The sequence below is a fragment of the Primulina eburnea genome, chromosome 18 (assembly GCF_022965805.1).
Source record: "Primulina eburnea isolate SZY01 chromosome 18, ASM2296580v1, whole genome shotgun sequence".
Taxonomy (NCBI): Eukaryota; Viridiplantae; Streptophyta; class Magnoliopsida; order Lamiales; family Gesneriaceae; genus Primulina; species Primulina eburnea.
In genome coordinates this window covers 23,498,126-23,570,214 of record NC_133118.1, presented here as the reverse complement: position 1 = coordinate 23,570,214, position 72,089 = coordinate 23,498,126, and the positions used below count along the sequence as shown (strand labels likewise).

Below are 72,089 nucleotides of genomic sequence, written 5' to 3'. Positions count from 1 at the left end.
ATCCTTAGGATGACGTCGAAATCTACCGGAGTGAGTCGAATCAAGTCGGCACTAAACATATGCGAATTGATACTAATTTTTTTTAATATTTAAATCATCCCAATTACTATCTCAAAAACTTAAAACCCATATAGAATATTGAAACTTAATTCAATATCGATCTATAGTTTATTGACTAAAATCCCGAAAATTATAACCTAGTCGTTATCTGAAATAATTATTCTTTTACTAAATCTTACTTTCAACAAGATCACGAGCCTATCACGCTCTAAAACAAAGCAGTTCATTGAATGTCATTCTCTTTGAATCATTCTTAGTACTATAAAAGTCAAAACTTATTGTACTATACTTTCCTTGATACCCATCAATATCTCACAACTTACTTTTTTTTTTACGCAAGGTCGTAGCCTACTTGTTATCCCAAAATAATATAAATTTCTTAACCTGATGATATTTTCTCACAAGATATTCCAATGTCCTACATATTTAAAGTTAGCGCTTAATATTCTTAATAACCCAACCATATTGCTTACACAATTAACTATCGACACAAAATCAACTTTTATAGTACAGTACCCAAAACTTATGATATAATCCTAATATCAACTATTCTCATATTAGTTTTCATAAATAACTTATCATCCTCGAGTCAATTTTTTTTTTCCTTAAATGAGAAGCTTAAGTCAACTTATCTCTGATAGATATTCCCAAAATAAATACAAATACTAATTGTCTTCATAATAAAATTTCAAAAAAAAATCGACAAGTAGTTCAAGAAACATGTTAAACGATATTTTCGAGAAAGTTCCCAAAAGTAGAAAGTTTGGACAATGACCCATGAATAGAAAGAATACGTCGAGAGGATTCTAGAATAGTCGACGGAATTAAATTCTGAGTTTCCTACGAAAAGTTATGAGTTCTATGAAACTTTTCTAAAATAGCAAAAACGTGAGTTCAGAGGTCTAAACGAAGGATTTTCACGTTTTCGAACTACGCCTCACAACGAAGTTGTGAATAATACTTGTTGGAAGTTCCGAACGAGACTGCATCAACCTTTTTTGCCATAATCTGACAAATTTTTCTTCCCAACTGGATTATGAACCTGGCGGCTCTGATACCACTTAAATGTCACGCCCTGAGACCGGGGTTAGTCGACACCGGCGTTCTTCAATAATCACATAATTGCTAAACAACAAGCCTCGTAGTACAGTGTAAACCAAAACCAGTTTATATAATAAATACCATAAAAATGGAATCGTCTTTACAATAGTACATCTGAAACGATAAAAATCTGCGGAAGCGTCACAAGAACCTATTCTTAATAAAAATTCTTCATGCGTCCACTATCAGTCCAAAAACTGGTGTCCGATTCTTCTTTCTCTATTTCTTCTTCGGACTTATCTGGGACGGGTTGTAAGGGGGTGAGTATTTTGGGAAATACTCCGCAAGTGGGGAAATATCGAGCACATTAAATCAACATGCATAAATTTTGAGATTTTCATGACTTTCATATATAATTCGTAACACATGCATAACCTTTACCAAGCACTGCGACTTATCTACTTTCTATGGTTTACTGATATCAGCCCCTAATTTTTACTCCTTTAAGGGGGCGAGGCCGTATAGCGGTTATATCCCCCACCGCGTAAGGTACGTCATGGTTGGGATTCCCACCCATATCCAGTCGACTCCTCACAGTGCTCAAAATCGTATGACAATCAACACAAGAAATGAGTGGAGAAGAATGTACTCGATCGTATTTTCAGAAACGAATAAGATAATATACGTCACGAGATTTAATCTTTAAAACAAGTCCACTTACCTTAAACTGGAAGAAAACGTGAAGAACTCGAAAAACATAGAAGAATCATACTTCGAAAACGTAACAGTACATCTACCGAAAAATCAGTCATATTGTAAAATACCTTGCACCTTATTGAACCGTTGGATCGGGTTCAAACTTGGACAGTACGTTCACAAATACGTCAAACAAATTATGAACGGTGGCGATCGAGTTTCGAAGTCGTTTAGGTCTGTTCCTACAGAAAAACCGTAGGTATGCTGAATTCCCGCCTAAAATCTGCGCAGTTTTTTTGAAAAGGTTATAAATGAAAACCTAACCGTTGGATTTTGCTGAAATTTGGATATGTTATGTGAAACATACCGAAGCATATTCTGAACTGTGGAGATCGGATTCCGAGCACCCGGGAGAGAGAAACAAATTTCTGAACTTTGACAGAATTTTGATGACCGCAGCAGAATTTTGGAGAACAGAAATTTCGAAAATTTTTGGGAGCACTTGTGAGAGAAAATTTCGAAAATTGCTTGCTAGAATGAGGGGTGAACTTTTTTGAAGGCTTAGGGGGTATTTATAGGTGCTGGGTGAGAATCCTGCCATATACCGATTGATTTTCCTTCCAAAATTGCAAGATAATTATTCCTTAATTATCGAGATATGTATTCCATATTTATTGATATGCTTCCTTGTTGAGAAAAGCTGCCTTGTATGTAACATTTACTTCCAATTTGATTGATATCCAACCTTATTTCAAAATTAATACATGATTTGTACTGAAATTGAATTTCATGTATTTATTGACTTGAAATTTTCAATACCATATATTATTTAATGATAAAGATAAAAAATTGTATATTAATTAAATGTTTTATAATATAAATATATAGTTTTTGTTTTATTAAATGTTTAAATATTATATGTTTTATAATAAATTGTATAAAATAGAAGTTGTTGTGTAATTATAAGTTTTTACTATTTTTACAGGTTCGATAAAACAAGAATAACCTTGGCGTTGCAAATGGGATTAAGATGATTCTTGGACCTGTAGAAAGTTGATGTTAATATCTACAATATTGGTGGCAAGCATGAGATAAAAATCCTCTCACAATTGGGATCAAATTAAGCAACAATTAAAGTTACCGAAGGAGTGGCAGTTTTACCATGCTCTAGTATTTTGACCATATCTCTCAAACTACTTGGTCAAATATTCTGAAAAAAATACCACAACTAGACAACTCAATTATACACATGTTTCATTTTATGTGAAGAAGAAAATTCGGAGAAGATGCTTGTCAAAAGTGATGTGCAATATAATATTAATTTCTTGGAACACCAATGAAGACTTATGTGTAAAAAATAATATTTTATTTGTGGTTGTCTCCCCAAATTTGGCTATAAATAGGAGTGCATTGTAATGTATTGAGATATCCCTCATTCTATGAACAAATCTTTGAGTTCATAATATTTCTCTCTATATTTTTCTTTTATTTCTTCATTTAAATATAATTAGCATGTTAATTTCATATTCAAAGTTTTACACTTTGAATAATGAATAGCTAACTTCCTAAAGTTGAGATGATAAGGTGAAGCTCTTGGCATGATAATAAGGTTATTATAAGGTAAGAATCTATGTTTTATATTATTTAATCATTATTTATTGTTTATGTTATATTTATTTCTTTAAGCATTTTTATACCCTACTTATAAGTGGGAGTTTTGATTTATTGTTGCTATATGTTACACTAAATTCTTGGAACCATTTAAATGTTAGTTTGGTATTACCAACCATTTAAAGTGGATGCCTTGAGTTATTATATATAAATATATTATAATATTAAATTCTTGGAACCATTTAAATGTTAGTTTGGTTTTACCAACCATTTAACTTGGATTCCTTGATTTATTATTTATGAATATATTATAGTATTAATTTATTGGTACCATTTAAATGTTTGTTTGGTTTTACCAACCATTTAAAGTGGGAACCTTGATTTAGTGTTTACAAAAATATATAGCACAATAAATACTTGACCACATTTATAAGTTTTGGTATATATTATATACTTATAAGATAATAATTTATAACATAATATAAATATGATTATTTAATATATTGGAACCACTTTATTAAGTGGATTTCAATATTGTTCGTTAATGTTAACTTTATTAAAATACCAAGAGTGGATTCTTTAATCTCAACTACTTAAATTTAAATTTGAACAATTAAAAATATTACCAATTAAAGATTCAAACAACTAAAAGAAAAAAATAAATAAAAAGACATTGTAGTGGACTTGTAATTACCTTAGCTTCCTCGTGGATACGATATTCGGACTCATCGAATTATACTACTTGTGGACAACCTGCTCTTGGGAGTGCAACAATCAAAGTCGCAACAAGTTTTTGGCGCCGTTGCCGGGGAAGTATAATTTAATTTCAAGTCTATTTAATATTGTTTAAAGTTTATTTTTCTTTTTATTGCTTTTGTGTGTTTTTTTTTTTTTTCTTTTTGTTTTGCATTTGCATGAGCATTTGGTCACGTACACTTAGTGGTCGACTCATTCGAAATAACCCTTTATTTTTTCAAAACATGATGGAAGAACCCATTCAAGAAAATGAAGATGAAATTCAATCTCAACATGATCATGATAGACGAAGAACACTTAGAGATCACATGAATCCTACACGTACTAGTGCACCTTCATGTCTAGTTTTTCCCCCTGATGCATCTCATTTCAATTTTAAGCCTGCTATTATCCAACTTTTACCCAACTTTCATGGCTTAGATTCTGAAAATCCATACATGCATTTACGAGAATTTGAAGAAGTGTGCAACACATATAATGATCTAAATTGTAGCATGAACACCATTCGACTTAAGCTTTTTCCTTTTTCTTTAAAAGATAAAGCTAAAACTTGGCTACAAAATCTTAGATCGGGATCCATTCGAACTTGGGATGAATTGCAACAACAATTTTTGAAAAAGTTTTTTCCATCTCATAGAACAAATTCTTTCAAAAGGCAAATCATCACTTTCACTCAAAAACAAGGAGAAACTTTTTATCAGTGTTGGGATAGATACAAAGAATTGCTTAATCTTTGTCCACATCATGGTTTTGAAATTTGGAGAGTTGTTTCTCAATTTTATGAAGGCTTAACACCTAAAGATAGGCAAATGGTTGAATTTATGTGTAATGGAACATTTGAAGATAAAGATCCGAACGAGGCAATTGAGTATCTCGATTCATTAGCTGAAAATGCTCAAAATTGGGACACTATAGGTACAATCGAACCATCAAACAAGATTCAATCTCCTACATCTGGTGGAGGTATGTACACTCTCAAAGATGAACATGATCTTCAAGCTAGATTTACCTCTTTGGCAAGAAAAGTTGAGGCACTTGAATTGAAAAAGAATGGTCAATTAAAATCTGTTCAAGAAATTGTGTGTCACATCTGTGATACAAGTGATCATTTTACAAAAGATTGTCCCACTTTGCCCTCTTTTAAAGAATGTCTCCATGAGCAAGCCAATGTTTTGAACAATTTCAAAAGGCCAAATTTTGAACCATTTTCTCAAAATTACAATCCAGGTTGGCGAAATCATCCAAATTTTAGTTGGAGGAATGATAATGCTGCACAATTTCCGCAACCACATTTTCAAAATCAACAAAATTTTCAAAATTATGCACCTTATGTTCCTCCGCCGAAAAGAAATTTGGAAGATACATTGAATTCTTTCATTGCAAAGCAAGAGTCTATCAATACTCAAACTGCTCAAACCATGACAGACTTGAAAGATACTCTTGCTAAATTTGCATCTGCACTTAATGTTCATGAAAAAGGTAAATTTCCTTCACAACCTCTGCCTAATCCCAAGGATCATCATACACAAATTGGAACTTCTGGAACTCAACCGATGGATCAGGTAAAATCTGTTATTACCCTTCGAAGTGGTAAGGTTGTGGAAAAATCCATTCTTGAACCTTGTGAAGATGATGATAAATCAACTCCAAAGGGTAAGGAAGTGGAACCCATAACTTGCGAAGAGGAGGTTCAACAGACAGTGTCACCACCATTCCCGCATGCATTGAAAAATACAAAAAAATCAAATTTGAATTCTGATATATATGATATTTTTAAACAAGTAAAAGTTAATATTCCTTTATTAGATGCAATAAAACAGGTACCATCATATGCCAAATTTTTGAAAGACTTGTGCACTGTGAAAAGAAAATTGAATGTGAAAAAGAAAGCATTTTTAGCAGAACAAGTAAGTGCAATCATTCAAAATAATAATGCTTTGAAATACAAAGACCCTGGTTGTCCTACTATTTCTTGTATTATTGGAGAACGAAAGATTAAAAAAGCCTTGCTTGATCTTGGAGCTAGTGTGAATTTACTTCCATATTCAGTTTATCAAGAACTCAATCTAGGCGAGTTAAAACCTACTTCGGTAACACTTTTACTTGCTGATAGATCTGTTAAAGTGCCAAGAGGTATGGTAGAAGACGTGTTGGTCCAAGTTGATAACTTTGTATATCCTGTCGATTTCATAGTTTTAGATACACAACCTATTGAAGCTTGTAATGCAATTCCTGTTATTCTTGGTCGTCCATTTTTAGCAACTTCTAATGCTCTTATAAATTGCAGGAATGGAATAATGAAGTTGTCATTTGGTAACATGACCTTGGAGCTCAATGTTTTTAATCTTTGTAAGCAACCACATGACAAAGGAGATGAAAGTGAAGATGAAAATCTTATTGAAACTCTTGTGGAAGAAAACATTCAAGAAGGGAGTACTCGTGATCAATTAGATATTTGTTCAATTGAAACTGTTAAAGAAAATATTGAAATTGATCTTGATGATTTTATCAGGTATCACTCGTTACCAGGATCAGAGAAAGAATTTGAGGCAAAATATGAGAACAAAGACGAACCACCCATATTGGAGTTAAAACCCTTGCCAGAAGAATTGAAGTATGCATTTCTTGGAGAAGATGAAACATATCCGGTGGTAATTTCTTCTAAACTAGAAAGTGATCAAGAAGGTAAATTAGTTGATATGCTTAAAAGACATAAAAATGCAATTGGTTGGACACTAAAAGATCTCAAGGGCATTAATCCACTAATTTGCACTCACAAAATTCACTTAGAAGAAAATGCAAAAACATCTCAACAACCACAAAGGAGATTAAATCCACACATGAAAGATGTTGTGAAAACTGAAGTTCTCAAACTACTTGATGTTGGGATTATCTACCCTATTTCTGATAGTAAGTGGGTAAGCCCAACACAAGTAGTTCCAAAAAAATCTGGCATTACAGTGATAAAAAATGAAAAAGGTGAATTGTTAACAAGTCGAGTCCCATCTAGTTGGCGGATGTGTATTGATTATAGAAAATTAAATGACGCCACTAGAAAAGATCATTTTCCATTACCATTTTTGGATCAAATTTTAGAAAGAGTAGCAGGTCATCCATACTACTGTTTTCTTGACGGATATTCAGGCTATTATCAAATTCCCATTGCACTCGAAGATCAAGAAAAAACTACATTCACATGTCCTTTTGGAACATTTGCATTTAGAAGGATGCCATTTGGATTATGCAATGCCCCAGCAACATTTCAAAGATGTATGCTAAGCATTTTTTGCGACATGGTTGAAAATTGTTTGGAAATTTTCATGGATGATTTAACTGTCTTTGGGAATACATTTGATAATTGTCTTGAAAATTTGGAAAAAGTTTTAAAAAGATGCGAGGAAAAAGGTCTTATTTTAAATTGGGAAAAATGTCATTACATAATTACTTCTGGAATTGTTTTGGGACATGTCGTGTCATCTCATGGAATTGAAGTTGATAAAGCAAAAGTTGATGTCATTGCCAATTTATCTCCTCCAAAAACCATTAAAGAAATTCGCTCATTTTTGGGACATACTGGATTTTATAGGAGGTTTATAAAGGACTTTAGTTTAATCTCTAAACCCATTTGTAACCTCTTAACAAAAGACACTGCATTTGAGTGGACTCAAGAATGTCAAGATGCTTTTGATAAAATCATTCGACATTTAACATCAGCTCCTATCATGCAACCTCCTGATTGGTCTTTACCATTTGAAATCATGTGTGACGCGAGTGATTATGCAGTAGGTGCAGTATTGGGTCAAAGAAGAAATGGTAAGCCTTATGTGATATATTATGCAAGTAGAACTTTAAACAATGCTCAAATGAATTACTCCACAACTGAAAAAGAACTACTTGCAGTAATATTTGCATTAGATAAATTTCGTTCTTATTTGATTGGATCAAAAAATATTGTGTTTACTGATCATTCTGCTATTAGATATTTGTTGACCAAACAGGATGCAAAGCCACGACTGATACGATGGATTTTGTTGCTCCAAGAATTTGACATTGTGATCAAAGATAAAAAAGGAACCGAGAATGTCGTAGCCGATCATTTATCGAGACTAGTAACAGGATCATCTTGTGAAATGACACCAATTAACGATAATTTTCCTGATGAACATCTATTTTCAGTTACTACTACACCTTGGTTTGCTAACATAGTAAATTTTCTTGTGACAGGAAAAATGCCACCGCAATGGAGTTCTCAAGATAAAAGAAAATTTTTGAATGAGGTAAAAAACTTTTATTGGGATGATCCGTATCTGTTCAAGTATTGTCCGGATCAAATTTTTCGACGTTGCATACCCGACAATGAGGTAAGTAGTGTCATTAAATTTTGTCATTCAGAAGCATGCGGAGGACATTTTTCTTCTAAGAAAACGGCTGCAAAAATCTTGCAGTGTGGATTTTATTGGCCCACTTTGTTTAAAGACACCCATGAAATCTGCAAGATCTGTGAAAATTGTCAAAAATTGGGTGCGATTTCAAAAAGAAACATGATGCCTTTGAATCCTATCATTGAAATTGAAATCTTTGACTGTTGGGGAATTGATTTTATGGGACCTTTTCCACCGTCGTTTGGATACTTGTATATTTTAGTTGCAGTTGATTATGTTTCCAAATGGATAGAGGCAATTCCATGTCGAACAAATGATCATAAAATCGTCATCAAATTTTTGAAAGAAAATATTTTTAGTAGATTCGGAATTCCTCGAGCTATGATAAGTGATGGGGGAACTCACTTTGTTAATAAACCATTTGCTTCATTAATGAAAAAATATGGTATTACTCACAAAGTAACAACTCCTTATCATCCTCAAACAAATGGACAAGTTGAATTAGCTAATAGGGAGATAAAGCAAATTTTGGAAAAAACTGTTAACTCAAATAGAAAAGACTGGTCTCTGCGACTTAATGATGCACTGTGGGCATATCGAACAGCTTTTAAAACATCATTGAATATGTCTCCCTATAGGTTGGTTTATGGAAAACATTGTCATTTGCCTGTGGAATTGGAACATAAAGCTTATTGGGCGATAAAAACTTTAAATTCAAGCATGGATGATGCCAACAAATTGCGTAAATTGCAACTTAATGAACTTGATGAACTCAGAAATGATGCGTATGAGAATTCAAGGATTTATAAAGCAAAAATCAAATCATTTCATGATAAAACAATTCTTAGAAAATCTTTTGAGATTGGTAAAAAAGTTTTGCTTTATAATTCTCGACTTCACATATTCCCAGGAAAATTACGATCAAGATGGACAGGCCCATATGTTATAAAGCATGTGTATCCTTATGGAGCTGTGGATATTGAAAATCCTAAAAATGGTGATGTTTTTAAAGTGAATGGACAAAGGCTTAAACCATTTTTGGAAAATGAAATCTTTCAAGAAGAGTTTATTTCCCTTTCTGATCCTTGATTTTTTTTTTGTGTTGCATTTGATTATTGTTTGTTTTTATTTCAGGTTTTCTTAATCTTTTTATTTTCCCGGTTAAATGGCGGATAACGGTACTCCGTGACTCTCATAGTCGGTTAAATCAGTTTCCCACAATTGCTGATACAAAAATTTAAAAAAAAAAAAAATCATTTCTTTTCTTTTCAAAATGGATGAAATTCTCTCAAAAATTTGTAAATATTTTCCCTCTGTTTCTGAAAATGTTCTAAGAAAAATTTATGCAGGAAGGTGTGAAAGATTGAGATTACTAATGCAAAAAAGAATTCCAGAAGATATTCGTCTTGTAATAGAAGCTAAGGTCCGATTAGGAGGAGAAGTTCAACAATCATTGCTTATTCGGTATTTGCCTGGATTAGGAAAAAGCACTTATGCGAAAAAACGAAGGGCCAAAAGTTTAGGGGTTTGTCATAAGTGTGCAAGATGGACTTGTGACAAACGATGCAGATCTTTGGGATGTGTTTCCAATAACAGAGAAGATAAAATTGATTTCATTAAGAATGGGCTGAGTAAGGAGTCTTTAGATAACATCTTATTGACTCTTGAGACGCATTCTAGTGGACATGTGCATATTGAACTTCTCCGTTTATGGAAACAATTTCAAGATGAGCGTCATAGTCTTGGGAATCTGACTAAAAAAGACCCTGTTTGCCAATTTATAAGAAAATTGGATGGGAAGCATATCCTCGACTCATAGAAGGCGTTGAAGCCGTTTCTGGACGTAAAACCAGAGGAAAATTGTGAGCCACAATCACACTACTGTTTATAAGCATGTGTGTCATTATTTTTTTACTATTTATTCTGTTTAAAGCTGTGACCCATAGTTTTGTCATGATAACATATTACCCCTATAAAATCTCTCATCTTTCTTTCTACTTTCGCAGAAAAAAAAAAGGAAAGTAAAAACATGACTGGATCCTCTGCACAAACATTGAAAAATATTTGTGTATTTTGTGGGTCGAGTCCTGGAAAAAATGAAGTGTTTGTAGAAGCAGCGAATAATCTTGGAAAGATATTGGCTGAGAGAAAAATTCACTTGGTATATGGGGGAGGTAATATTGGGTTAATGGGATCTGTTTCAACATCTGCTCATCTTGGAGGTAGTCAGGTATTGGGTATTATTCCTATAGCTTTAGCTGAAGGAAATATTACAGGTGTTACGATTGGGGAGGAATTAAAAGTTTCTTCTATGTATGAAAGAATCACTCAAATGATTGAAAATTCTGATGCTTTTATCGCACTACCAGGTGGTTTTGGTACATTAGAAGAAATTTTTCACACTGTTTCTTGGGCACAACTTAATATCCATAATAAACCCGTGGGCTTGTTGAATATCAATAATTATTATGACAGTTTGTTGACATTTCTTGATAAAGCTGTGGAACAGAATTTCATTTCAGAAAATTCACGACGGATGCTCATCTGTGCTTCGACTGCCGATCAATTAATTGATGATTTGGAAGCTTTTGTTCATAAGCCTGATCCGATGATAACAAAGATCAATTGGTCGCAATCAAGCAGTAAGAAAAGGAAGTTGTATCATTGATTCAAAAGTCGTGGATTGGTTTGCGTTTGTTTCAGTTTGTTATCTTCAATAAAGTTCCAGGTGATATCTCTTTCATTATGTACTCTTTATTAATAGCTATTTTGACATTAGGGACAATGTCATATTCTGATTGGGGGGAGAACACATATAAAAAAAAAAAAAAAACAAATTTAAAAAAAAATTAAATATTATTTTAAAATAAAACCATGTTTATTGTTTGTACCTTAGTAATTTTTTGCAAAAATGTCATACATTACATATTTGAAAGATTTAAATTAGAACATGCATTAATCTATTTAAGAATGTTTAAATTTTATTTGAAAAAAGGTCATTTTTAATATTCTGATCAATATAAAAATATGATTTATGAAATCTTTTTGAGTGATTAACCATTGTGATAAAATTAGGTAGTAAAGTATATGGCCCAAGATATACCTTATAAGAGTGCCTAAAATTTTTGAACTCACACATATTTTGTGAGTGAGTGGAGAGGACTGAGAAAACAGCTTTCGAGCCTTTATTGATCATGAGAGAGACTATCTATTGTTTAGATCTTGAGTTCTTATTTTGAAAAAAAAAATATATATTTCCTGAAAAAAAAAAGAAAAAAAAAGAAAAATACAAAAAGAAAGATGTTGAAGATCTATGTAATTTTTAAGTTATATGCTGCGACCCATTTTTCTCTCATAAGAATAAAAAAAATAAAAAAAATAAAAAAAAAGAAAGAGAGAAATACATTGTACAAATTAAATAAATATGTGGTCAAAAAGCATAAACTTAGTCTGATTCCATGATGTAAAAAAAAAAAAAAAAATCAGGAAAAAAAAATATAATAAGAACAACTGGATTTTAAATCAATTGATTTTCTATCTTTTGATTAGTTTGGCTCGTTTGTCTGTCTGCATTCTGTAAACCATTTTTCTGAGCATTTATCTGTATTCCAACTCCATGAGAGAAATCGTTGCCATAAATTGAAACATTTATTAACCTGTGAGGATATGGAGTTGAGACTCTTACTAGGAATTTCTTAAGGCCATGTACATTTAACTACCTGAAAATAAGCTTTGAATTGATCATCTCAGATTATTTCATAAATTATAATTATAATGATCTTGATATAACTTTGACAGTTTTCAAATTTAATTTAAACACTTGGATAGTTCTGATTACATTTCTATTTAAATTAATCAATATGTTTTGTGTTGCTATTAACGCTTAAATTGCTAGGGACTAGCAATAAGCTGGTTGGGGAGTGTGATAAAGATAAAAAATTGTATATTAATTAAATGTTTTATAATATAAATATATAGTTTTTGTTTTATTAAATGTTTAAATATTATATGTTTTATAATAAATTGTATAAAATAGAAGTTGTTGTGTAATTATAAGTTTTTACTATTTTTACAGGTTCGATAAAACAAGAATAACCTTGGCGTTGCAAATGGGATTAAGATGATTCTTGGACCTGTAGAAAGTTGATGTTAATATCTACAATATTGGTGGCAAGCATGAGATAAAAATCCTCTCACAATTGGGATCAAATTAAGCAACAATTAAAGTTACCGAAGGAGTGGCAGTTTTACCATGCTCTAGTATTTTGACCATATCTCTCAAACTACTTGGTCAAATATTCTGAAAAAAATACCACAACTAGACAACTCAATTATACACATGTTTCATTTTATGTGAAGAAGAAAATTCGGAGAAGATGCTTGTCAAAAGTGATGTGCAATATAATATTAATTTCTTGGAACACCAATGAAGACTTATGTGTAAAAAATAATATTTTATTTGTGGTTGTCTCCCCAAATTTGGCTATAAATAGGAGTGCATTGTAATGTATTGAGATATCCCTCATTCTATGAACAAATCTTTGAGTTCATAATATTTCTCTCTATATTTTTCTTTTATTTCTTCATTTAAATATAATTAGCATGTTAATTTCATATTCAAAGTTTTACACTTTGAATAATGAATAGCTAACTTCCTAAAGTTGAGATGATAAGGTGAAGCTCTTGGCATGATAATAAGGTTATTATAAGGTAAGAATCTATGTTTTATATTATTTAATCATTATTTATTGTTTATGTTATATTTATTTCTTTAAGCATTTTTATACCCTACTTATAAGTGGGAGTTTTGATTTATTGTTGCTATATGTTACACTAAATTCTTGGAACCATTTAAATGTTAGTTTGGTATTACCAACCATTTAAAGTGGATGCCTTGAGTTATTATATATAAATATATTATAATATTAAATTCTTGGAACCATTTAAATGTTAGTTTGGTTTTACCAACCATTTAACTTGGATTCCTTGATTTATTATTTATGAATATATTATAGTATTAATTTATTGGTACCATTTAAATGTTTGTTTGGTTTTACCAACCATTTAAAGTGGGAACCTTGATTTAGTGTTTACAAAAATATATAGCACAATAAATACTTGACCACATTTATAAGTTTTGGTATATATTATATACTTATAAGATAATAATTTATAACATAATATAAATATGATTATTTAATATATTGGAACCACTTTATTAAGTGGATTTCAATATTGTTCGTTAATGTTAACTTTATTAAAATACCAAGAGTGGATTCTTTAATCTCAACTACTTAAATTTAAATTTGAACAATTAAAAATATTACCAATTAAAGATTCAAACAACTAAAAGAAAAAAATAAATAAAAAGACATTGTAGTGGACTTGTAATTACCTTAGCTTCCTCGTGGATACGATATTCGGACTCATCGAATTATACTACTTGTGGACAACCTGCTCTTGGGAGTGCAACAATCAAAGTCGCAACATTTAATATTTTAGAATTTATTATAACTCGAAAATAATTTCTTATACATGTCTATATTTAATTAGTTACATGCCCAAAAATTTGTGTTCTCACAGAAACTCACTTTGTTAATAAACCATTTGCTTTATTAATGAAAAAATATGATATTACGCACAAAGTAACTACTCCTTATCATCCTAAAAAAATGGACAAGTTGAAATAGATAATAGAGAGATTAAGCAAATTTTGGAAAAACTGTTAACTCAAATAGAAAAGATTGGTCTTTGCGACTTAATGATGCACTTTGGACATATCGAACAGCTTTTAAAACATCATTGAATATGTCTTCCTATAGGTTGGTTTATGGAAAACGTTGTCATTTGCCTGTAGAAATGGAACATAAAGCTTATTGGGCGATCAAAACTTTTAATTCAAGCATGGATGATTGCAACAAATTGCGCAAATTGCAACTTAATGAACTTGATGAAGTCAGAAATGATGCGTATGAGAATTCAAGGATTTATAAAGCAAAAATAAAATCATTTCATGATAAAACAATTCTTAGAAAATCTTTTGAGATTGGTAAAAAAGTTTTGTTTTATAATTCTCGACTTCACATATTCCCAGGAAAATTACGATCAAGATGGACATGCCCATATGTTGTAAAGCATGTGTATCCTTATGGAGCTGTGGATATTGAAAATCATAAAAACGGTGATGTTTTTAAAGTAAATGGACAAAGGCTTAAACCATTTTTAGAAAATGAAATCTTTCAAGAAGAGCTTATTTTCCCTCTGTTTCTGAAAAATGTTCTCAGAAAAATTTATGCAAGTAGGTGTGAAAGATTGCGATTGCTAATGCAAAAAGGAATTCCAGAAGATATTTGTCTTGTAATAGAAGCTAAGGTCCGATTAGGAGGAGAAGTTCCACAATCATTGCTCATTCGGTATTTGCCTGGATTAGGAAAAAAACACTTATGCGAAAAATGAAGGGCCAAAAGGTTAGGGATTTGTCATAAGTGTGCAAGATGGACTTGTGACACATGATGCAGATCTTTGGGATGTGTTTCCAATAACAGAGAAGATAAAATTGATTTTATTAAGAATGGGCTGAGTAAGGAGTCTTTAAATAACATCTTATTGACTCTTGAGATGCATTCTAGTGGACACGTGCATATTGAACTTCTCTGTTTATGGCAACAATTCCAAGATGAGCGTCATAGTCTTGGGAATCCGACTAAAAAAGACCATGTTTGACAGTTTATAAGAAAATTGGATGGGAAGCATATCCTCGACTCATATAAGGCGTTGAAGCCGTTTCTGGACGTAAAACCAGAGGAAAATTGTGAGCCACAATCACACTACTGTTTATATGCATGTGTGTCATTATTGTTTTTACTCTTTATTCTGCTTACAACTGTGACCCATAGTTTTGTCATAATAATATATCACCTCTATAAAATCTTTCATCTTTCTCTTTATTTTCGCAGACAAAAAAGAAAGTAAAAACATGGCTCGATCCTCTGCACAAACATTGGAAAATATTTGTGTGTTTTGTGGGTCGAGTCCTGGAAAAACTGAATTGTTTGTAGAAGCAGCAAATATTCTTGAAAAGATATTAGCTGAGAGAAAAATTCACTTGGTATATGGGGGAGGTAATATTGGGTTAATGAGATCTATTTCAACATCTGCTCATCTTGGAGGTAGTCAGGTTTTGGGTATTATTCCTACAGCTTTAGTTGAAGGAAATATTACAGGTGTTACGATTGGGAAGGAATTAAAAGTTTCTTCTATGTATGAAAGAATCACCAAAATGATTGAAAATTCTGATGCTTTTATCGCACTACCAGGTGGTTTGGGTACATTAGAAGAATTTTTTCACACTGTTTCTTGGGCACAAATTAATATTCATAATAAACATGTGGGTTTGTTGAATATCAATAATTATTATGACAGTTTGTTGACATTTCTTGATAAAGCTATGGAACATAATTTCATTTCAGAAAATTCACGACGGATGCTCATCTGTGCTTCGACTGCCGACCAATTAATTGATGATTTGGAAGCTTTTGTTCATAAGTCTGATCCGATGATTACACGGATCAATTGGTCGCAATCAAGCGGTAAGAAAAGAAAGTTGGATCATTGATTCAAAAATCATGGATTGGTTTGCGTTTGTTTCAGTTTGTTATCTTCAACAAAACTCCAGGTGATATCTCTTTCATTATGTACTCTTTATTATTAGTTATTTTGACATTAGGGACAATGTCATATTCTGATTGGGGGAGAACAAATTACAAAAAAAAAAACTTTTAAAAAAAATTAAAAATATTGTTTTAAAATAAAACTATGTTTATTGTTTGTATCTTAGTAATTTTTGCAAAAAAATCATACATTACTTGTTTGAAATGTTTAAATTAAAAAATATATTAATCTGTCTAAGGATGTTTAAATTTTTATTTGAAAAAAAAGTCAATTTTAATATTCTGATCACTGTAAAAATATGATTTATGAAATTTTTTTGAATGATTAATCATTGTGATAAAATCAGTTATTAAAGTATATGGCCCAAGATATACCTGATAAGAGTGCCTTAAAATTTTTAAACTCACACATATTTTGTGAGTGAGTGGACATGATTGAGAAAACAACTTGCGAGCCTTTATTGATCATCAGAGAGGCTATCTATTGTTTGGATATTGAGTTCTTATTTTGAAAAAAAAAATGAAAGATATTTCCTGCAAAAAAAAATAGAAAAAAAAAGAAGAAAGATGTTGAAGATCTATGTAATTTTTAAGTTATATGCTACGACCGATTTCTCTCATAAAAATTAAAAGAAAAAGAAAAAAATGTGAGAGAAATATATTGTACAAATTAAATAAATATGTGGTCAATAAGCATAAACTTAGTCTGATTCCATGATGTAAAAAATATATATATCAGAAAAGAACAACTAGATTTTAAATCAATAGATTTCCTATCTTTTTAATAGTTTGGCTCGTTTGTCTGTCTGTATTCTGTAAACCATTTTCCTGAGAATTTATCTGTATTCCAACTCTATGAGAGAGATCGTTCCCATAAATTGAAACATTTATTAACCTGTGAGGATATGGAGTTGAGACTCTTAATAGGAATTTCTGAAGGTCATGTACATTTAACTACCTGAAAATAAGCTTTGAATTGATCAGTTTTGATTATTTCATAATTATAATTATAATGATCTTGATATAACTTTGAAATTTTTCAAATTTAATTTAAACACTTGGATAGTTCCGATTATATTTCTATTTAAATTAATCAATATGTTTTGTGTTGCTATTAACGCATATATTGCTAGGGACTAGCAATAAGCTAGTTGGGGGGTTTGATAAACATAAAAATTGTTTATTAATTAAATGTTTTATAATATAAATTTATAGTTTTTTATTAAATGTTTAAATATTATATGTTTTATAATAAATTGTATAAAATATAAATTGTTGTATAATTATAAGTTTTTACTATTTCTTATAGGTTCGATAAAACAAGAATAACCTTGGCGTTGCAAATGAGATTAAGATGATTTTTGGACATATAGAAAGTTGATGTTAATATCTACAATATTGGTGGTAAGCATGGATAAAAATCTTCTCACAAGTGGAGTCAAATTAAGCAACAAATAAAGTTATCAAAGAAGTGAAAGTTTTACCATGCTCTAGCATTTTGGCCATATCTCTCAAATTACTTGGTCAAATGGTTAAAAACAAATTTCACAATTCAAATAACTCAGATATCTACATGTCTTATTTTATGTGGAAAAGAAAATTCGGATGGGAATATTTTCAAAAGTGATGTGTATTAAAATATAATTTCTTGCGACACAAATGAATACTTATGGGTAAGAAAATAATATTTTATTTGTGATTGTCTCCCCAAATTTGGCTATAAATAGGGGTGCATTGTAATGAGTTGAGATATCCCTCATTCTATGAACAAACTTTTGGGTTCATAATATTTCTCTCTTTGTTTTTCTTTTATTTCTTCATTTAAATATAATCAGCATGTTAATTTCATATTCAAAGTTTTATACTTTGAATAATGAGTAGCTAACTTCCTAAGGTTGAGATGAAAATGTGAAGTTCTTGGTATTATAATAAGGTTATTAAAAGATAATAATCTATGTTTTAAATTATTTAATCATTATTTATTTTTTATGTTATATTTATTTCTTTAAGTATTATTATACCCTACTTATAAGTAGGAGTTTTGATTTATTGTTGCTATATATTACACTAAATTCTTGGAACCATTTAAATGTTACTTTGGTATTACCAACCATTTATAATGGTTGCCTTGATTTATTATATATGAATATATTATAATATTAATTTCTTTGAATTATTTAAATGTTAGTTTGGTATTACCAACTATTTAAAGTAGATGCCTTGATTTATATATTATATATGAATATATTATAATATTAATTCTTGGTATCATTTAAATGTTAGTTTGGTATTACCAACTATTTAAAGTGGATACCTTGATTTATTATATATAAATATATCATAATATAAATTTCTTGGTACCATTTAAATGTATGTTTGGTTTTACCAACCATTTAAAATGGGAATCTTGATTTAGTGTTTGCAAATATATATACCACAATAAATGCTTGACAACATTTATAAGTTTTGGTATATATTATATACTTATAAGATAATAATATATAATATAATATAAATATGATTATTTAATATATTGGAACCATTTTATTAAGTGGATTTCAATAATATTCATTAATGTTAACTTTATTAAAATACCAAGAATGTATCCTTTAATCTCAACTACTTAAATTAAAGTTTGAACAATTAAAAATTACTAATTAAAGATTCAAATAATTAAAAGAAAAACAAAAACAAAAACAAAAAGACATTGTAGTAGACTTATAATTACCTTAGCTTCCATGTGGATACAATATCGAACTCACCGAATTATACTACTTGTGGACAACCTGCTCTTGGGAGTGCAACAATCAAAGTCGCAACACACTTAGATATGGTACTTTTGGACCAAGAATAACTTCATCATCTTCACATGGACAAAATGGATCATTTTCTATGTTTAATGATCTAACAACCATTGGAGTACTTAAATGATTTGATTTATCCATATTAAAACGTTTAAGGACATTATCTGTATAATTTGACCGGTGAACAAATATTCCACATTCTCTGTGTTCAATTTACAAACCCAGACAATACTTTGTTTTTTCAAGGTCCTTCATTTCTAATTCTTCCTTCAAGTACGACACAACTTCTTGAATCTCCTTATTCGTTCCTATGATATTTAAATCATCAATATATATAACAATAATTATACATCGGGATATTGTTTTCTTAATGAAAATGCAAGGACATATTGAATTGTTTACATATTTATTTTTAATTAAGTTTTCACTTAGCCGATTATACCACATTCGTTCGGATTGCTTTAACTCATATAATGATCTTTGTAATTTCATAGAATAAAATTCTTTAAGTTTTGAACTTTGTGCTTCAGACATATTAAATCCTTCAGAGATTTTCATATATATATATATATATACATATATATATATATATATATATACATACATATATTACTATCGAGTAATCCATATAAGCAAGTTGTGACAACATCCATAAGGCACATTTCTAAATTTTCAGATACCGCAAAACTAATCAAATACCGAAACGTAATTGCATCTATAACAGGAGAATATGTTTCTTCATAATCAATTCCAGGCCTTTGAGAAAAATCTTGTGCAACAAGTCGAGCTTTATATCTTACTATTTCATTTTTTTCATTTCGTTTTCGGACAAAAACCCATTTATACCCAACAGGTTTTGCACCTTCAGGTGTAAGGACTATAGGCCCAAACACGTTATGTTTATTTAGTGAATCCAATTCAACCTGGATGGCGTCTTTCTATTTTATCCAGTCCTGTCGATTTTTACATTCACCAAATGATTTTGGTTATGATCTTCATTGTCATTTATGATATCAAATGTCATATTGTAAGAAAAAATCTCATCAGTTTCTTTTATATCTTTTCGATTCCATATTTTTCCAGTATTTTTATAATTGATAGAGATTTCACGATTCTCGTAAGTTTGTGGTTCTGACGGAACATCTTCATCATCATGTATTTCTGTTGGAATATCATTATCTATTTTGTGATCATCGTATTTCTCTATACTTTTTCTATGTAGAGGATTTTTATCGTTAGAACCGATTGGCCTTCCACGCTTCAAGCGTTTGATGACATCATGAGTGACTTCAATTTGTTTTTTTGGAATTTCAATTCGAGCAGGGGCATTTACAACATGTATATATGATTTAGTTACCCCTTTTGTGTTTGCAAATGCATATGATATCTGATTTGCTATTCTTTTCAAGTGCACAATTTGTTGTACATCTTTTTCACATTGTTTAATTCTTGGATCCAGATGTAACAATGATGATGTATACTATGTAATATCCTATTCGATATTTTTCTTTTCTCCCCCTAACATTGGGAAGATTTCCTCATTAAAATGACAATCAGCAAAACGTGTTGTAAACATGTCGCGTGTCTGAGGCTCAAGATATAAAATGATTGAAGGGCTATCATAACCAATATAAATTCCGATCTTTCTTTGTGGTCCTATTTTTGTTTGTTGAGGCAATGCATTAGGTACATATACCATACATCCAAAAATTCTCAAATGAGAAATATCTGGTTCTTTACCAAATGCAAGCTGCAATGAAGAGTATTTATTATATGCACTTGGTCTGCTGCAAATTAATGCATCAGCATGTAAAATTGCATGTCCACATATAGAAACAGGGAGTTTTGTTTCCATAATCATTGGACTAACAATCAGTTGTAGACGTTTAATCAATGATTCAACTAATCTATTTTGTGTATGTACATGAGCAACATGATGGTAAACTGTGATTCTCATTGACATACAATAATCATTGAAAGTCTGGGAAGTAAATTCACCAGCATTATCAAGTCTAATTTTCTTGATTGTATGATCGAGAGATTGATTCCGCAATTTATTCTTTGAATCAGTAATCTTGCAAATGCCACATTCTGAATTGATAATAAACATACATGTGACCATCTGCTAGAGGAATCGATCAATACAATAAAATATCTAAATGGTCCACATGGTCGATGAATTGGCCTACAAATATGACCCTGAATACGTTCGAGAAACATAGGTGATCCATTCTGGATTTTAGATGGTGATGGTCTTATAATAAGTTTTCCAAGACAACATGCTTTGGTATTGAAACTTATTATTTTAAAAGATCTTCTAGTCTTTCAGCGGATGACCATGTGTATTTTCTATAATTCTTCGCATCATTGTTGAACCAGGATGTCCTAATCGATCATACCAATTGATCAATACTGAAGAATTGTCAACTACCATATTTGATTCAATTGGACTTATACATGTATAATACAATCCAGTATGGAGCATTGGTAGTTTTTCAACTACATATTTCATTCCTGATTTATATGTGGTAAGACACATATATTTCTCATTTCCTTGATTTATTGTCTGAGTATCATACCAACGAGAATATATGTCATTAAAACTCAACAACTTTCTTTTCGATTGTGGTGAATACAATGCATCATTTATAAAAAAAAATTTACTATTAGGTAACAAAAAATGCTCTTTACGAAAACCTTTTATCAAGTCTACAATACCTGATATTGTATTCACCATTGTTTTTTTTTGTTTTAGTTCCAAGAAATATCTTTTATCTCGGATAATAGTGTGCGTTGTACCACTATCAGGTATGCAAACTTTCATGGGATTAGTTCCTTATTTAGCTTTGTTCATAGCATTTTTCATATTTGAACTTCAAAAAAAATATGCAATGAAAAAGTTACAGATAATACATATGTAATTTATTGAAAAATATAACACATATCATAATTGTACAATATAACATTAGCATATGAGTACATGAAAAATAAAATTATTTTACATTTATATTCTACCAATATATTGTTCATTTTCAGAGAAATCGTTGAGAAAATCTGCAGCATCAATATTTTTTATTTCTATTCCACCAGCATATTGATGATTTCCAGAGAAATCATTCAGAAAATTTGCAGCATCAAAATGAGTTGAATTACTCAAACGGTCACTGTGCTCACTGAAGTTGGTCTCTTTTTCTTTCACCTTTATCGATTCTTTATAGAGCTTGCAAAGGTGTGAGACGGTTTCACGGATCGTATTTGTGAGACGGATATCTTATTTGGGTCACCCATGAAAAATATTACTTTTTTATGCTAAGAGTATTACTTTTTATTGTGAATATGGTTATTGTTGATCCGTCTCACAGATTATGATCCGTGAGACGGTCTCACATGAGACCCACTCCAACATCAGTAGCTATTATCTGGTGGGCCATTTTTGGCTTTTATTATGGAAAACCATTTGCAAAAAGTTTAAACAAATTTTCCTTTATCAATAATTTTTTTAAAAAAGACTAATATGATTTTATCTCAGAAAAAATATAAATCCTCAGAACATATACAAGTTCGAATCGAAATTCTGAAACAAACCGACTGGGAATCATGATATGGAGAATATCGAATTTCATCATCGTTTGAAGTTAAATTCTGAATCGATTAAAGTCTTGTTTCATAGAAGGAACAAAATCAAATATAATCACCAATACAATTCAATGAATTGATCAGATATCGAATGAATTTCAGATATCGGATGAATTTGAAAATAATGATATGAGATTTCTCCATGTAGTTACAAGAAAGTAAACATGTGAAGTGATTTCTCGAAGCTTTTCCCTCCATCTTTTAAACTGTTGATTATGTGATCATGAATATATTTAAAATCTTTTAAATATATATTAAATAATTTTTTTAATATATATAAAATAAAAAATAAATCAAATAATATAGAAATCAACCAATGACAGCTTTTTTCTCGGAAACACGACTACGCATAAAGTTGTCTTTCCCTCTCTTCGGAAACCCTACTTTTCTGGTTCCATGTCGTTTTCTCCTCGGGAATTCGAGGCCTTCTCCATCTGATTATCGCATGAATCCAAGTACCACGGATAGGTGAAGTTGTCGGCGGATTCGGGGTGGTGACGGCTCTGTGTTTTCATGGCGGGGAAAAAGGTTGATCCTGAAATCGCGGCGGAGACGAACTGGTCTCCGGGAGTTTCCGAGGGTTTCTTCGGAGGTGATTACAAAGCCGGCGTCGGGTTTCACGAGTTCGCGTGGAATTTCCAGGTGGAATCTTCTGTCGGTGGCGGTGGAGGTTTTGATGATCTGGACAGGACTGAATTTGATTTCGCAGGGATCCGAGTGGATGATCACGTTTACGGCGCCGCCTCGTCCACTCCTCGGAGTAGAGAGTCGATGCCTCAGGCGCTGAAGGAGGAGAAAATGGCGTCGGGTTCCGCTTCGGCTTCCAATCCATCGGTGTCTTCCAGCTCGTGCTAGGATCGGCCGGAGATGTCGACCGCCTCCGGTGGAACCAGCTCCAATCCGTCGCCCGACGCAGCGTGAGTGTATTACCGCCACTACATGCATGTGTTGTCTAATCAAGAATTCCCTTTAGCTATGCACCGGAGAACGGGGGATTTTTACATCCACCGTCCCGGTAACTAACGTGTTCGACACTTTATCGTCTCATCAAGTGCAAAATTGATAGGTAAGTGTCGAATAGTTAAAAAAAAATCCTTAATTCTTGAATTGGATACCCTACGATATTCGATAGCACTGTGAAAAACGGGAGAATGGAGGAACATGGTCACGAGCGTCCGTACAATCTGTGCAAGAGTCTCTAGAAGCATGAAACCGTAGGCTAGGTATTTACGGAATTTGAGGATAACTTAGGGGTTCTTTGGGTGATGCCCCCAAGGGAACCCGGGCCCGGGTATAGACCCTGACCCGGAAGGTTCTCGAACTCGGGCAAGATCAGAACGGGGAGAAGATATCGAAGTACAATTACCTTCAGTGAGCCGGTGTGAAAAAAGGATCCCGGATCTTCAGACGCCCGGCGAGTTGTGCATTCAATTGTCAGAAGAATTCCCAATGAACCACTTGGCGAGCCACCGCCCAGGGAGTAATCAGCCAATACCCGGGGTAAAAACTTCCCGGTCCGAGAAGTACCTCAGAGGCACCCGGGTGGGAAACACCCGGGAAAGAGACACATTCTCTCCCTGATCACCACGTCTTCCGGACATCGCGGAGCCCATTCTCCCACGTTCCATGACCAGGTCAACTCTTAGTACGTAGCCCACTACTTTGCAACGTGGCCCATGACCCCGAATCATGGACCACCATCCGAACTTTGCGGGCAAGTTATCTACCAGCTTCATCTATAAATACCCTCCGTTGGTATTTCAAGAAAGGGGGGGGGGGGGTCTATTCTCTTTTCTTACTCACAAGCACTCACGAACACTCTTATTTTCTCTCCAAGTTTTCCTTTGCGTGCATTACTGACTTGAGCGTCGGAGTGGATACGCTGGAATAACTTCCGGCGCCTCCCTAACATTCTGTGATTTCAGGATTACTACGCAAGTCATCCCGGTCGTTACCCTTCAGGTGACAGGGAACTCAACTGGCCTGGATTACTCGAAACTTACACTGAAAAATATTCAATCGCACGTACATCCACGCATCCGACTTGGCAAATTGCAAACCCGGCTACTACCCGATTTGCCCGGTTAACATCATTGGCGCCGTCTGTGGGAAACTGTAGCTCGAGACGTAGATATGGTTTCCACTCGCAAAACTACTGGGAACAATTCTGGTCCTCAGAACCCTGAGGGGGGTAAGGGACCTCAAGAAAATCCATTATCCAGTCACGTCCCCGAGGAGCTGGCACAATTAATAGCTGCCGCTGTCCAAAAAGCCCTCGATGAAAGGGTCCCACCCGAATCTAGCCAACCAAGGGACAATGAGGCGATGGGAGAATCTCCTCTCGAGAAAGAAAAAGACAGAGAAGAAAGTTCTCAGACTTTTTCCAAAGCTCCTACCCTCACCGTGGCCCCGGAGCTGAAGGATCTGAGAAAGAAGGTGAAAGAATTGGAGGCCAGGGCCGGGTCTTCTCATATGATAACCCTGGTCAGTTCCCGGGGATGCCCTTTCTCCCCGGAGATTGTAAGCGAGCCCCTCCCTGCTCACTTCAAGACCACCAGTATCCGGGAATATGATGGAAATTCAGACCCCGAGGAGCACCTCGCCCGGTTTGAAAATATGGCGATGCTACACTGTTACCCTGACAAGATCAAATGCAAGGTATTCCTCACCACCTTGGTGGACTCTGTCCAGAGGTGGTTTGAGAAGTTGGAGCCCCGGAGCATCCAATCTTTTGAAGGTTTCAGGGACACCTTTGTACATCACTTTAGCAGCAGTAAGAAGTACAAAAAGACTGCCTTCAGCATGTTCGAAATAAAGCAGTCAGGCGATGAATCTCTCCGGGCGTACATTCGCCGGTTCAACAAAGCATCCCTGGAAGTGCCGGCTTGTGCCCCTGAAACCAAAACATCCCTGGTGAAGAAACAACCTAGGGACTTTGAAGATCTGCTATCCCGGGCAGAGAAGTATATAAATATGGAGGAAGCACAGCGACAGAAAAGGGAGTCTACCCGTAAAGAAAGAAGCGACCGGGTGGGAAAAGCTGATGATAACACCTGAGGAAATAATCTCGGGCGTTTCTCTTGATACGCCACCATGAAGCCGCACCGGGGTGAAGGAATCCATATTTACGACAGTGAGAAGGGAGCCAAGTCATACCGGTCGCCTCCAAGCCTGCCACATACCACCAAGATGTGCTCATATCACGGAGAATGCGCTCACAGAACAAGTGAGTGCCGGAGAATGAAGCGGGCCCCCTCCCAGTCGGGCCCTGGTGATCAAGAGCAGTTAGCGAAGAAATCCCGGGGACCACCGTAAGTAGAGATGCCGGGTATAGGCCGGGGGATAGAGGCCCGGCCAGACAAGAGAGGAAGGATAACGCCGGTCAAACATCTCAAAGCCGGGAAAATAAAGACGGAGGAAGGTCACCGACCCTCGGGGTGATTAAAATGATCTCGGGAGGATCGACAGATGGAGATTCCAACCGGGCCAGGAAAGCACATTCCCGGCATGAGAGTTTCGTAGTAGATGATGCAGTAAAGGGTGAAGGGCCGGTTATAAGTTTTGGCCCTCGGGATCTTCATGGAGTCAGTCTCCCACACAACAACGCCTTAGTCATCCAAGCAAAGGTGGCAAATTATGACATTCGCCGGGTCTTCATTGATTCTGGGAGCTCGGTGAACGTTATTTTCCAGGAGGCCTTGGATCAGATGAATTTGGAAGATTACCGGTTGCAGCCAGTAGAAACGGCGTTGTTCGGATTCGCTGGCCATACTGTCTATCCCCGGGGGAAAATCACCCTGCCCCTCACAATAGGAGCCGAGGAGCTCAGAAAGACGGTGATGACAGTTTTCACGGTGGTGAATGCCCCTACCTCTTATAATATCATCTTGGGCAGGCCGGCTATGAACGCCCTTCGGGCCGTGGCCTCGGCTTACCACCAGAAATTAAAGTTCCCGGTGGGGAACAGAATTGGAGAGGTAAGGGGGGACCAGCCATCCTCCCGCAAGTGCTATGCGGAAACCGTCAAGGTGGAAAATAAAAGAGCCCGACGGAGTGGTGAAGGTAGGAGGCCAGGGAAAGAGGAGGTGCATTCTATTCAACTAGTGCACATGGTGGAGGGAGAGGAGCAGGAGGAAGTAAACATTTGGCCCGGGCAACCCACGAAGACAACTAAGATAGCCCGGGATCTTGAGCCAGTTACCCGGGCTCAATTGCTACAGTGCCTGGAGAAGAATGCGGACATCTTCGCATGGTCTTCATCAGAATTGATGGGGATCTCCCCCCACGTGGCAGAACACTGCTTAAACGTCATCCCGGGCTCCCGGGCAGTAAAGCAGAGAAAAAGACACTTTGGTCCCGAAAAGGACAAAGTGATTGCCAACCACGTGGGAGAATTATTGAAAGCCGGGCAGATCCGAGAAGTTCAGTTTCCAACCTGGCTCTCCAACGTAGTCTTGGTTCCCAAATCAGCCGGCAAGTGGCGAATGCGTGTGGACTTCAGGGATTTAAATAAAGCGTGCCCAAAAGACTGCTACCCCTTGCCCCGGATTGATCAACTGGTGGACTCGACATCAGGGTATGAGCTATTATGTTTCATGGATGCGTACCAGGGGTACCATCAAATTCCCTTGGCCCGGGAAGACCAAGAGAAGGTCAGCTTCATTACCTCAGGAGGGACTTTTTGTTATGTGGTCATGCCCTTTGGGTTAAAGAATGTCGGGGCCACATACCAGAGATTGATGGACAGGATATTCACCAAGCAGGCCGGGCGGAATATCGAAGTTTACGTGGATGATATCTTGGTGAAATCCCGGGCACACACCGAGTTCATCCTAGACCTCGAGGAGACCTTCGCTACTCTTCGGGAGTTTGGGGTGAAGCTGAACCCCGCCAAGTGCACATTTGGAGTCAAGAGTGGCAAGTTCCTCGGGTTCATGGTCACCGAGAGAGGAATTGAAGTCAATTCAGAGAAAGTCAAGTCTATCACAGAAATGGCATCCCCAAAATCAGTCAGGGATGTGCAAAGACTTACGGGGAGAATCGCCGCCCTGTCACGATTCATTTCCCGATCTGCACACTGGAGCTACCCTTTCTTTCAAGCGCTGAGGAGGGCCAAAGAATTTGGCTGGGATGAGAAATGTGAAAAAGCTTTCGGCGAATTGAAGAATCATCTAGCCGGGCTCCCTGTCCTTGAGAAGCCCGGGCCCGGGGAGAAGCTTTGGGTATACCTTTCTGCCACCGAATATGTTGTCAGCTCTGTGCTGGTCCGAGAAGAAGGCACCGACCAAAGGCCGGTCTATTATGTGAGTCATGCGCTCAAAGGGCCCGAGATCAGGTACACAGAGGTAGAGAAGGTGGCCCTTGCCCTGGTGATCACAGCACGGAGACTTCGCCCGTACTTCTTGTCCCATCCCATCACCGTGCTGACCAAAACACCCCTCGGGAGAATCATGACTCAACCTGAGATCTCGGGAAGGCTTGTAAAGTGGACTGTAGAATTGGGAGAATATGACATTGAATACCAGCCCAGGAAAGCGATTAAGGCCCAGGCCTTGTCGGATTTTATCACGGAGACGATTGTCCCCGAGGCCGGTGGAATTTGGAGAGTATTTGCAGATGGGGCTTCCAGCAAAGAGGGCAGTGGGGTGGTAGTTTTGCTGATATCACCCACCGAGGAGAAGATACAGTTGGCAGTAAGGTTGGACTTCCGGGCCTCTAACAATGAAGAAGAGTATGAGACTGTTATCATTGGGATAAAAGCAGCCCGGAATGCGGGAGCTACCCGGATCCTTGTTTATACGGATTCGCAGTTGGTGGCCCAACAGGTAAAAGGAGGGTACGAGGCCCGGGAGGAGAAGTTTGTGAAATACCTAGCCATCATCAAGGAATTATCAACTCACTTCACGGATTGGAGTATAGAGCAAATTCCCCGAGATAAAAATAGTGAAGCTGACGCCCTGGCAAAAATGGCAGCTTCCCTTTCTGAATATGGGGAACCGGGTATAGCTTGTCACACTAACCTGATATCTTCGGTCGAGACCGGGCCTCCTCAAGCCCGAGAAGATAATTGGACCACCCCCCTCTTGGACTACATCTCCCGATCACGTCTACCCGAGGATGTCAAGGAAGCTAGTCGAATCAAAAGAAGAGCGGCCCGGTTTGTTGTGATCGGTGACAGCTTATATCGGCGATCTTTCCAGGGTCCCCTTCTCAAATGCATCTCGGGGGATGAGTCCATTTATGTCCTAAGGGAAATCCATGAAGGTTGCTGTGGAGATCATATTGGAGCAACCTCCCTGGCTAGGAAGGCTTTGCTTGCCGGGTTCTGGTGGCCTACTATGCAGGAAGATGCCGCCCGGGTAGTCCGCTCTTGCGAAGGATGCCAAAGGCATAGCAACATTAACCACCACCCGACTGCCCTGATGAAGCCCATCTAGCCATCTTGCCCTTTCGACCAGTGGGGCCTGGATATTGTGGGATCTTTTCCTGTAGCCCGAGATCAGAAAAAATTCCTATTAGTAGGGATTGATTATTTCTCTAAGTGGGTAGAGGCAGAGCCCCTGGATAAAATCACCGAGGAAGAAGTTCTTAAATTCCTGTGGAAAAATATCGTCTGCCGATTCGGGATACCCCAGAAGCTTATATCTGACAACGGCAGGCAATTCCAAGGAAATAAAGTCAGAACTTGGTGTGAGGAGATGAAGATTACTCAAGCTTTTACCTCAGTTGCCTACCCACAAGCCAATGGACAGACCGAGGTAACCAACCACACTATCGTCCAAGCTCTCAGAGCCCGGTGGTTTGGAGTGGGTAAGGATTGGGTAGAGGAGTTGCCCAGTGTTCTTTGGGCATACCGGACTACGCCTCGAACAGCTACCGAGGAAACACCGTTTAGCTTAGTATATGGCTCCGAAGCAGTGCTCCCAGCCGAGATCGGGCAAACTTCAGCCCGGGTAAACACATATCCGGAAATCAATGACAATGCCCGGGCCAGTGAACTTGATCTCATTGAAGAAAGGAAAGAGAGAGCAGCAATCAGAATGGAGGCCTATCGACGTCGGGTGATGAAAGCTTATAACCAGAGGGTCCGACACCGAGACCCCCAGATCGGAGACATGGTCCTCAAGAAAGCGAACCCGGCTGGAGATGTTGGTAAGCTTGATGCCCGGTGGGAAGGCCCTTACAAAGTAATACGCCGAGTCAGCTCAAGCACTTACTATCTTGAAGATGGGCGAGGCCGTCCTCTCAAAAGACCCTGAATGCTTTTCATCTTAAGAAATACTTTCCTTAGGAGTTTTTTGTAAATCTGTTGTAAATAATTGGTAAAGATCAAGCTTCAGGAAAAACTATTATTAAGCCCAGTAGGTCCTGAACCCCGACGCATATTAAGGGCCCGGGTGGTACCATGCCCCGGCTTCCCTTCAATTTATTATTAAGGGCCCGGGTGGTACCATGCCCCGGCTTCCCTTCAATTTATTATTAAGGGCCCGGGTGGTACCATGCCCCGGCTTCCCTTCCAATTATTATTAAGGGCCCGGGTGGTACCATGCCCCGGCTTCACTTCGATTTATTAATAAGGGCCCGGGTGGTACCATGCCCCGGTTTCCCTTCGATTTATTATTAAGGGCCCGGGTGGTACCATGCCCCGGCTTCCCTTCGATTTATTATTAAGGGCCCGGGTGGTACCATGCCCCGGCTTCCCTTCGATTTATTATTAAGGGCCCGGGTGGTACCTTGCCCCGGCTTCCCTTCGATTTATTATTAAGGGCCCGGGTGGTACCTTGCCTCGGCTTCCCTTCGATTTGTTATTTAAGGGCCCGGTTGGTACCATGCCCCGGCTTCCCTTCGATTTCTTATTAAGGGCCCGGGTGGTACCATGCCCCGGCTTCCCTTCGATTTATTATTAAGGGCCCGGGTGGTACCATGCCCCGGCTTCCCTTCGATTTATTATTAAGGGCCCGGGTGATACCATGCCCGGCTTCCCTTCCATTTATTATTAAGGGCCCGGTTGGTACCATGCCCCGGCTTCCCTTCGATTTATTATTAAGGGCCCGGGTGGTACCGTGCCCCGGCTTCCCTTCGATTTATTATTAAGGGCCCGGGTGGTACCATGCCCCGGCTTCACTTCGATTTATTATTCAGGGCCCGGGTGGTACCTTGCCCCGGCTTCCCTTCGATTTATTATTGAGGGCCCGGGTGGTACCATGCCCCGGCTTCCCTTCGATTTATTATTCAGGGCCCGGGTGGTACCTTGCCCCGGCTTACCTTCTATTTATTATTAAGGGCCTGGGTGGTACCATGCCCCGACTTCCCTTCGATTTGTTATTAAGGGCTCGGGTGGTACCATGCCCCGGATTCCCTTCGATTTATTATTAAGGGTCCGGGTGGTACCATGCCCCGGCTTCCCTTCGATTTATTATTAAGGGCCCGGGTGGTATCCTGCCCCGGCTTCCTTTCGATTCATTATTAAGGGCCCGGGTGGTACCATGCCCCGGCTTCCCTTCGATTTATTATTAAGGGCCCGGGTGGTACCATGCCCCGGCTTCCCATTGATTTATTATTAAGGGCCCGGGTGGTACCATGTCCCGGCTTCCCTTCGATTTATTATTAAGGGCCCGGGTGGTAGCTTGCCCCGGCTTCCCTTCGATTTATTATTAAGGGCCCGGGTGGTACCTTGCCCCGGCTTCCCTTCGATTTATTATTAAGGGCCCGGGTGGTACCATGCCCCGGCTTCCCTTCGATTTGTTATTAAGGGCCCGGTTGGTACCATGCCCCGGCTTCCCTTCGATTTTTTATTAAGGGCCCGGTTGGTACCATGCCCCGGCTTCCCTTCGATTTATTATTAAGGGCCCGGGTGGTACCATGCCCCGGTTTCCCTTCGATTTATTATTAAGGGCCCGGGTGGTACCATGCCACGGCTTCCCTTCGATTTATTATTAAGGGCCCGGGTGGTACCATGCCCCTGCTTCCCTTCGATTTATTATTAAGGGCCCGGGTGGTACCATGCCCCTGCTTCCCTACGATTTATTATTAAGGGCCCGGGTGGTACCATGCCCCGGCTTCCCTTCGATTTATTATTAAGGGCCCGGGTGGTACCTTGCCCCGGCTTCCCTTCTATTAATTATTAAGGGCCCGGGTGGTACCATGCCCCGGCTTCCCTTCGATTTATTATTAAGGGCCCGGGTGGTACCGTGCCCTGGCTTCCCTTCGATTTATTATTAAGGGCCCGGGTGGTACCGTGCCCCGGCTTCCCTTCGATTTATCATTAAGGGCCCGGGTGGTACCTTGCCCCGGCTTCCCTTCGTTTTCTTATTAAGGGCCCAGGTGGTACCATGCCCCGGCTTCCCTTCGATTTGTTATTAAGGGCCCGGTTGGTACCATGTCCCGGCTTCCCTTCGATTTATTATTAAGGGCCCGGGTGGTGCCATGCCCCGGCTTCCCTTCGATTTATTATTAAGGGCCCGGGTGGTACCATGCCCCGGCTTCCCTTCGATTTATTATTAAGGGCCCGGGTGGTACCATGCCCCGGCTTCCCTTCGATTTATTATTAAGGGCTCGGGTGGTACCTTGCCCTGGCTTCCCTTCGATTTATTATTAAGGGCCCGGGTGGTACCTTGCCCCGGCTTCCCTTCGATTTCTTATTAAGGGCCCGGGTGGTACCATGCCCCGGCTTCCCTTCGATTTGTTATTAAGGGCCCGGTTGGTACCATGCCCCGGTTTCCCTTCGATTTATTATTAAGGGCCCGGGTGGTACCATTCCCCGGCTTCCCTTCGATTTATTATTAAGGGCCCGGGTGGTACGATGCTCCGGCTTCCCTTCGATTTATTATTAAAGGCCCGGGTGGTACCATGCCCCGGCTTCCCTTCGATTTATTATTCAAGGCCCGGGTGGTATCATGCCCCGGCTTCCTTTCGATTTATTATTAAGGGCCCGGGTGGTACCATGCCCCAGCTTCCCTTCGATTTATTATTGAGGGCCCGGGTGGTACCATGTCCCGGCTTCCCTTCGATTTATTATTAAGTCGGGAAGTCCGATCACCTTCCAACACTTGATGAATTTTTCTTACTTATAAGATAAGACGAAGACACAGGGACAAATGGAAGAAATTTCATTAGGTTAAGAAAAAGTATTACAACTACCAGAAGAGGGAAAAAAGTGCAAAAAATCTAAGGGGCAGTCTCTGGCTCTGAGTCCTCCTCCACCTCGGACTTTTCCTCATCCGGGAGCTCAGCACCGTCCTCCGGCAGGGAGCTAACAGCCCGGGCTAAGTCTAGTAGGCCTTTCTTTTCCAGAGGTAGAAGGCCGGCTTCTTTCACTTGCCCCTTGCATTTGTTTAAGCCCACCTTAAAATAAGGAAAGGCTTTATTCGTCACTAGCTGCTGAAATTCTGCAGTAGCAAGGAAAGAAGCCCGCCACTCCTCCTCCAGGGTGGCCCGAGTTGCAAGATCCGCCTCCCGGGCCGCGAGAGAAGTTTCCAGCTCACCCACCTTCTCGGTGACCAGCACGAAGTAATCTAGGGCAGCCCGGGCATCCAATTCTAGCTTTTCGGCCCGGGCCTCTGTATTTTCCAGCTGAGCCTTCAGCGAAATGATCTCTGCCCGAGCCTCTTCGAACTGGCCCTGCAAGCCATTTATTGTGGTTTCCTGGCCATGGAGGGCCCCCGCATGAAGGTCTTTAAGCTGAGCTATGCGGGCCAGGGCACCCTCATGAAGAGCGGTGGTGGAGGCGACCCGAGTCTCTGTGCTCTTTTGCAAAGAGCCCATCTTCTCGAAGGCAGCTCTAGCCATCTGCCCGCTCTGCAAATAAACAAAAAAATTGTTGCAAGGAAGAAGGAGTTCCGAGGAAACAAAGAAACAAAAGTGGAGGAATGAATACTCACAGCCAGGAGGAGATTGAAACTCTCCAGCATAAGATCTCCGGCTCTTGAAGCCTGGAGGATGGTCTCCTCGGCAGGAGTGGCCACCCGCTTCAGCATCTGGAAGCCCATCGACGAGCTTCCGGCCGAAAAGATGCTCCCGGGCACGGCAGGAGGAGGGGAAGTAGTACAAGTAGGGGTGAAAGGGGATCCAGCAGGAGACACGGGCGGGACAGTCACAGATCCCTGTGCCACCCGGGTAACCACCCGGGGCTCAACACGGAGAAGCTCTCGGGAAGCTTTCCTCTTGGCAGGGGTCCGAAGAGCTAGGCCCGAGGACTCTTCCTCCTCTTCAATTAAAATGACCCCGCGCTCTTTAGGCCCGGTGGCTTCAGCAGCAGCCGGGGTCTCTTGTTCAGCAGGCACCTGGACGACCCGCTCTTCCCCGGCCTGGTCTCCAGGAACCTCCCGGGATGTAGCCTCCTGACGCTCCCGGGCCTTTCTCTCAGCAGCAGCGGCCTTACGAGCAGCCTTCCTAGCTGTCTTTGCCTCAGCCATCTTTTGGGCAAAGGCCTCTTTCATTTCGGCGTCTGCAGAAAGCAAAATAGCCCATTAGAAACAGATAAAGCGGAAAAGTAAGTAAAGAAAGTACAATAGGGGCTAGCAGAAGAAACCAACCGGGGCGGAAGGCATCGAACTCTTCGATGATGCGATCGATAGACTCCTCCACCCCGGGGCTCAGCCCGTAAGTCACCAGTAAATTTTCACCGAGGAGGGCGGAGGAGCTATACACCTTACCGCCTACCACCTCCTCACACGGGTGTAAGAGTCAAGTGTGCGGTAGTTTTCAGGAAGACCCGGCTGAGCAGGAAGGGCAGAAATAAACCCAACCGGGCATTCAGGGAGGTTAGCAGGACGAATGTAAAAGAACCGGTGTTTCCAGTCCTTGACGGAAGAGGGAATATCTCCGAAAAGTTTATGGTGAGACCGGGTCTTGAACGAAAAGGCGTAATCGCCAATGTAGCAGATAAAGAAAAAATTAAAAAGGGAGGGCTCGAGGGGGATATCGGGGTGCATGGAGATGAGGGTGAAAAAACAAATCATCATCCTAATGGCATTAGGATGAAACTGGTTGAGAGGAATGCCAAGAAGGGAAGATATCCCAATGAAAAAAGGGTGAAGGGGAAACCTGAGGCCATTGGTAACCTGGTCTCGGAAGAAGGTAAGATACCCTTCAGGTGGCTTGTCAGCCCGGTCACTAGGGCCCGGGATGACAATAGCATGGTTAGTGGGGATGGAGACAAGGAGGCGGATCTCCTCGGCAGATTTGGCTCGGAGGGAGCTCACCATGGTAGAAAACCATGGCAAGGGGCCAGAATCAGCAGCCCGGGCGGGAGAAGGAACAGCCCGGGCTGAGGGTTTCGAAGAAGTTGCCTTCTTCTTTTTCTTCTGGGGGCGGGAAGGCCCAGCCCCGTGAGAAGTTTTGAATTTTTTGAGGGGAGGAGGAGAAGGAGTTGGATTCTGAGGGCGAAAAGTGGAAACAGGGGAGACAGAAATCGGTGGACTATCGCGCAGGGCCTCGGACTCGAATTCCGAGGAGCCCTGGTAGATATCACCCGAAGTAGAAGAAGTATGGGAGGAAGACATAATGATAAAAAGGGGAACTTACGCGAGTTTGGAAGAGAAGTGGTGGTGTGAACGTCGGGAACTGATCGGAAGAAGGGCAAAGTTGCAGACGCGGAGGTTTAGTGAATGAGGAAAGTGGTGAAGGGTTAGGGGAGGAGGTATATATAGGAGTAGGAAAACGATCTGGGCCGTAGATCTAGCCGTGATCCGAAGGTCCACATTGGTTCAGAAAAATACATCCGGATCACGGATCTCCGCCGTTGATCTGGATGGATATGAACGATCAGATTCGCCTCGTAAGTCGTACCAGGCATGTGAAAGGACATGTAATCATGAAGGTGTCAGACTTATCGGATCCTCGGAAGACGGAACGTTCCCGACCGTTGGGAGGAGAGAGAAGGGCACATGTCATCATGGCAGTGTACTTAGTATTCAAAAAAGATAACCGGCATGATATTTTAAACCTGGGAGGTTTGAGGCCCCGACATATTAATTTAAGCCCGGGAGGTTTGAGGCCTCGGCATGATATTTTAAACCCGGGAGGTTTGAGGCCCCGGTATATTATGTTAAGCCCGGGAGGTTTAAGGCCCCGGCATATTATTTTAAGCCCGGGAGGTTTGAGGCCCCGGCATATTATGTTAAGCCCGGGAGGTTTGAGGCCCCGGCATGTTATTTTAAACCCGAGAGGTTTGAGGCCCCGGTATATTATGTTAAGCCCGGGAGAGTTTAAACCCCGGCATTTTATCTTAAAAACGGGAAAAGGTATGGAGAAATACAAAAGCAAAACGCGCAAAATAAGATATTATTAATGAAATCGGTGCCATATTACAGCTGCTAGCCTAGAGCCTACATGATCTTCCCACTCTGACATCCAGCTATGCGCAGCTGATTCCACTCCTTCTGCAACATTGCCTGCAACAGAACTTGATCAGTGGCCAGCTCCGCCACGTGCATCACATGAAGTTCCCGTCTGTATTTCCTCGTTAGTGCTCTCTGTGGCCTGGTAAAAGCCAAGCCATCCTGGTATGAGCGCACAAGATCATGGATCTTATACCAGGTGGACATGACCTTCACCAGAATAAGCTCCTCGGTAGTCCTCTGCAGTGACTCTAGATGAGCACGCGTTGAGGGGGACAAGTGGCCATACGGGCTGCTACAGACAGTGGATTCGCTTGAACTCGACATGGTGGAATGATCGATCTCACTTCACCTTCATCTATTTATAGGCAGGTGGTATTTAAGGCGGAGAAAGCCGAAGAGCCTCTGACCATGCGAAGCGACTGCGCATTTATACAGGAGAGAGGTTAAGCGCAGCCAGTGACCTAAGCACACGTGTATGGTTAAGAAACGCCTCGTAAATTGTTCCGAGCAGTCGAAGGGACGTGAACAAATATCAATGTCGCAATGTCATCATTGCCTCGGGAAATGAAACGTCCCTCGATAGGATTTTAATGTTAAGAATCAGAATGGTGTGGTTGTGACACCATACCAGGGGTCGGGAAGTCTTAGGTTATCGGCATTTTGTGAAGCCCGGGAAGCGCGAGTCCCCGGCATTTTGTGAAGCCCGGGAAACATGAGTCCTCGGTATTTTGCGAGGCCCGAGAGACACGAGGCCCAGGCGTGGCATTCACAGCCCGGGAAGCACGAGGCTCCGGCGTTTGTGTTAATGTCTCGGGAGGTATTAAGTTCGGGAGTTCTAGTGAGTCATTTCATCAGATAATTGTATGCAATCCGTGATATACGTGTCAATTAATGGATTTAAAATTGTTGTATCCAAGCAGTGACAGAGAAGGAAACTAGATAAAATTTTATTTAACCGTATACATTGGCACGTACTACATCGTCATATTTCTCTTCTATGACAATTATGCGTATCTTCAACCAAGCAGACAGCGGGGGAGTGGAGCCTTGCATGAAGCTGGGAGAACCGAGAATGTTCTTCAGGAGCTTCAATTCCTTCCGAAGCATCAGCTGATATACATGGCCATCCGTGAAGATGTCCACCCACTCAGCTATGTGTAGTTGTTTGCGCACTTTCTTTAGTTTGGATACCAGGGCAGAGGTGGTGGCTTCCCCAGAATCATAGAGAAGTTTCAGTTCTTGAAGCTCTTCCCAATAGCCGAGAACTTCGTTAAGCACTTCGTCTTCTATGATGGATTTTTGGACTTACAGGTTGGGCTCCCTAAGGGCTTCGGTCATTCCTGGAGTTCTTGAGCTGCTTGCACCGGCCATATCTATTGAAGTAATCAGCAAGGGATAGTGGAAGGGTTGGAGGATACCATATATATATAGGAAAGAGGAGTGTATCACGATCGTTGATTCTCGAATATATCAACGGTTGAGGTGAATATTGGAAGTTGCACCGAGCAGGCGAAAAGACAGGCGTAAATATCGAGATATCATAACAGTCCTCGAAACGCGAAACATTGCGGATAAGTTTGAATTTTAAGGCTTACGACAGCATCAGCAATGGTATCCACATCTGTAGAATTCTAGAAGACTCTGCTATCACCAGGAGAACTGTTTTTTATTAATCGGGACAGCGAGATAGACTCTAGCCCGACTTTTTTAGGAGGGAGTGGTGATGCCCCCAAGGGAACCCGGGCCCGGGTATAGACCCTGACCCGGAAGGTTCTCGAACTCGGGCAAGATCAGAACGGGGAGAAGATATCGAAGTACAATTACCTTCAGTGAGTCGGTTTGAAAAAAGGATCCCAGATCTTCAGACGCCCGGCGAGTTGTGCATTCAATTGTCAGAAGAATTCCCAATGAACCACTTGGCGAGCCACCGCCCGGGGAGTAATCAGCCAATACCCAGGGTAAAAACTTCCCGGTCCGAGAAGTACCTCAGAGGCACCCGGGTGGGAAACACCCGGGAAAGAGACACATTCTCTCCCTGATCACCACGTCTTCCGGACATCGCGGAGCCCATTCTCCCACGTTCCATGAGCAGGTCAACTCTTAGTACGTAGCCCACTACTTTGCAACGTGGCCCATGACCCCGAATCATGTACCACCATCCGAACTTTGCGGGCTACCAGCTTCATCTATAAATACCCTCCATTGGTATTTCAGGAAAGGGGGGGGGGGGGGGGGGGGGTCTCTTCTCTTTTCTTACTCACAAGCACTCACGAACACTCTTATTTTCTCTCCAAGTTTTCCTTTGCGTGCATTACTAACTTGAGCGTCGGAGTGTATACGCCGGAATAACTTCCGGCGCCTCCCTAACATTTTGTGATTTCAGGATTACTATGCAAGTCATCCCGGTCGTTACCCTTCAGGTGACAGGGAACTCAACTGGCCCGGATTACTAGCAACTTACACTGAAAAAGATTCAATCGCACGTACATCCACGCATCCGACTTGGCAAATTGCACACCCGGCTACTACCCGATTTGCCCGGTTAACATCATTGGGTATTTAGAAAATACGTGTTCATCTGTGTAGAACGCAGAGCCGCTATTGCGGCAGCAATCAAGTGCTATAAATTCGTCGGCAAATTGTCTTGATTGGAGATTTTTCTCCAACTTTCCTTAAATTTGTCTTCCATTTTTTTTTTTTAGATAATTTCTTTTTCCCCTGCAATGTTTCTTTTGGCTTAAGAATTCTTTGCTTTATTCAAAATCCAGACGAGGCATATGAAAACCCTTTCCACCTTCATTTTTATGTAACAGCAACACAACAAGAGAAGGAGGTCGGGGAAGTTCTTTTAGATATATACATTAACCACGAAAAATTTTGTTGATCATGATCCTTGTCACGTGGTCCGGTTCTTGCATTACTTTTCATATGTACACTAGATAAAATTTTCAACCATGTGGTTTTATTTTGATTTTTTCCTGGCGTGGGTTAGAAGCTAAACTTTTGTTTGAAAAATGAGTTCACTTTTGTAAGAAAAATGAGTTTTTAACTCATTTAGAATCGATAAAATAATTCGAAAGAGCACGTGATGAATGAAATTATTTCATCCTCTTTTCTTTCCAAATTTAGTTCAATAAAATAATTTTTAAGCTTAACGTTTAAATCCAAGTTTTACAAGATTTAAACTCTTGGAATTTGATTTTTAAGTTTAGGCTAAGAATTCGAAATGAAAAGTTTGTGTACCATCTTGTTATTGTTCTAAATATTTTCAAAGTTCGCGTGACTTTTAAATTTGTACTGCTACTATTTTGAAGCAGTGGTTGTTGTATCTTATGAAAAAAAATTATCAACAACCGGAAGCACCAAAACTAAACAATATTGTTTTAAGAAAAAAATGAAACTCTTCAACTCTTTTCTCGTAGCTATTTAATTCATCCATTTATATTCTATATTATTTCCCAAAACAATTACTATAAAAAAGGTACACCAACCACTTCATTGCACATGTGCGTGAAAATCATCCAACATCAGCCTTTTGCTTCACAGTTCCATATATACATGGCTTAATATGTGTCTCGTAAACTGTGTCGGACAGGGTTTTCTTGGGATTTGTTGCCACGTAATTTTAACAAACAATGTGTTAATTGTAATTATACATATATTTTGCATGGTTGGAAAAAGCGACGTGTGCCACTTAGGAAGTATAGAAAATACATGAAATTCGTGTGAAAGTTAAAAAACAAATATCCCTGAAAGTGAAGCAGTACACATATATATACTTCCTGTCGGGACATAATGAAAAGAAATGGATTGAATCAATTTTAAGCTTTGTTGCGTAGTAATTAATAAGTTTTTGTTTCCCAAAAAATATGAACACTATGCATTGTACAATACTCCTACTTTCTTTTCCCAAAAAAGTGATTAGTAATATCCTATCAGAACCTTCCATATGCACATGAAGCATTGGTATTATCAAGCTGATGCTAATCCTTATCATTTACCCAACAGTTGCATGAATTCAACATAACGGCTCTGTTTGTGTTTTCCGATGTGATTATGATTTAGGTAGTTGGAATGCATAACAAAGGATGAATATTCTGCAGGATCAAGACTAAGAAGAAGGGCCAAAAGCGAATTCGACAACCACGTTTTGCCTTTATGACAAAAAGTGAAGCTGATAATCTAGAAGATGGATATAGATGGAGAAAATATGGACAGAAAGCTGTTAAGAATAGTCCATTTCCAAGGTACATGTCCTATATACAAATCCATCAGTGGTTAGTTCCTTATAATATAAAAAGAAAATTGATATGCAAATCTGTAATGGATTCCCTGGAAAGAAAATCGACATCGAATAGTCCTCCAATGTTTTATCAGAAAGATAATTTGGATATCATCCCATGATTTATATCTAATTTCTAAACCTCAATCTGATCATTAGTACTGAGAAGCTAGAGTAACCAAGATTCTGCCTCTGAACTTTCTATAATGCCCATTATTAGTATAATGGATGATACCCCTATAAGGGTCCGGGTCATGGATGACCCGGGAAGTTTCATTGGGTAGCCCGTATAGAAACCAAGAGGGCGATTATTACCTACCCGACTGGGCACTTCATGCATAGCCGGGTATTTACTTGCCTCCCGGGCAGCTAGGGACCGGGCTTTCCTGCTAAAGCCGAGGGCTCAATACCCGAGTAACTTACTTAGAGGATCTCATAGATTATAGGGAAGAAAGCGACTGGGCGGGAAGTCAACGTCTTTAGCCTGAACGTATCCCCGAAAATATTGAGAAGAAAGGGACTGGACATGCAGTCAACGTCCCTTATTCTTGGAGTACCCACGAAGCTATCGGGAAGAAAGGGACCCGACAGGCCGTCAACGTCCGAGGGTACAAGTAGTAGGTGAGCACGTGCATCAAGGTAACCCTAGCTTCCCCTCCTATAAATAACAGGTATAATTGTCATTTACAGGGTCGAGAATCTCTTCATTCACAAGCATTCATACATATTTACTCAAAGTTTTCTTCCTTGACAACCCTGCTGACTTAAGCATCGGAGTGGTCACGCCGGACACCCCTCCGGCGCCCATTCACGAGTTCCCTTCATTGTTTGCAGGTCACAGTGGAAGCCATTTATCTTGTTCAATTTCCTAAATAACACTATAAAATTTTGATTTGATCCGGTGGAGCACCCGACCCTGCTCTTCCATTTCATCCGGATCGCATCATTGGCGCCGTCTGTGGGAAATTGAGACTAAGGCGTTGATATGGCTCACACGAGGAAGACTAACCAGAATAATTCCCGGGTTCAAGGAGCCGACGCAAATCATTCAAGACAAGAGGATGCTCCCCCTGATCTTATTACTATGACTCCAGCGGAGTTGGATAAGCGTATTAATGAAGCCGTAGAGAAAGCTATGGCTAGGCGGGAAGCTTCCCACCATGATATGCCACTCGAGAAGGAACCAGAAAAAGAGCAGGAGCAGCAGCAGGAATTGAGGGAGGAGGAGAAGAGGGGAGAAGTGGAGGAATCCTCTGCTGGATCTAAGTCACCAACGATAGTCGAGGAGATGTTGGAGTTAAAACAGAAAATGAAAGTCTTGGAAGGACAGCTGGAAAATCGTGGAACTTCTCGAGCGTCTGTCAAGGGACGGCCGTTTGCCGAGGCAATTATTCGGGAACCTCTTCCTGGAAACTTTAAATCTGCTAAAGTAAGGGCGTATGATGGAAACGAGGACTCGGAAGAACACTTGGCCAGGTTCGAGAATATGGCTATGCTGCACTGTTACACCGATAGGATCAAGTGTAAAGTGTTTTTGACTACGCTGGTGGACTCAGCTCAGAGATGGTTTGATGGGTTGGCTCCATTGAGTATTAAATCATTTGAGGATTTTCAGAAAGCCTTCTTACACCATTTCAGCAGCAGTAAGAAGTATAAGAAAACTGCTTTCAGTTTGTTCGAGGTGAGACAGGGGCCGGAGGAAGGTTTGAGGATGTATATCAAGAGGTTTAACAAAGTGGCTTTGGATGTGCCTACTTGTGCTGCAGAGACAAAAACTACTGCCTTCACTCAAGGCTTAAAAGAGAGTGAGTTTTTCAAGTCATTAACGAAAAAAGTGCCTGAAGACTTTGAGGATTTGCTGTCTCGGGCAGAGAAGTATATCAACATGGAGGAAGCTCAGAAACAAAAGAGGGAAGCCATCAGGAAGGAAAGAGGGGACCGGGCACCTAAGCCCGAGGAGAGAGGACCGCGGCGGGGTAATCCAGGGCACTTTTCCTCGCATGTGCCTCTGAAAATTATCCGTGAAAGAGAAGTGCAGGAATGCAGTAGGGATCCGGTTCCCAGTCATCAGCTGTCCCAACCCGAGAAAAATGGATTTTGCACCAGGCATGGTGTGTGTCAGCATAGCACCGAGAATTGTAAAGTTTTGAAAAGAAGTTATGTCCCACCCACCAATAAGGGGCACGACCAGTACACCAAGAGGTCAAGAGGTCCACCTTGGACCTGCCGGCCACCAGTACCTAATGCTCGAGTAGACTCAAGAAACAACCCGAGAAACGATATGGGTAGGAAATGGGAGCCAGAACCCAAGAAGAGGAGCCCTTCGTCCCCTGCTGCTGGACTGATTAAGATGATATCGGGAGGATCTACAGATGGGGATTCAAATCGGGCCAGGAAATCAAGAAGTAGGCGGGAGTGTCTGGAGGTGGAAGGATCTAGGAGGAACGAGGCAGTGATCAGCTTTGGCCCGGAAGACCTAAAGGGAATAAACATGCCCCATAATGATGCTTTGGTTATCCAAGCCCGGGTGGCCAATTACGACATTCTGAGAGTTTTTGTGGATTCCGGCAGTTCAGTCAATGTGATTTTCAAAGATGCCTTAGTGCAGATGGATTTGCAAGGGTTTAAGTTGGAAGTTGTGGAGACTGCTCTTTTTGGTTTTGCTGGACATGCGGTTTATCTGGAGGGAGAAATTGTTCTGCCACTCACTCTAGGCTCCCGGGACATCAAGAAAACGGTCATGACAACCTTCACAGTGGTGGACTCCCCATCATCTTACAATATCATTCTGGGGAGGCCGGCCATGAATGAGTTGAGGGCAGTAGCATCTACTTATCATCAAAAGATCAAATTTCCAGTGGGAAGCCAGGTGGGAGAAGTTCGTGGAGATCAACCCTCTTCGCGAAAATGTTATGTGGAAGGTATCCGGGCAGATCAAGGCAAGTCGAGAAAAGAGGGGAAGAAAGCCAGGGTGGAGGAAATTTGGAAGGGCGGAGTGGAGAAAGGAGAAGTCCACTTTGTGGCAGAGGAAGAGCAGGAAGCTGTGGAGATAGGACCAGGCCGACAGATCCGGGTGGCCCGAGACCTCGATATATCCACCCGGGTCAGTTTACTTAAAAGTTTAAGACTAATATTCATGTGTTTGCCTGGTCCCAGCAGGAACTAACAGGGATTTCAGCCCCTGATATCTGAGCATCAATTAAACATTCTCCCGGGAGCTCACCCGATTAAACAGAAGAAGAGACACTTTGGTCCCGAGAAAGAAAAAGTTATCGATGAACAGGTGAAACAGTTGCTGCAAGCCGGTCACATCCGGGAGATACAATTTCCTACCTGGCTCTCGAATGTGGTGCTGGTACCCAAAGCCGCCGGGAAATGGAGGATGTGTGTTGATTTCCGGGACCTCAATAAAGCCTGTCCAAAAGATCATTACCCATTGCCCCGGATTGATCAGTTGGTGGACTCCACCTCAGGCTTCGAACTGCTCAGTTTCATGGATGCCTATCAGGGATATCATCAAATTCCTTTGGCAAAAAATGATCAAGAAAAGGCCAGCTTTATCACCTCGGGAGGTACATTTTGTTATGTTGTGATGCCTTTTGGGTTAAAAAATGCAGGGGCCACATATCAGCGTTTAATGGATAAAGTCTTTAAGAAGCAGCTGGGAAGGAATCTGGAGGTTTATGTGGATGATATTCTGGGAAAGTCAAAGGAGGTGATGGATTTTATTGCTGATTTGGAAGAAACCTTTACCACTTTGACATCTTATGGAGTCAAGCTCAATCCTGCTAAATGTATTTTCGGAGTCAAAAGTGGTAAGTTCTTGGGCTTTATAGTGACAGAGCGGGGAATCGAGGTCAACCAAGAAAAAGTGAAGTCCGTCTTATGTATGCCTTCCCCCCGATCTGTCAAAGATGTGCAGAAGCTGACCGGGAGGATTGCCTCTCTATCTCGGTTTATATCTCGGTCAGCCCACAGAAGTTATCCTTTCTTTCAGGTTCTCAGAAAAGCCCAAAAGTTTGGATGGGATGACAAGTGCGAGCAGGCTTTCCAAGATCTTAAAAAGCATCTGGCTGAGCTCCCAGTTCTGGTAAAGCCTGAGCCCGGGGATAAGTTGTTTGTCTATTTATCCACTACTGAATATGCTGGCAGCTCTGTCTTAATAAAGGAAGAAGGTTCGGATCAAAAGCCTGTCTATTATGTCAGTCACGCTCTAAGAGGTCCCGAGCTGCGGTATAGTGAAGTGGAGAAGATGGCCCTGGCTTTAGTTGTGACTGCTCGGAAATTGCGGCCTTATTTTCTATCACATCCTATTATCGTTCTTACTAACAGCCCGCTTGGAAGAATTATGACTCACTCTGAAGTATCCGGGCGGATGATCAAATGGAATGTGGAATTGGGGGAATACGACATTGAGTATAAGCCCCGGGTGGCCATAAAAGCACAGGCTTTATCCGATTTCCTATCTGAGATGATTCAACCTGCTGAGGAAGAGAGATGGAGGGTGTTTGTAGATGGGGCTTCTTGCCTGGTTGGATGTGGAGTCGGAGTCGTGATAATCTCCCCATCGGGAGAGAAGATTAAATTGGCGGTCAAAATTGATTCCCGGGTAACAAATAATGAAGCAGAATATGAGGCTGTTCTAGCCGGCATCCGAGCTGCCTGAGAAATTGGAACGGCCAGGATTATATTGTATTCCGATTCACAGTTGATTACTCAGCAGATCAAGGGCGTGTATGAGGTCAAGGATGACAAAATGCTCAAATATGTGCATCTCATCAAAGCCCAGGCAGTCGTATTTGTGGATTGGAGCATCGAACAGATACCCCGAGAAGAAAATGGAGAGGCTGATGCCCTAGCAAAAATGGCTGCTTCTTTGTCGGAAGACAGCACCCGGGAGGTTTTGTTTGTTTCCCGAGTAGTTTTAACTATTGAAGAAGAGGAAATGTTGACAATACCCGAGGATTCTTGGATGACCCCTCTGATCAAATTCATCCGGGACAATGAATTGCCCGAGGAGAAAGCTCGAGCACAGAAAATAAAAAGACAAGCCCCCAGGTTTGTTCTCTTAAATAATATCTTATACAGGAGATCATTCCAAGGACCATTATTGAAGTGTTTGAGCGGGAAGGAAGTGATTTATGTTCTTCAAGAGATTCATGAAGGATGCTGTGGTGAGCATTTGGGGGGAACATCTTTAGCTCGGAAAGCGATGCTAGCCGGGTTCTGGTGGCCGACTCTTCACCATGATTCGGCTCAAGTGGTCCGGACTTGTGAAGGCTGTCAGCATCATTCAAACTTTCAACACAGCCCAGCCACCCCTCTGAAGCCTATTTGGGCATCTTGTCCTTTTGATCAATGGGGTATGGATATAGTCGGTCCATTTCCGGTTGCTCGGGCTCAGAAAAAATTCTTGTTGGTGGCTGTGGATTATTTCTCTAAGTGGGTGGAAGCCGAGCCCTTGGCTAAAACCACCGAACAAGAGGTTTTAAAATTCTTATGGAAGAATATAGTATGTCGCTTCGGCATACCCCGGCGATTGATCTTGGATAATGGGAGACAGTTTCAAGGAAAGGAAATAACATCTTGGTGCCGGGAAATGAAGATCACCCAGTCCTTCACTTCTGTTGCGTACCCTCAGGCCAATGGGCAGACAGAAGTTGTAAACAGAATCATTGTGCAGGCTTTAAAGACCAGACTACAAGGCAAAGGAAAGGACTGGGTAGAAGAATTGTCTAGTGTACTATGGGCATACAGGACTACTCCCTGGGCACCTACTCAAGAAACTCCGTTCAGCCTGGTATATGGATCTGAGGCCATCCTTCCTGTTGAGATCGGTCAAACATCTGCCCGGGTAGAATCTTACCCGAGCAACAATGAGGATAGCCGCGCATTGGAACTGGATCTATTAGAAGAAAAGAGGGATCAAGCCATGATCCGGATGGAAGCATATCGGAACCGGGTCATGAAATCCTAACACAAAAGGGTCCGAGTTCGAGACTTGCAGATAGGGGACTTGGTTATGAAGAAGGTTAATCCAGCTGGGGACGTGGGCAAGCTCGAAGCTCGATGGGAGGGGCCTTACAAAATCATTAGGAGAGTTAGTTCAGGATCTTTTTACCTGGAAGATGCTCAGGGGAAACTTCTTAAGAAACCTTGGAATGTACTTCATTTGAAGAAATATTATGCTTAGCCAATGTATAGATGTAATTTTCACTTTGAAGAAATAATAAAGGATCCCTTTCCTCATACTTTTGCCTACTATAAGTGATAATGCGGAAAACTGAGGAGACATAAGCCCAGGGTACTACTCCCTGGCTCGGGGCTCCGTACCTCGACCATTCCAAAGTCCCGGGACCTGTTCCCCGGCCTAAGGTTCCGTACCTTAGCTCTATATAAGCCCAGGGTACTACTCCCTGGCTCGGGGCTCCGTACCTCGACCATTCCAAAGTCCCGGGACCTGTTCCCCGGCCTAAGGTTCCGTACCTTAGCTCTACATAAGCCCAGGGTACTACTCCCTGGCTCGGGGCTCCGTACCTCGATCATTCCAAAGTCCCGGGACCTGTTCCCCGGCCTAAGGTTCCGGACCTTAGCTCTACATAAGCCCAGGGCATTACACCCTGGCTCGGGGCTCCGTACCTCGACTGTTCCAAGGTCCCAGAACCTGTTCCCCGGTTTAAATTTTTGTTTATTTCAGATAGTTACATCACAAATAATCAGTTAAAAAACAGAAGACCGATGCCTGGGTTTTCTATCTCAGTGAAGTTCTCAACACTTGGAAAATCTCTAAGAATTATTAAAGCAGGAATATCCTATTCATGTTAAGATCAGATGCTCAGCTTTTATGAAAATTGCAAAGAAGGATAAGGGGACAGAGAATATTGCATTACTAAGAGGCCCGAAAAACAGGAAATGAACTTGAAAATAAGAAAGAAATTACAATCCTATTCTATATCAACAGGGCCGGTGCCCGGCTCTTTTTCCTCCTCCGTCGGCCGCTCTTTTTCTTCTCCTTCCTCCTCTACAGGTTTCTCCCCTTCTTCCTCCTCTCCGGACTCTTCTTCCTTATCTTCCACCCCAGCTCCTGCAAGGGACGCAATGGCTAGCCCGAAGTCTGGAAAGTTGGCCCTGCCCTTGGGGATAAGCCCGGCTTCCTGGAATTGTTGAAGACATCTGTTGAAGCCGGTCTTAAAGAAAGGATAGGCTCGATCCTCCACGTCCGCCTTGAATTCTGAGGATTCCAGGAAGGAAGTCCGCAGTTGCTCTTTCTGGCGCTCAGACTCGGCTAGGGCCTTCTCCGCTCTTTCAGCCCGGGACATTTGTTCTTCTATGGCATCCATCAGGGAGGCGTTCTTACGATTAAGAATCGATTGATGCCTGTGAAGAGTTTCCTCCCTGATATGACTTTCATTTAGTTCCTCCCGGGCTTTGGCCAGCTCCGCCTGGGCAGACTCCACAGAACCCCGAAGGGTTGCCACCGTCTCTGAATGAAATTCCTTCAACTGAGCAAGCTCCGCTTGAATAAGCTCGTGCGTTTCTTGGAAGACCTGGAGTTGGGGGGCCTGGTGGTTGGCTAAGGAGGACACCTTTTCATAGGCTGACATTAACATATGTGCACCCTATTTTTCAAAGAGAAGGCAGGGTTGACAAGGTAATAAAAAAAAAAAAAAAAAGAGAGAGAAAGAAAGGAAGAAAAAAGCTTACAGCCAGAAGCTTGTTCAAGCCATCTAGGCATCGAGGGGTCGGCGGCATGCTCTTCAGGAAGGCCTGGTCAGTAGGAAGGAGCATTTGCTTAAGGAGGTCTGCCCCGACCCGGGAGGCTCCTTCGGTGAAAAAGACAGACCCGCTGGGCTGCGAAGAGAGGAGGGGCCCTGGCAAGGGCCCTTGGATAGATTCTGGAAGAAGCTCCTGGGAGGATTCCTGGGAAGGCTTCTGGAGGGGCGCCTGATCAGTATGCGAAAGAGAAAATGCTTGATTCGCCTGGGAGAAAGCCTGGTCTCCCACTTGGTCATCTTCGCTAAGAGTCAAAACCGGGGTGGTCGTAACTCTTTTTTGTCTCTGGCGGAGGGGCAGGAGGTCCTCTTCTTCTTCCCGAGAGTCAGGCGCCGCTCTCTTCTGTTCAACTTCTACCCGGGCCGCCTTCTTTGTCCGAGCTGCCACCTCCTCAGCCCTTTTTTCGGCTGCAGCCTTCCGAGCCGCCATCCTCCTTTCCTTGGCTGCCTTTTCGGCTGCCCATTTCCTAGCAAAAGCCTCCTCCATTAAATCTGCATATAAGGCAAATGAGGTTAGAATCCACGTGCAAATATCAATAAAGGAGACGATGGCACAACAGGTAAATGAGAATTACCGGGCTGAAGGCCCGAGCCAGAAACTTCGTCGACTACTCGGTCAATCGGATCTTCAGCCCGGTTACTTAGGTGATAGGTTGCCAAATGCTCTTGGGTTATAAGGGCGGAGGAAGAAAACTTTTGACCCTCCACCAAGGCTAGGCTTCGGATATAAAACTCCTCAAATTTATATGCTTGGGGAAGCTCTGGCTGACGAGGAAGAGAAGGAATGAACCCGGTCGGACAATCGAGACTAGCCGGGAGTTTGATAAAAAAATATCTGCCTTTCCATCCCTTTTGAGAGGAGGGGATATCATCAAGGAAGCGGGCATTAAGCCGAGCGGAAAGGGAAAAAGCATTATCACCTAATCTACAAATAAAAAAGTAATGAAGAACTTTGGAATTCATTAACAGGTCATGCATTCGGAAGAGGACAAAAACCGAAGCCATAATCCGGAAAGAATTGGGATGGAATTGATTAAGAGGTACGCCAAAGAATTTGGCAACCTCGATATAAAATAAGGGAATAGGAAATCGGAGACCATTTCGAAGCTGGTCCCGGAAGAAAGTAGTATAACCCGAGGGGGGTTGATCAGCCCGGTCAGAGGACTTGGGTATGAGAATAGGGTAGGAAGAAGGAATTACCCCCAGGGTTCGAAGTTCTTCCTCTGCTCCTGGACGCAAGTAGCTTGGCAGAGAAGAAAACCAGGGAATCTCTGGGAGGTCGGCTGAAGGTTGGGCAGGTACCCGGGCTTTACCCTTACCCTTATCTTTTTTGGGGATCCGGGATATGCCCGAAGAAGAAGGTTTAGAAGGTCTCGAAGAAGGTTGGGGTTTTAAGCTTATAGGTTTCGGGACAGTCTGGGTAGAAGGGCGACGAGAAGTAGGGGAAGGAGAGGAATCAGAACGGAAGGCAGTGGATTCGTATTCCGGTGAACCTCGTACGTTAGCACCAGAAGTGGAAGAAGTGGAATTAGACATGATAAAAAGAGAAAACTTACAAGTGCGGTGGAAGATCGTCGGAATGGGAAAACTTGGAGCGCCTGAAAACTGCGAGTAAAGAATTTGCTAGGGCTTCGCCGAGAGGGATAATTTGAGAGTAATTTTCGAGAAAGTGATTTTTGGAAAACCCTAGGGTTGCTATATATAAGGGATGAAGGACGATCTGGACCGTCGACTGAAAACACGTGTGCGGTCTTGATGCGCCCCAGATATCACAACGGGCAGAATGAAAGGACGGCTACGCAGAGCGAGGCGTCATGATGGCTTATCTACTCGGAATGCGAATCGAATGTGGCGGTTGTTCAGTAGGGCCAATATCATTTTAACCCTGCGTCAATCACCTAGGGGTACGAAGTGTTATCTTACTTTAAGCCCGGGAGGTTTAAGGCCCCGGCATTTTCACTTTAAGCCCGGGAGGTTTAAGGCCCCGGCATTTTCACTTTAAGCCCGGGAGGTTTAAGGCCCCGGCATTTTTACTTTAAGTCCGGGAGGTTTAAAGCCCCAGCATTTTATTCCAAACAGAGCTATAATACTTTATTTAAAGAAGGTGAGATTTTTGTTCTGGATGATGCAATCACAGATTTACGAATTATATTCGGTTCATCATTGATTAACGTGCGAAGAAGAAAATGAGACAAATAAACAGATTTTATTCATAAAGGAATCGCTCATGCCTAGCACCAATTATTAGTACACCTACGACATCCTGCCACTCGTGGATCCAGTGGGTTAGTTCAGGAGACTGGGCGATGTTAAAGGACTTAGAGGATGAAATCTTTTCCAGTTGACGCCTTTCCTTCAGCAGCATCGCATGAAGCAGGACTTCATCAGTAGCTAGCTCTGCAACATGGTTCACTTCAAGCTCCCGTTTATACCTCCTCGCCACCGCTCTTTGTGCCCGAGTGAAGGCCAAACCCTCCTGGAGCGTGGCATTAAGATCTTGAATCTTATGCCAAGTGGACATCACCTTCGACAGGACCAACTCCTCAATGGTCCTCTTCAGATCCTCCATATGAGGATGTAGGGTATTGGACGCTGGGACGTATATGCCACTGCAGACCGTAGATTCGCTCGAACTTGCCATGTCGAAGGTGTTATTTCTTACCTCCCATTGCCTTCCTGTATTTATAAGCACGTAGCATTCATTATTGAGGTAGGCGAAGAGATTGTTACGAATATCGAGGTACTAAGGCACTAGTCGTCAGAAGAAGAAAGGACATACGCGATTATCGAGGTGTCAAACTTATTCATTTCCCGAAATACGAAGCGTCTCCAGGAAGGAATTAAGGCTGACACCTGTCATCATAACAATCGGGACATCCAGGTAAGGGGGGTAACATTTGTATTGAGTCCGGGAGGTTTAAGGCCCCGGCATTTTCTCTTGAGTCCGGGAGGTTTAAGGCCCCGGTATTTTCTCTCGAAACCGGGAGGTTCGAGGCCCCGCCATATTATTGCAAGCCCGGGAGATACGACGCCCCGGCATGCTACTTTTAAGCCCGGCGGATATACTTGAATCGAACAAATTAAGGTATCCTAAATAATCCTTCTCAAGATGATAAACGATGGCGATAGTTGGGTGGAATAGACATGTGTCATTAATGCACTAATCAGTACGAATCAACATTTTTTACGCCCGAGGTGTCGCATCCCTAGGTCTTTTCGATAAGACTTGAGAAAGATGGGGCCCCGGTATTCCCTCCGAAACCCGAGAGATGCGGAGCTCGGGCATCTTTTTTGGTAGAAATACGAAATCCTCACGTCTCCGGTTGTTACTTATTATTAGTTAATCTTGTCATTTAAGTTGTGCAGCCCGTGAGATATGCATCAGATAAAATAGTACAAAGACAGTAAACTCGGATAATAATTTTATTTAAAGAAATTATTTCGGATTACATCGAAATATGCCTCCTCTACGAAGGCTTTCCACAAATACATCCAACGTCTCACTTCTCGTGTAGCCCTTCCTTCGTAGCTCTTGGTGTCAGTGATATCGTTGAGAGTGTTCCTCTCTTTACGGAGCATCAGTTCGTACATGTGATCCTCTTCAAAAGGATCCCCCAACTCGGAAATATGTAGGTACTCCCGATACTTCTCCAATTTCGCCAGTAGCCGGGGAGTATTAGCCTCACCACAGTAGTAGAGAACTTGTAACTCCTGCAGTGCCTCCTAGAAGGCAAGAATCTTGTGAAAGACCTCCTCTTCTATTTCCGTCTTTTGTCTCTCCGCAGACGCATTCATGAACTCTTCCGCCAGATCGGGGACGCTGGGATCGCTAGCACCTGCCATTATATCTTTCTAGCAACACTTTGCTGGTATGATGGCGGATCGGTAAGGCACTATTTATGATAAGAACAAATTAATAATGACCGTTGATCTTCAAGATGCCTGAACGGTTGAGATAAGTTTTGGAAATTGTGCTGGGAGGTGAAAAGGCGTGCACAGCTGTCGAGGTGTCAGACTTATCCATTTCTCGAGATGTAGAGCGTTTTCTAGTAGGAATTAATTTTGGGTGCATCTCATTGTAACGAATGCGAAATTCAGGGAGGCTGGATAACAATTCATTCGGGTCCGGGAGACAAATCATCCAGGCGTGACATCTCCCCTACGGGTTATTTGAAGGCTCCGATGCTATCATACACCATGAATTATTTCGCACCAATCGGGACAGCGAGTGAGACTCTAGCCCGACTATTTTAGGGATGGGTGGTGATACCCCTATAAGGGCCCGGGTCATGGATGACCCGGGAAGTTTCATTGGGTAGCCCGTATAGAAACCAAGAGGGCGATTATTACCTACCCGACTGGGCACTTCATGCATAGCCGGGTATTTACTTACCTCCCGGGCAGCTAGGGACCGGGCTTTCCTGCTAAAGCCGAGGGCTCAATACCCGAGTAACTTACTTAGAGGATCTCATAGATTATAGGGAAGAAAGCGACTGGGCGGGAAGTCAACGTCTTTAGCCTGAACGTATCCCCGAAAATATTGAGAAGAAAGGGACTGGACATGCAGTCAACGTCCCTTATTCTTGGAGTACCCACGAAGCTATCGGGAAGAAAGGGACCCGACAGGCCGTCAACGTCCGAGGGTACAAGTAGTAGGTGAGCACGCGCATCAAGGTAACCCTAGCTTCCCCTCCTATAAATAACAGGTATAATTGTCATTTACAGGGTCGAGAATCTCTTCATTCACAAGCATTCATACATATTTACTCAAGTTTTCTTCCTTGACAACCCTGCTGACTTAAGCATCGGAGTGGTCACGCCGGACACCCCTCCGGCGCCCATTCACGAGTTCCCTTCATTGTTTGCAGGTCACAGTGGAAGCCATTTATCTTGTTCAATTTCCTAAATAACACTATAAATTTTTGATTTGATCCGGTGGAGCACCCGACCCTGCTCTTCCATTTCATCCGGATCGCATCAATGGACAAACAAAGTGGAGTCAATATATGAATTGTTAGCTGAATATTGTTCTAGTCTCGAGAGTAATGAATCACGAACTAAAAAAGCAATACCCTTGAACGTTGCGTTGGCTTTCTCGTTCGTGGTTTCAGTTTTGTCGAGAAGCAATAAAAAAAAGCAAACTTAGTTCGCAAGATCATGTATTATTTCTCTGCAGGAGCTACTATCGATGTACAAACAGTAAATGCACGGTTAAAAAAAGAGTTGAAAGATCCTGTAAGGATCCAACTGTGGTGATTACTACATATGAAGGGAAACACTGCCACCACTCTGTAGGATTCTCAAGAGGCGGGATCATTCCTCAGGAGGCCACATTGCCGCTAGCTACTTCTGTCACTCAGTTTTATTACCCGAGACTCCGATTTCCTCAAGAAAATTCTATACAATTTAAGCAGTCCCCTAGTACTCATGGCCATGTCGAACAATCCCATATGGTCCAAGGGACGAGTTCGCAACCTCCTGTTGACGAAGGGCTCCTTGAGAATATTGTTCCTCCTGGGATGCGAAAAGGATAATTATGAGGTACGGAATACATGCAGTTTGCCTTGAATCCTAGCATTATGTTTTTATGGCAATAACCCTTGAATAAACATTGAGCCAGGTGAGGAGATATAATTCATGTCTCACATTCTGTAAGTGTATATAATTGATAAACTGTTCCTATAAATTTTTTAAGTCCTACAAATTCCTAAACAATTTATTTTCATACACTTGTAAGGGTGAGTACATGAAAGATACACATGGAATCCTTTTAACTTGGTATAGAATTAAGCTCCTAAAATTCTTCATGCAGCATATTTATCCAAATACTTGATTATGCACTTTTATCATCAAATGGACCAAAAAGGCTTTCCACTTGTGCAGAATACAATACCACTTGATCCCTTTTTCCAATTTCTTCAACTTGTCTTCTTCCGAGACCATATCATGCAATACAGGCAATCCTCAATTCGGGGTTCTATTATATAAATTATATCATTCTAGCATTTATTTGAAGATCTCAAATTATACCATATCTTTTGTGTTAGAGTCCCGTTTTCTTATACTTAAGTTTAAAAATTTTAGTTTTAATGTTTGAAACGTTGCTTGGTTGTCGTATGATTAATTACCTTTGTGTATTTAATATTGGCTTTGACTATCCGATTTTTAAGCAGATACAACGCTTCTTGTAATCCCTTCGTACAGATCTCCCTCATTTTATTCGCCCAATCAAGTCTACGATCGGAAACTGGATTCTTTGTTTAGATCACACTGGAGATCTAAGAAAACATTACGTTGAGACTGGATCGCTGAAATTTCTGAGATCCTGCGACGATGACGGCCGTGGAAATGACCGTAATTTTTTCTTCAAAAATAACAAGGTGGCTGAAACTTGTGTGTGGGAGGAAGGGAGGCAAAATAGTCTTATTTCATATGACCTTCAATGAAATATTTATTGATACCCCATAAGGATCCGGGTCATTGATGACCCGGGTACTATCCTCAAGAACCCGAGCACCACGTCTCTTCCAGGGTGTTCACAAACAGCCCGGGCTCTCACGCAAGCACCCGGGTACTTTACTAACCGGGGTTTTCTCCTCTTCCCAGGTGGTCAAGAGCCCAGGCTGTCTTACAAGCACCCGGGTAACCTACTACCCGGGCCACCTCGAGAATTCCACCACATTCGAGTATGATTGATACAGACAGTCTAATCTGTCAGAACAACTTGGGCTTAGAGTGTCCTAGAAGCCATCAGAAGTTAGAGTATGGGCAACCGACTTGCCATACTTATAGGTGGCACTGGAATCGAGGTACCTACCCCATTTTCTACTATAAATAGCATGTACACTTCTCATTTAATTATTCTGAAATCTTTGAACTCTCAAGCATTACACATATTTTCTCTCAAATATTGCTTGTGTCCATCTGAAAAACCTGCTGACTTTAGCATCGGAGTGGCTACGCCGGACACCCTTCCGGCGCCCATTCACGAGTTACCTTCTTGTTTGCAGGTGTTAATCCAGGCCATTATCTTCACTCAAAACTCCCAAACATTATAAATTGTTGATTTGATCCATTGGAGCTCCTTACCCAGCTCATCCATTTCAGCGAGATCACATCATTGGCGGCGACTGTGGGAAACTTGAGTTCAAGATGTTGATATTGCTCGTACGTGAAGAACTAACCAAGATAATTCTCGGGCCCAGGAAGATGGAGGGAAGACCTCGAGGCAAGTTGCTGTTAATAACACCGGACCAAATCTCATTACCATGACCCCGGAAGAGTTGAAAAAGATTGTATCTGATGCTGTAAAGCAAGTTATGACCAGGAAAGAAGTTTCTCAACATGTTACACCACCCGAACATAGACAGGAGCGAGAGCAGGAGCGAGAGCAGGAGTTGAGGCAGGAGGAGGAAGTAAGAGGAGAGGACGAGGAGTCCAGCGCCGGGTCCAAATCTCCTACTGTGGCGGAGAAATTGTTGGAGTTGAGACAGAAAATGAAGGTGCTGGAAGGGCAGTTGGAGAGTCGGAGTACTTCCCGGGCAGTCACCAGGGGATGCCCGTTTGCTGAGATAATTGTCTGAGAACCACTTCCCGGGAATTTTAAATCTGCCAAAATAAAGGACTACGATGGCAACGCAGACCCTGAGGAACACTTGGCCAAATTTGAAAACATGACCATGCTCCACTGTTACATTGATCGAATAAAGTGCAAGGTGTTCCTGACGACATTTGTAGATTCTGCCCAGAGATGGTGGGATTAGCCCCTCAAAGCATACATTCCTTCAAAGACTTTCAAACAAACCATTTTAGCAGCAACAAAAAGTACAAGAAGACTGCTTTTAGTCTTTCGAGGTCAAGTAGAGCCCGGAGGAGAGTTTAAGAGCTTATATCAGAAGATTCAATAGAGTGGCTCTGGATGTCCCCATTTGTGCCACTGAAACAAAGACTACAACATTCACCCAGGGCTTGAGGGAGGGCGAGTTTTTCAAATCATTGACCAAGAAGGTGCCCGGGGATTTCGAGGACTTATTGTCTCGGGCAGAGAAATATATTAATATGGAAGATTCTCAAAAACAGAAGAGGGAGGATGTTAAGAAGGAGAGAGGAGACCGGATGTCTAAACCCAAGGAGAGGGGACAGAAGAGGCACTACAACAAAAATGGCTTTCTGCAGCGCGCATATGGGCTTTCCGCAGCGCGCATTGCACGCTGCAAAGTTACAAGCTGTTAAAAGTTTAAGATTATCCACGGCGTGTATTGCCCGCTGTTAATACTATTATCAACGGCGTGCAAATAACGCTGTTAATACAACTTTCCGCAGCGTTAATGCGTACGCCGTTAATAGTCATAAAAAAACAAAATATTAGCGACGGTTTGGATAAAACCGTCGCCTTTCAGCGACGGTTAAGAAAAGAAACGCCGTCGCTCATATAGCGACGGTCTTAAAATAAAGCGACGGCTTAAAATTTCGCGATAGTTCTAAAAGCCGTCGCTAAATTTTGCGTAAATATAAAAAAAAATTTACTTTTATAATTTAATAAATTTTAATAAAAAATACAATAAAAAAATTAACCAAAAATTTAAACAAAAACAGATATCTAAATCGAAACTAAAATCATATAAATAGAGAAAAATTTTAAGCGTTGTTAAATGGTGTGAATTACAATGGAACGGAAATCGGGTTTAAATAGATAATTTGTGCTTTGTTGCGACGGTTTGCTACTAAACCGTCGCCGATGTATGTCATATAGCGACGGTTATTACTTAACCGTCGCGGATATTAAATCGGCGACGGTTTGAAATAAACCGTCGCTAAATGTGGCCTTAAATCGAAATTCGAACTCATTTTCCGCAGCCGTCGCCCATGTAAATCGACGACGGTTTAGATAAACCGTCGCTAAATGTGGCCTTAAATCGAAATTCGAACTCATTTTCGGCAGCGTGCTAATAATATGCATGCCGTGAATAATACTATTAACGGCGTGCGCTTAATGTACGCCGTTAATGTCTGAACACGATTTTTTTAAAAAAAATGATTTATTTTTAACAGCACACATAAACTTGTACGTCGTTAATAATACTATTAACGGCGTGCGTTTATTGTGCGCTGTCGTTTATATAATTTATTAACAGCATACAAAAAGGCATGATGCAAATATTACTATCCGCAGCGTGCGTTTAATGCACGCCGTCCATAGTAATATCCGCAGCGTGCTTTTAATGCATGCTGTTCATAGTATCAAGTTACTATCCGCAGCGTGCTTTATATGCACGCCGTCGAGAGTACTATCCGCAGCGTGCTTTTACCGCACGTCGTTAATAGTATCAAGTGCAACACTATTAACGGCGCACAGGTGGGTGCACGCCGTGAAAAGTAGTATTCGCAGCGTGCTTTTAATGCACGCTGTTGATGACGTGCTGCGGAAAGTCGTTTGTCTTGTCATGAGGGGTAATCCGGGACACTTTTCTCATCACGTGCCTCTGAAGATTTCCTAGGAGAGGGAAGTGCAAGAATGCAGCAGCGACTTGGCCCCGGACCATCAATTACCCCGGCCAGAGTGGAGATGATTTTGCTCTCTCCACAAAGTGTGTTATCATAACACCGAGGATTGCAAGACACTGAAGGGAAATTATGTCTTACCTTCTATCCCGAGACCCAGTCATGACAGCGAAAGATCGAGATTGCCACCTTGGACATCTCGGCAGCCGGGACCCAGCGCCAGAGGAGGAGGTATGAGGAGTAGTCCGAGAAGAGAGCCCGGGAGAAGAAGAGAGCCCGAGCCTGAAAGAAAAAAAGAATTCACCCCCTGCTACGGGGTTGATTACAATGATAGCGGGAGGTTCCACTGATGGAGACTCCAATTGGGCTCGGAAATCAAGAAGTAGGAGGGAGTGTATGGAGGTAGAGGCGACGAGGAGTAACGAGGCAGTCATCAGTTTTGGCCCGGAGGATTTGAAGGGGGTGAATCTACCCCACAATGGTGCCCTGGTTATCCAAGCCCAGGTGGCAAATTATGACATTCTGATAGTCTTTATTGACTAAGGCAGCTCTGTAAATTTAATTTTTAAAGATGCCTTTGTACAGATGGATTTGCAAAGCTATCACTTGGAAGCTGTTGAAACTGCCCTATTTGGCTTTGCTTGCCATGTGGTCTACCCGAAAGGAGAGATTGTCTTACCACTAACCCTGGGCTCCCAGGATCTCAAAAAGACGGTGATTGCTTCTTTCACTGTGGTGGACTCCCCATCATCATACAATATCATTCTTGGGAGGTCGGCTATGAATGAACTAAGGGTTGTGGCATCGACCTACCACCAAAAGATAAAGTTCCCTGTGGGAGCCTGGGTAGGAGAAGTCCAGGGAGATCAACCTTCTTCTCGGAAATGCTATGTGGAGGCAGTCCGGGCTGATCAGAGCAAAAACAATAGGGAAGGGAAGAAAGCACGGGTGAATGAAGTGGGAGGAAGAGTGGTGGAGGAAGGGGAAGTGCATTTTGTAGCAGAGGACGAGCAGGAGATGATAGAAGTCGGACCAGGCCAGCAAATCCGGGTGGCTCGGGACCTCAGTGCATCCACCCGGGTTAGTTTGATTAACTGTTTGAAAGCTAATATTCATGTGTCTGCCTGGTCCCAACAGGAGTTGACAGGGATTTCTCCTTTGATATCGGAGCACCAATTGAACATTCTCCCGGGATCTCACCCGGTGAAGCAAAAGAAGAGACACTTTGGTCCTGAGAAGGACAAATTTATTGATGAGCAAGTAAAAGAACTTCTGAAGGACGGCCACATTCGGGAAATTCAATTTCTTACCTGGCTCTCGAATATGGTGTTAGTGCCTAAGTCCACCGGGAAGTGGAGAATGTGCGTAGATTTCCGCGACCTTAACAAGGCTTGTCCCAAAGATCATTATCCTCTGCCCCGGATTGATCAATTGGTTGATTCCACCTCGGGCTTCGAACTACTGAGTTTCATGGACGCATATCAGGGGTATCGTCAAATCTCCCTGGCCAAGAGTGATCAAGATAAAGCCATCTTCATCATCTCGGGAGGTAAATTTTGTTATATTGTAATACCTTTCGGGTTGAAGAATGCAGGGGCTACTTACCAGCGTCTGATGAACAAAGTCTTTGAGAAGCAGTTGGGACGAAATGTGGAAGTTTGTGGATGATATTCTGGGCAAGTCCCGGGAGGTTGCGAGCTTTATTGTTGATCTAGAAGAAACTTTTGCCACTCTCATGTATTACGGGATCAAGCTTAACCCTGCCAAGTGTATTTTTGGCGTAAAAAGTGGCAAATTCTTGTGACTCATAGTGACAGATTGGGGGATCGAGGTGAATCAGGAGAAAGTCAAATTTGTGCTTTGCATGCCCTCTCCTCGATCTGTCAAAGAGGTACAGAAGCTGAACGGGAGGATTGCTTCCCTTTCTCGATTTATTTCTCGATCAGCACACAGGAGTTATCTTTTCTTTCAAGTCTTGAGGAAGGCCCAACAATTCGGATGGGATGAGAAATGTGAGCAGACCTTCCATGATTTGAAGATTCATCTTGCAGAACTCCCTGTATTGGTGAAGCTGGAGCCCGGGGAGAAACTATTTGTTTATCTATCTACTACGGAGTGTGCTGTTAGCTCAATTCTAATAAAAAAATAAGGCTCTGATCAAAAGCTTGTCTATTATGTCAGCCATGCTCTAAGAGGACCCGAGCTCCGGTACAGTGAAGTGGAGAAGATTGCTTTGGCCTTGATCATGACCGCCCGAAAGCTAAGGCCTTATTTCCTGTCACATCAAATTTTTATTCTTACCAATAGTCTTCTCAGAAGGATTATGACTCACTCGGAAGTATCCGAGCAGATGATCAAGTGGACGGTAGAGTTGGGGGAATATGACATTGAGAACAAACCCCGGGTTGCCATCAAAGAACAAGATCTGTCATATTTTTTATCCGATATGGTCCAACCCAATGAAGAGGAAGTATGGAGAGTATTCGTGGATGGGGCGTCTAACATGGCTGGGTGCGGAGTAGGGGTTGTGATAATATCTCTCCCGGGTGAAAAGATTAAACTGGCACTGAGGATTGACTCTTGGGTGACCAATAATGAAGTCGAGTATGAGGCTGTTCTTGCTGGAATCCGAGCTGCCGGGGAAGTCAGAGCTTTCCGGATTATTCTGTATTCTGATTCGCAGCTTATCACTCAACAGATAAAGGACGTGTATGAAGCTAAGGATGAAAGGATGGTGAAGTACTTATAGCTCATCAAAGCCCAAGCAGAAGTCTTTGCTGATTGGAGTATTGAACAAATACCCCGGGAGGAGAATGGCGAGGCAGATGCTCTGGCAAAAATGACTGCTTCTTTGTCAGAAGTGAGCACCCGAGATGTTTTTCATATTTCTCGGTTGATCCTTTCCACTGAGGAAGAAATATTACCAATACCCGAAGACTCCTGGATGACACCTCTGATCAAGTTCATGGCAAATAATGAACTGCCCGAGGACAGAGCCCGAGCTCAAAAAATTAAGAGACAAACTCCCAGGTTCGTTCTCTTAAATATAATCTTATACAGGAGATCATTCCAGGGACCTCTTTTGAAATGCTTATCTGAGAAAGAGGTGGAGTATGTCCTCCGAGAGATTCATGAATGATGTTGTGCTGAGCACCTCGGACGAATTTCTTTGGCTCGGAAAACAATGCTTGCTGGTTTCTGGTGGCCGACTCTTAGTCAAGATTCTGCTCGGGTGGTCCAAGCTTGTGAGGGCTGTCAACATCATTCGAATTTTAAACACAGCCCGGACACTCTCATGAAGCCTATTTGGGCATCTTGCCCCTTTGATCAATGGGGCATGGATATTGTGGGCCCTTTCCCAATTTCCCGAGCTCAGAAGAAATTCCTGTTAGTAGTTGTTGATTATTTTTCTAAATGGGTAGAAGTTGAGCTCTTGGCTAGAATCACTGAGCAGGAAGTTTTGAAATTTCTGTGGAAGGACATCGTGTACCGGTTTGGAGTGCCCAGAAGACTAAACGCAGACAACGGAAGACAGTTTCAGGGTAAGAAAATTACATCGTGGTGCCGGGAAATGAAGATCACTCAATCTTTCACCTCTGTTGTCTATCCTCAAGCTAATGGCCAAACAGAAGTTGTCAATAAAATTATTGTACAAGCACTGAAAATAAGGCTATAAGGCAAAGGAAAGGATTGGGTGGAAGAATTATCCAGTGTTCTCTGGGCTTACAGAACTACTCCCCGGGCACCTACCCAAGAAACTCCTTTCAACTTGGTATATGGTTCTGAAGCAGTCCTTCCAGTTGAGATCGGGCAAACTTCTTCCCGGGTAGAATCTTACCCGGACGACAATGACCAGAGCCGGGCCATGGAATTAGACTTGGTAGAAGAAAAGAGAGACCGAGCTTTCATTGGGATGGAGGCCTACAAGAGCCGGGTTATGAAATCCTATAATAGAAAGGTCCGGATCCGAGACTTCCAAGTAGGGGATATAGTCATGAAGAAAGTCAACTCTGCTGGGGATGTTGGGAAGCTGGAAGCTCGGTGGGAAAGACCTTACAAAATCACTCGGAGAGTCAGCTCGGGATCCTTTTATTTAGAATATGCTCAAGGAAATTATCTAAAAAGGCTTTCGAACATATACGATTTAAAGAAGTATTATGCTTAACAGATGTAATTGTTTTGAGATTTAATGAAAGATCTATTTTTCTCAGAGAGAAGTGTTATATATTGTTTTTTGTATCTTAAACTCGGGAGGTACCAAGCCCCGGTTAGCTAAAAATCCCAGGGCACTACACCCTGGCTCGGGGAACCACACCTCGACCATTCACAAGTCCCGGGACATGTTCCCCGGCCCAAGGCTCCGCACCTTGGTTCTTAAAAGCCCAGGGCACTACACCCTGGCTCGAGGAACCACACCTCGACCATTCTCAAGTCCCGGGACATGTTTCCCGGCCCAAGGCTCTGCACCTTGGTTCTTAAAAGCTCAGGGCACTACACCCTGGCTCGGGGAACCACACCTCGACCATTCACAAGTCCCGGGACATGTTCCCCGGCCCAAGGATCCGCACCTTGGTTCTAAAAAGCTCAAGGTTCCACACCTCGATCATTCTAAAATCCCGGGATACACCTTCTTTAAGCTCATGTTTAAATTATTACATCTCGGATGTTTGCTAACATATGGGGTTCTTTATTTGTTGTATGGACCGGAACCCCGGGTATCAATTTGTAGTAACCGGCTTCTCAACACTTGGGAGATTTATCAAAACGGTATTAAAAAGGTACATCAGTAAAGAATATCATTTCATTAAAAAGCCCGAAGGCAAGAGCTACAGAAGAAAAAGTACAGAAATACAAAGTTACAGTCCTATTCTAAATCTACTGCAGTGGATTGCTCCCCGGCCCCTTCAGGAGCCTTCTCGGCCTCCTTATCAGCAGCATCATCCTTGGGAAGGGAGTCGATGGCTTTGTCTATGTCCGGGAATCCCTCCCTTCCCGTCGGGATTAGGCCCTCTTCCTCGAATTGTTCTTGGAATTTTTCAAAGCCGACTTTGAAGTAATTGTAAGACTTGTCTTCAACAGCCGCTTGAAATTCTGAGGATTGAAGGAAGACGGCCCGCCATTCCTCTTGAGTCAGTTCCAGAAGCCTTAGCCAATCCTCGACAGCAACGGCTCGGTACTGCTGGACGCTGGCTTCATCCTCGAGGAAATTGACCCGGGATTCGAGGAAGGAGATCCGTCTTTGAAGAGCCTCTTCTCGGGCTAATCCTTCATCCCGGGCAATATTCAATGAGGCCACCTGCTGATTGGCCATGTCCAAAGAGGCCTGGAGCCCTGCAGTTTTTTCTTGGTGAGCCCGGGTAGCCTGGGCCAGCTCTCCTTGCATTTTTCCAAAGAGGTCTTGACTGGCCTTGGCTTCTTGACCTTTCTTTGTGGCAACTGCAGCCACCTTTTCGAAGGCTGAGATCATCATTTGAGCGGAATGTGCAAGAAAATAAAGATAAATATATGTTTACATATACAATGAAGGAGAAAAATAAGGAACTTACAGAGAGAAGTCGGTTCGAGCCTTCCAAAAATCTGCCACGCACAGGGGTACTCTTCAGAAATGCCTCCTCGGCAGGGCTGAGCATCTACTTGAGGCGCTTAATCCTGCTGGAAGTAGCTCTCTCGAAAAAGATTTTAGCCTGGGCAAGATGATCGGTTGGAGGAAGCTCTGGGCCGGGTTCTTCATTGGACTGTTGGCGGAAGGGAGGAGATTGGGTAGATCGGGAGGTACCCTGGCCACCCTCGGGGAAGTCTTCAAGAATGATCAGCTCAGGGGCTGCAGCAGCTTTTCGTTTCCTCTGGCTAAGAGGAATTAGGTCTTCAGCTTCCTCCTAGGTCTCAGTCATCACCCGAGAAGTATCATCCCGGGGAGGGTCTTCCCGGGCAGCTTCGACTCTCCGGGCTGCCTCCTCTACAGCCCGCTGCCTTTCTACTTCAGCAGCTGCTCGGCGAGCTGCCATTTCTTTCTCTCGAGCCTCCTTCTCAGCTGCCCGTTTCTTGGCAAAGGCTGCTTGCATCTCGGAGTTATCTGCATAAGGATGAAACAGAGTTATAAATAAATTAAGGAGTAGACTAAGGAATAACAGAGCAGAGAAAATAATTATCGGGTTGAGAGCCCGAGCCAGCAGCTGCATCTATTACCCGGTCCAAAGGGTCCTCAACCCGAGCACTCAACCCATAAACGATTAAATTTTCATCCGAGATGAGGGTGGAGGAGCAATATTTACGCCCTTCCACCAGTGTTTGGCTTACAAGGAAGGGCTCTTCGAATTTTTAAGTTTTGGGAAGGGAAGGTTGTGGGGGCAGGGAGGGGAGAAAGCCGGTAAGACAGGGGAGGGGACCCGGGAGTTGGATAAAGAAAAACTTTCCTTTCCAACCCTTCTGAGAATAGAGGATGTCATCAAGGAATCTGGCATTTAGCCGGGCAGTCAGGGAAATGCATTATCCCCAAGTCGACAAGAAAAATAATAATGGAGTATTAAGGGGGTGATGGCTAAATTGTTCATTTGGAAGAGGACGTAAGTTGCAGCCATTATTCTAAAAGAATTGGGATGGAGTTGATTGACAGGAACGCCAAAAAACTTGGCAACGCAATATAGAAAGGATGAACGGGAAATCGGAAACCATTCCTAACTTGGTCCCGAAAGAAAGTTGTGTACCCGGGAGGAGGGTTATTGGCTTTATCAGAAGACTCGGGTATCAGAATGGAAAAAGTGAAGGAATATTGCCCAAGGCTCGAAGTTTCTCATCTGCCCTCGAGCGCAGAGTGCTGCTCAAAGAGGAGAACCAAGGAGTGCCCTAGAACTCAGTTGCAGGAGGACTCGGGGCCCGGGCTTTACCCTTACCCTTGGGCAAGAGCTCGGGATTGGCTAGAAGAGGAGGTTTTTGAAAAAGTGGGTTTGGTTTGGTGGGTTGAGGGCTTTTTGGAAGGCTGGGTAATGGAACGGCGAGGGGGAGATGGGGAAGAATCGGAGCGAAGTGCGGTGGACTCAGCACTAGGTGAGCCTCGCACATTCGCTCCTGACGTAGAAGAAGTTGAATTAGACATTTTTATGAAGAAAAACTTACAAGTGACGGGGAGAAAAGCGGAGGGAGAACACCGGAGGAGGATGATTTTGCGCGCCGGAGATCGAGAGGAAAAATTGCAAGAGCTTCCGCAAGCTTTGAAATTGAGAGTGATTTTTGAAAAATATGAGGGTTATTATATATAAAAGGAAGGAATCAACCTCCGTCGTCAATCTTAATCAAATCGGACGAACATGATGAATCTAGGAAAATGTGCAGGCAGGTGAAAGGACATGTACGGATATCTAGGAGACATGCTCATTATTGCCTTGAAATATAAAATGATTTCCGGCGGTATAAATGATAAAACATGTGTCATTATGACACCCCTTGGACTACCCGAGAATACTAAACGACACTACACTCAAAGCCCGGGAGATATGAGGCCCCGGCATCTTACTCAAAGACCGGGAGATATGAGGCCCCGACATTTTATTCAAAACTCGGGTTGTATCAGACCCAGGTATCCCACTTCATCTATGGATATTTGAAGCCACCTCGAGAATTGCACCACACTAGAGTATGATTGATACAGGCAGTTTAATATGTTAGAACAACTTGGGCTTGGAGTGTCCTAGAAGCCATCAGAAGTTAGAGTATGGGCAACCGACTTGCCATACTTAGTAGGTGGCACTGGAATCGAGGTACCTACCTCATTTTCTATTATAAATAGCAGGTACACTTCTCATTTAAAGATTATGAAATCTTTGAACTCTCAAGCATTACACATATTTTCTCTCAAATATTGCTTGTGTTCATCTGAAAAACCTGCTGAATTTAGCATCGGAGTGGCTACGCCGGACACCCCTCTGACGCCCATTCACGAGTTACCTTCTTGTTTGCAGGTGTTAATCCAGGCCATTATCTTCACTCAAAACTCCCAAATATTATAAATTGTTGATTTGATCTATTGGAGCTCCTTACCAAGCTCACTCATTTCAGTGAGATCACATCATTTATAGATTTTGATTTATGATCACATTGGGATTTCTTCTTCTATTAAGATTCATAATCCTCTTCCCATCAGATTCTCTATTTTCATTAATTAAAATTCTCATGTTTAATATTTATATATATTGTTGAAACATTTCATGTTCGCAATCTTTATTTTGATGATAGCAAAACTTGTTATTTTGTTTCTAATGATTTACCTTAGTGCACAGGAAGCTGGAACTGATCAGGCATCGAACTGATCAGTTATCGAGCCAAAACTAAAGCTAACGAGATGCAAACTGAAAACGTCAAACTGATCACCCAAACTGAATTAGTTCAACTGATATATGAAAGACCAATTCAACTGATTGTCCAGCTGATAGGAAGTTCCGCAGAAGACTTTCAGAAGCCCGGTCAGCTGATTAAGAGTTCAACTTATGAAGAGTTCAACTGACCAGTTCAACTGAAGCAGCGAAATCAGTTCAACTGACGAGCCAACTGATTTCACCAAACCAGTTTAAGATCGATTCAACTGACCAGTTCAGAACATCAGTTAGAAATTAATCAGTTTGCAGAACACGACAAGCTTATTCAATGGAATCCAGCTGTGTGCACTGAGGAAAAGTTATTGTACTATCAAATTACAATAATAGACGTTGAAGCAAAGCTTAAAGCAAAAATGTTCCATCATAGATTTCGGAAAAGGCGAGATACGAATCTCAAGGAACACATTCAAGCTGCAACAGAAGCAATTCTTGAGTCTCACTGTACGATCAGTTTTCCGCCTATAAATAAAAGATTAGTATGATCAATATAGAATAAGGGTGTGTGAAAATACAAATAAAGGGCACGCATATTGCTTATCAGCTTACAAGAAGCTATCAGCCCAGAGGGAACACTTCGTCATGTTATTAGCTTAGATTAGAAGTAAAATTCCCTCATTGTGTGAAAACAATTTCATGTTGTACTCAGATATCAGTTCTCACACACACATTCCACCACTCAAATATAGTCTTGTACAAAGATAATAAACTTGTGTACGTAGTTTTTGACACATAGACGTTAAACAAATGTTAGCGGAAGGTAATGCCTTCAGACCTGGAGTTCAGTTAGGCAGTGGGTAAGTCCTAAGCTGTGTGGGTTTGTAAGAGGTGTTATATAAATAAAATTCTTCTAGTAGATTCTATCTGAGGTGGTAGAAGGGGTGACGTAGGAACAGTTGAAGTCTCCGAACATCCATAAACGTATCTTGTGTATATATTTTTGTTTAACTACTTTTTTTTGTTCTTAACTGATTTGATCAGTTCAGTTGATATCAGTTTTGTTCTATTCATAACTGAATTGATATAAGCCAGAACTGATCCCTGGTAATTTTAAGTTATTCAGTTACACGTGATATTAAATAAATCAGTGTTTCTGAACGAATGATTATTTCGAGTGTTTTCCGCTTGGTTTAATACAAAACTCGATCTAATTCATCGGTGTTTACATTCTTAGAACATGAGATATTGCAGCTCTTGGAGAATATTGTGTTTGAAGCATCTCAAGGTGCTCAGCACACGATCCTTCACACACACACACACACATACATACATACATACATACATACATACATTTATACATAGTAATATGTACATGTATAGACATATATGGAAAATTAAATAAAAGTTATTTAATTTATTAAATAATTGTTAATAATTTAATTAATCAATTCTAAACCCTTCTATAATATTCCATGAGAATAATGTGCATATTAGTAGTCACTACTACTAATACTATTATTTAATTAGTATATTTTAAATTCACTAAATAAATAATTGCGAACTCATCATAACTCTAATCGACGATCTGATAGTTCCGATGTATCAATGATATAAATCTTGTTCATAAAATGAAATTTGAAAATTTTGAACGTCAAAATTTCTACTGATCAATTTTTTGCTGCTGACACTTTTGTGAACTCCTTTACCAAAACAGGTAGTTTTACTCTGCTCACTTAATTAGTAGTTAAGCTAACTTTCACAATTTATAACATATGAAATCCATTTATAAATTCTTCTATAAACAATATGTTTTATATCTATCAAATTATAGTTGCCAAATTCAGCCGCCGGGTACCGCGGTTCTATGTTGATGGATCGATCGTATAATGATGAATGATGTACGAAAGTCACAATTAATGAATTGAATTCATTAAATGAAATGATGTATAAGCATATGATGATAATGATGACCTGTTTTGACATGTTATTATTTCATATGGCACGTTTACTTTACGCTTTTGAAGTTCACGAAAGGTATGTTGATTACAGTGTATTTTCACTACTGTATGCTATGTATATGTACTTGTTATTTTCTGTACAGGTGTGTTGAGTCTTTAGACCCACTAGGCGTGTGTGATGCAGGTGAGCATGTTTATGAGGGGACTGGAGGTGCCAAACTCTGAGTCAGCAGGACTGGATGTGCGTGCACAACCCGATGACCACATTTCTTCCGCACATGATGTTTTTATGTGAAACGTCTGCCGTTTTTATTGCTTTAAAAGTACTGGTTTTTTTTTTTCCAAACACCCAATTTTCGGCCATGACAAACAACACATGAAAATATTTTACCCTTTAAAAATAAACTCCCACCAACTAGTATTTTAAAAATCAAGTGCAATAGTCATAAAATGAAATCGTCAACTGTTTTACCAAACCTAAAAAGCAATAAATTGAAAAGTATAGCCCATACTAAACCTCTCAAAAATCACTCAAAAGCATAAATAAATAGTCTTAAAATCTTTAACATAAATCATGAACCATAAATCGTAAATGCGGAAAAAGTAGAAGCGCTGATCCTCGGGTTGTGTGCGCCATTAGTCCAGTCAAATCATCCGTCAAGACCTGCCTCAACCTCACCTGTATCCATCACAGTTAGTGAGTCTAAAGACTCAACACATCATAATATTTATAGCAAATAATATATATAAAACCATATGCAACAATGAAAATATTTTTACGTAAAATAACTTTTTCATGACATGCAAACATAAACTTTAACCTTTTACTTTTTCCTCATTATGACATAAAACCTTTAACATGAGCATAAACATTTTTCCTTTTTCCTATTTCTTTTGTTGAATTCAGATCGTTAATAGTGACTTTCCTCAAACCTCAAAAGTCGATGGATCCATCTACATGAAACCGCAGTACTGGGTGGCGGGGGACACCAGCAACACTCTCACCGGTCAACTGGGCCCTGGCCTATCCTCATTGAATAGAAATACGATCGTCGGGGCTCCCTCTGGGCCTTCTCTCATAAATGGGCTCCCTCTGGGGTCTTTGCCCCTCACGATATTCTCATTTTTACCTCAAACATCGTATCCTCATATACTCATATTCGCAATAATGGAAACACGATCGTCAGGCTCCCACTGGGACCGTCGCCCTCACGATGTCTCCCATATTAGTGAATTAGTCACAATCACTTCACTTCCTTCAACATTTTACATTCTCATTACTTTTAAAAAAATCATGCATAACATAACATTTTTTCTTTGGAAACCAAGCATGCAACACGTCTTTTAAATGTCAACCTTAAATCATAAAAATTCATGGACATTTAAATAAATCATAATTTAATCATGAACATCTCATAAACATTCAAAAATAGTCATAATATCATAAATAGCATTTAGGGCACTGCCATTACATTTACTAATTTTTGGTGTAAAAAGACTGTTTTATCCCTGGACTTGACAATTTACGTTTTTTTACTTTTTTTCATGATTTCATGACTCTAACATGTCCCAAATATTTATTTAAACTTAAATTAATTTTTTCATAATTTTATTTAACTTAAATATTAGACTTTTTCATTTGTCTTTAAATAATTGTTTTGACGGTGTTTTAATCCCAAAAAATCTCAAACTTTAATATAAAATTCCTAAATTCAAAATTTAGTCTTTTTATATTAATTTAGCCCTTATGAACCACTACTCGGCCCTTGTCTGTCGTTTTTCAATTTTTCATTAGTTAAAACCCTAAATTGACACCTAAACTTCGACCCCGAGCCAAATTTCGATTTTCACGAGTTACCCCTGAACCATGTTGATCTAAAACTTGACCAACATCCTGAAGTACCCTACTGGACCTTTATACCACTAAGGACCCATCCAAAAACCCAAAAACGTGATCCTCCCCAATACCTCTATGCTGGCTGAGAATTGTATGGAACTAGGACTATTTGATTTGCTTCCCAACCCCTACCAAAGAGCCCAGCCCTTGAACCAGCCTATTGTGCACCCTCTTACGACCCTACTGAGACACCCTAGCCCAGCCCGTGCCCTCCTGCTAAACCACAACGTCGTCTGCGCGCTGCTGCACCAAGGCGTGCAGCAGCAACCCCCTCGGTAGGAAGCTAGGACTCCTTCCCGAGCCTTGTACCCGAGTCCTATGATGGCTAGGACTCCACTCATGACCCAAGCACACCCTTATCCAGGCCCTGGTCCCAACCGAACCCTAGCCCAGCCACCCAACTCAAAAGCCAAGCCCCTCAACACCCTTGACAACAAAGTGGTCCAGTTTTGTGCTTCTATTTGTGCCGTGTGTTTTGTTGCTTTTGTGTGTGTTTCTAGACCTTTAAACTTGTGGAAATACATGCTTATTCATATCCTTATTCATGGCAGCCCCTTAAACACAATATAACATGAATTTGGAATCAAAAATCATGCTTTAAACAACACATATGCATGAAAAACGAAATATAATCAAGTGTTCTTTGTTTATTCATGCACAATGATTTAAATATTTACTATGGTGTGAAAGACGAGAAAAGGAAGAATTATGGCATGCCTTTGCGTTATATACGCACGAAAATCCGTTGACGACGAAGAACGGGACGCAACCTCGGCTTGTTCTTGCTTGCACCCTTCGAAAAATCCCTTCTAAATTGTGAGTGTGTCTGCCGTGAGGTTTGAGAGAGTATTTCAGAATAATGGAAGAGGGAGGAGTGAGTTTTTCTTTCAAAGTGTAGGGTTTTTTGTTTATTCAATACTTTAAATACTAATTAATCAAAATCAAGGCTTTTAGGCCTATCAAGCCTCTAAATTATGTCCATTAGTTTTAATTAGAATTTAATAAAACATAAACAAGGTTTTTGTTTAATTAAATTTGTGAATTTATTAGCCGGTTTGTCAAAAAGCTCTCATTTTTGTCGAAAAACCAACAACGATAAAATTTACGTCCCGACGTATAAATTCACCTCAAAACCCCTTATTTTCAAAAATACTGAAAACATCAACCATATTTTAAATAATTAAAAATAATTATTTAACAAAAACATTTTACATTTTTCAGCCCTCGGTTCCTGTTCCTCGATCGCAACTTGAATATCCCTAAAAATGCAATTTTATGCATGATGATAATAAAATCATATTTAACTAGTAAGCATGTATGTCACATAATCAAATGGCAATTAAAATCAGTTAATTACTCATTTTCCATTATTTCATAGATTTGCATGCAGTTGGATTACGTCGTCTTAATTTTGGACCTTACAATTCCTCCCCCCTTAAATAAAATTTTGTCCTCGAAATTAGAACTTACCGAATAGATCAGGATAGCGACTCTTTAAGTCCCTCTCGGTTTCCCAAAAAGCTTCCTCTTCCGAGTGATTCAGCCACTTGACCTTGACCATTGGAATGACTTTTTTTCGCGATCTTCTTTCTTGCATTGCTAAGATCTGGACAGGTCTTTCCTCATAGGTCATGTTTGGAGTTAGTTGGAGTGGTTCATAATTAAGCACATGTGACGGATTCGACATGTACTTCCGCAGCATTGAAATATGGAACACATTGTTAACTCCTGAAAGCGCTGGTGGCAACGCCACTCTATAGGCTAGTGTCCCAATTCTCTCCAAAATCTCGAATAGACCAATAAATCTTGGACTTAGCTTGCCCTTCTTGCCGAAACGCATAACACCCTTCATGGATGCTATTTTCATGAATACATGGTTGCCCACTGCAAACTCTAAGTCCCTTCATCTTTTTTCCGCATAACTCTTTTGTCAGCTTTGTGCAGTCTTCATTCTCTCACGAATTTTGACAACAAGCGCGGCAATCTCTTCAATCACATCCGGACCAATATCTCTTCTTTCCCCAACCTCGTCCCAATGAATAGGAGATCTACATTTCTTTCCATAGAGCGCCTCAAAAGGAGCCATTCCGATTGATGATTGGAAATTATTATTGTAGGTGAACTCCACTATAGGTAACTTTGGTTCCCAACTGTCTTGAAAATCGATAACACATGCTCGCAGTAGATCTTCCAAAATATGTATAACCCTTTATGAATGACCATCGGTTTGAGGATGGAATTTTGTACTGAACAATAACTTGGTCTCCATCGCTACATGCAGACTTTTCCAAAAAGATGACGTGAATCTCAGATCCCTGTCAGAAACAATAGATACAGGAATCCCATGCAGGCGAACTATCTCTCGAATATATAA

At 41.0% G+C, this 72,089-nt stretch overlaps 1 protein-coding gene across 1 annotated transcript; it reads left to right on the top strand.

Annotated features, from left to right (window-relative positions):
- The first annotated feature begins 23,366 nt into the window (after nucleotides 1-23,366).
- LOC140819744 (probable WRKY transcription factor 57) lies at nucleotides 23,367-54,450 on the top strand. The gene is made up of 3 exons (XM_073179930.1): nucleotides 23,367-23,573; nucleotides 40,103-40,246; nucleotides 53,230-54,450. The coding sequence occupies exons 1-3, from the start codon at nucleotides 23,524-23,526 to the stop codon at nucleotides 53,585-53,587; spliced, it is 552 nt and encodes a 183-aa protein (XP_073036031.1). The 5' UTR covers nucleotides 23,367-23,523; the 3' UTR covers nucleotides 53,588-54,450.
- The last annotated feature ends 17,639 nt before the right edge of the window (nucleotides 54,451-72,089 follow it).

Bases quoted from the DNA above. Each gene is read 5' to 3' on its own strand.
- LOC140819744 (XM_073179930.1), top strand. From the start codon at position 23,524: ATGTCGACCGCCTCCGGTGGAACCAGCTCCAATCCGTCGCCCGACGCA. The intron at 23,574-40,102 runs GTGAGTGTATTA...AATATTCTGCAG, and splicing joins AATCCGTCGCCCGACGCAGC to GATCAAGACTAAGAAGAAGG. The intron at 40,247-53,229 runs GTACATGTCCTA...ATTTCTCTGCAG, and splicing joins AAGAATAGTCCATTTCCAAG to GAGCTACTATCGATGTACAA.